The sequence below is a fragment of the Eleutherodactylus coqui genome, unplaced genomic scaffold, assembly GCF_035609145.1.
Source record: "Eleutherodactylus coqui strain aEleCoq1 unplaced genomic scaffold, aEleCoq1.hap1 HAP1_SCAFFOLD_72, whole genome shotgun sequence".
Lineage (NCBI taxonomy): Eukaryota > Metazoa > Chordata > Amphibia > Anura > Eleutherodactylidae > Eleutherodactylus > Eleutherodactylus coqui.
The window spans coordinates 487,165-559,253 of NW_027101776.1; the positions used below are offsets into that span (position 1 = coordinate 487,165).

General features: G+C 49.0%; 1 long non-coding RNA gene and 5 pseudogenes across 2 annotated transcripts; all 6 read right to left on the reverse strand.

Moving 5' to 3' along the window:
- Nucleotides 1–22,517: 22,517 nt before the first annotated feature.
- On the reverse strand, nucleotides 22,518–22,645 carry LOC136591250 (U2 spliceosomal RNA; annotated as a pseudogene).
- Nucleotides 22,646–28,390: 5,745 nt separating this feature from the next.
- LOC136591252 (U2 spliceosomal RNA) lies at nucleotides 28,391–28,518 on the reverse strand (annotated as a pseudogene).
- Nucleotides 28,519–34,263: 5,745 nt separating this feature from the next.
- On the reverse strand, nucleotides 34,264–34,391 carry LOC136591253 (U2 spliceosomal RNA; annotated as a pseudogene).
- A 6,060-nt stretch (nucleotides 34,392–40,451) lies between these two features.
- On the reverse strand, nucleotides 40,452–40,579 carry LOC136591254 (U2 spliceosomal RNA; annotated as a pseudogene).
- A 4,647-nt stretch (nucleotides 40,580–45,226) lies between these two features.
- LOC136591255 (U2 spliceosomal RNA) lies at nucleotides 45,227–45,354 on the reverse strand (annotated as a pseudogene).
- A 1,291-nt stretch (nucleotides 45,355–46,645) lies between these two features.
- LOC136591234 (uncharacterized) lies at nucleotides 46,646–49,022 on the reverse strand. Of its 2 annotated transcripts, none has more exons than XR_010787939.1 (4): nucleotides 48,923–49,022; nucleotides 47,306–47,451; nucleotides 46,970–47,068; nucleotides 46,646–46,880 (listed from the first exon to the last, which is right to left on the reverse strand). It is a non-coding gene; the product is annotated as an uncharacterized lncRNA (long non-coding RNA). The 2 variants fall into 2 exon arrangements; XR_010787940.1 differs by lacking the exon at nucleotides 48,923–49,022 and adding an exon at nucleotides 48,864–48,887.
- Between the last annotated feature and the right edge of the window lie 23,067 nt (nucleotides 49,023–72,089).

Genomic DNA, 72,089 nt, shown 5'->3' on the forward strand with positions numbered 1-72,089 from the left:
GTATGGTTACATGCGGGGAGTGTGAAGACGGTATGGTTACTTAAGGGGGGTGTGGTGACAATACGGTTACACTAGGAAAGTGGGCTTACATGAGGGGAGCGTGGAGGCGGTGCGGCTACAGAAGGGGAGTGTGATGGAACCCCTAACAATAATCTGTGCCGTGTCATTTCCATAAATGTCATAGAAGGTAATGAAAATGAAGTGAACAGTTTAGCATACAGTAATTCCCCTTTCACATGGGCCAAAATTCTCACTATTCTCACTTACCCAAAGGAAGCAGCTGGTGACAAAACATGAAACGTGGGCAAGGAGGCTCTGGTATCCTGTTGTACCACTTCTAGCTTGGATACAAGAGGTTATACAGATGGGAATGGAGGCTCTAGTACCCTGTTGTACGCCTTGTAGCTTGGATAAAAGATAAGATAAGGACAGGCAAGGGGACTCTAGTACTGCGTTGTACCACTTCTAGCTTCTAGTATAGAAGATGGGGAACAGGCGGCTATGGAGGCTCTATTCTAGAGAATCAATACAGTAAGCAGTGGAGTAGGTCAGTAAATCAATGGCTGAAATAACAGTTGAATTGTGTTACCACGTTACTACTGACAGTCCTCACCTCTTTAGTAACAGGTGGCATGGCTGAAGCCTCATCACAGTATTTCAGTGCCAGAGCTTTCTGTCCTCGGTCTTTGTAGCACTGGGATGAAAGATAAAAAACACCAAAAAAAGCAAAAACCAGTAAAGCAATAGAATCTTACAGTAACTTTGGGGCATTACAGCAGCACACAATGTCCCTGCAGGTTGGATTACAGATGAGTGCTGCTGTATGGTGCCTTCATACCTCTAGGGCAGGATACCTACCTGATATGTATTGTCATGGGGCGCACCAAGATCTTGTCTCAGGCTTTGCTTGCAGTCCTACCATATCGCACTAAATGCAGAAGTGCAGTCAATGCAGCTTTTTACCTAAAATAGTAAAAATTGGTCAAAGCCTCATGCAGTGTATTACCTGACCCTGGAATAACATCAATGGCAATTATAAGAATAATGCTGATAATAATACAAATTCTGTATGTCTGTTTTCAGCCTTACAAAACTATAACTATAGAAGTTTAAATTTATACGTAAAGCTAGATATTTTTAGAAATATCTATATTGATATATAACTATCTATTTTTATAGCTAGATATATATCTATGCAGTAAGATACATTAGATCGATGGTGACACACGCACCCGAAACAAGGACCACAGGTTGTAAGCAGCCATTTTTCCGTCAGTCTCCACTGGAGTCTCTCCCAGGCCCAAACTGAACCTACCTACCTGAATTGTAAGTACCTACCTTCTTGTTCTCTATGAAAGAACTGAGCGTACCTTTTAAAAAAATGGCGTCGGCAGCAGCAACCAATCAGATTTTGTATAGTTTATGTATAGCTACCTGCCAGGGCTGTGCTGCGTATTTTGACCCACAGTATTTGAATGAATCTGAGCAAAGCAGAAGGAAAAAAGTTAAAGTTGTACTACCTCTAGCTTGGATACAAAATGTGAAACAGATCCTGTTGTATCGCCTCTAGCTTGGATACAAGACGTGATATGGGTGGGCAAGCTGCCACTTGGGATGCATTATGCATTGACACTTGGGGGTCAGGATAACAGCATGCTGACAATAGAGGGCAATGTATAGCTTTATGTCTTTGGTGATGTTAAATTCATTCTCTGTGGCTGATTTTACACAAGTGAGCACTATATCAGCCCGAGAAACTCAAACCTATATCTCGCATGGCAAATATGCGAGTGTGTCTGCCAGTGCAGTGCGCCTTGTAAGAACAATGCATTGCGATGTGTGTATGTGTGTAAAATATATACACATACATACACACATACATATACAAACACACACACACCGCTGTAGGAGCAACTGTAAGAAACAAAATAAATGGTGGGAATATGGCGGCCGCCTGATCTTTCACGCACATAGTATTCATAGGGGAGGTCCTATATTTTCTCGGTCAAGTATTAACGGGAGAGAATACTGCTGGTGAAAACGAAACCACAGAAAGCTTAGGCTTAGTTTTGTCCCAATATACGGCCGTGACAATTACCAGCGATGCTTTTTTTTTTTAGAGGATTAAATCGCATCGCTGCCGCGCACATTAAAAACCACATGTTTTTGTTTAACGCGCAAGTCGGTAGGACTTTCCAATGTTAACATTGCAGCGCATATTTGTCGCCTTGTGATGCGATAAAACGCAGCCTCCATAGGATTACATGGGAGATTTTAAAAAACGCACTGCGCAGAAGGACACAGCAGGCTGCGATTTTCTCTCTCAACATCACATCAGTGAAAACCTTGCTGAAGGGAAGGGAACCGTCGGGAATCATTGGCTGCGAAATCTGCTTTTTTTTTTTTCAATAACCAACGCATCGGTTAAAAATGGCGCGATTTTACCCGCCGGTTTGAAACCACCCTAGAGAAAAATAGGGCAAAAAGATGGAGAACTGGGAGGTGACCCGCTAATCTCTATGGTGCTGTAAGTTTGGGTAAATCCAATAGGTGGTGCAACACGTTTCTGTAAAACCAACAGAGGGCGCTGCAATGTTACTGTAGAAACCAATGGACAGCATGGCAGGTAGCTATACATAAACTATACAAAATCTGATTGGTTGCTGCTGCCGCCGCCATTTTTTTAAAAGGTACGCTCAGTTCTTTCATAGAGAACAAGAAGGTAGGTACTTACAATTCAGGTAGGTAGGTTCAGTTTGGGCCTGGGAGAGACTCCAGTGGAGACTGACGGAAAAATGGCTGCTTACAACCTGTGGTCCTTGTTTCGGGTGCGTGTGTCACCATCGATCTAATGTATCTTACTGCATAGATATATATCTAGCTATAAAAATAGATAGTTATATATCAATATAGATATTTCTAAAAATATCTAGCTTTACGTATAAATTTAAACTTCTATAGTTATAGTTTTGTAAGGCTGAAAACAGACATACAGAATTTGTATTATTATCAGCATTATTCTTATAATTGCCATTGATGTTATTCCAGGGTCAGGTAATACACTGCATGAGGCTTTGACCAATTTTTACTATTTTAGGTAAAAAGCTGCATTGACTGCACTTCTGCATTTAGTGCGATATGGTAGGACTGCAAGCAAAGCCTGAGACAAGATCTTGGTGCGCCCCATGACAATACATATCAGGTAGGTATCCTGCCCTAGAGGTATGAAGGCACCATACAGCAGCACTCATCTGTAATCCAACCTGCAGGGACATTGTGTGCTGCTGTAATGCCCCAAAGTTACTGTAAGATTCTATTGCTTTACTGGTTTTTGCTTTTTTTGGTGTTTTTTATCTTTCATCCCAGTGCTACAAAGACCGAGGACAGAAAGCTCTGGCACTGAAATACTGTGATGAGGCTTCAGCCATGCCACCTGTTACTAAAGAGGTGAGGACTGTCAGTAGTAACGTGGTAACACAATTCAACTGTTATTTCAGCCATTGATTTACTGACCTACTCCACTGCTTACTGTATTGATTCTCTAGAATAGAGCCTCCATAGCCGCCTGTTCCCCATCTTCTATACTAGAAGCTAGAAGTGGTACAACGCAGTACTAGAGTCCCCTTGCCTGTCCTTATCTTATCTTTTATCCAAGCTACAAGGCGTACAACAGGGTACTAGAGCCTCCATTCCCATCTGTATAACCTCTTGTATCCAAGCTAGAAGTGGTACAACAGGATACCAGAGCCTCCTTGCCCACGTTTCATGTTTTGTCACCAGCTGCTTCCTTTGGGTAAGTGAGAATAGTGAGAATTTTGGCCCATGTGAAAGGGGAATTACTGTATGCTAAACTGTTCACTTCATTTTCATTACCTTCTATGACATTTATGGAAATGACACGGCACAGATTATTGTTAGGGGTTCCATCACACTCCCCTTCTGTAGCCGCACCGCCTCCACGCTCCCCTCATGTAAGCCCACTTTCCTAGTGTAACCGTATTGTCACCACACCCCCCTTAGGTAACCATACCGTCTTCACACTCCCCGCATGTAACCATACCACGGTTCGAAAAGTGTCATAATAGAGCCTTAAAGGGGTTCTGTCATTAAAAACAAAAAAATATACTGTATACTTACCTATTGCTCCCCAGGGAGCCTGCTTACCTCTTCTTCTTATCCCAAATCTTCTCCTGGAGCCGCTTGTCACTTCGGTCACGTGACCTCCAGCAACCCGATTTTCCTCCATCCGGTCAAAAAGTGTACATTGCGCTACCTTCCGCTTCCTTCACTAGTGACGTATGCGTACATTGCCTTGTCAGGAAGCGCGGAATGAAAGCAGCCGTGCGAGACAATGGCGCGACTGCGCACGTGCGAACCCGGCACACGACTGCGCATGCAGCTATCCTGGAGATAGCTATAGTCTATGGAATATACACGGGCTTTAGCCTTGGCAGTCGTCGTCTTTAAAATCTATGTATAGCTACCTCCCATGCTGTCCATTGGTTTCTACAGTAACATTGCAGCGCCCTCTATTGGTTTTACAGAAACGTGCTGCACCTATGCTCCCTTTAATAAATGATCCCCAAATAGGGGACGTATCAGATGCAAAACGCTCAGGCAGCACTCCGGGCGCACCCACAATGCTCTGAGGGAGCTGGAAGACCTTTGCATAGCCCCACCCAACGCTTTATCAACCGCGCCCTCCCCCCTCCCCCTCACATCCTCCTCAGTCCTTCCTCTTGCACCGTGCTCACGCATCCTAGGCTTGCAGAGCCTGCAGGACTCGTCACCTCCCTACGCAGGATGGTTAAGCAGACGATGACACTAGAAGCAAGCACTAGTTTGCCTCTGAAGGTGCGTCCGTCGGTCGTTTTGAGAGATCTCTTTTGGTGGACGCATTTCGAGTGGGGACGGACGGAAACTTTTTCCCAAAAAAAGGAAAATTGGCTTCGAGCCCATAGGGCTTTATTGGCTTCCCCTGGGCTGGCATTAGTAGACCCTAGTAAGAATAACTATAGATCAGCATGGTCATCTGAAGAAGTTAAAATGTACAGCAGGCCTTTTTTTTTTCCCGCCATACATAAATAAATTCATCCATCCATCCATAACTATAGATTATATAGAGAAATAAATCTTGCTATTTGTATAGCGATAGATAGATAGATAGATAGATAGATAGATAGATAGATAGATAGATAGAGTGAGTAGATTATAGACATACATTATATCCAGATGATAGATTTTAGATTATTTATATCTGTGTAGATTTTATCATCTATATTAATTATATAATAGATCTATGGATTATCTATCTATCAATCAATAGATCTATTATATAATCAACATACATTATAGAATCTACATATATACATAATACAGCTTTATGTGTTTGTGTATGTATGTAGATATATAAATATATATATATATATATATATATATATATATCATCTAAAATCTATCTTTAATCTATATGCACAAGATCTATAATTCAGATATAATCTATATCTATAATCTACATAATTAATAAATAGATAGATTCATTCAGTCATACTCATTCATTCATACATACATACATACATACACACTGTATGCAAATGAGCCAGGTGTCTGGCAGGCTGATGTCACTGCATTGTGAGGTCATCAATTTAGAAGTATAAATACCGGACTTGGCAGCCATGTTAGTCAGTCTCCGCTGCAGCTCGTGGACTGGAGGTGGGGGATCCCCTATCTCCTCCGAGAAGCCACAGAACTGGACCCTTTTTATTTTTAGCAGAGTGCATTTTTAATGCAGCACACAAGGGGGAGACAGCGGCCTACCAAAATCTACTGGGTCATATGACGTGGCTGGCGGTGGGCGGGGAAGCGGTTTTTACTCTATCTTCCGCTGTGCTACAGCGGAAGATAGCGTGACGCACTGCTTCCATTGACTAGAATGGAGGCCGGCCGCGCGTACACCCGCGGCAAATAAAGCATACCGCGGGTGAGGTCAGGTGATTTCACGGTGGAATTCCGCACCGTGAGCATTGAGCTATTGGGTTCAATAGAACCTAATAGCTGCGGGCAACGCAGCAGATTTACGCAGCATAAATCCCTCCGTGGGAATGAGCCCTAACTTTAGCCAGCAGAAGGTGCCATAGTATAAGGCAGAAAAAGAAAAGCCCCATGGCAACCCAAATCCAAAATTGGATTGCAGAGGGTTAAAGAGGCCCTGTCCTTTTTATAACGACGGGGGTAAAATCATACGTCCTGATCAGCCCCGCCCCTGACACGTTGGCGCTTTGCGATAAATAAGTGGGTTTTGTGTTGCAGTTTGGGTACCCAGTCTCTAAAAGGTTCGCCATCACTGATATAGAGGAAGCCCCGACATGTTGGATACACATGGGAGTGCAGCGCCAAAAACGCATGGAACCGTAGTAAGAGGAAAAACAGTGTGAAAATGGCCTTATAAAGATATATGTTTACATTTAGGCTGGATTCCGATGAGCTTACGCATATTTGCACAGACAAAGAAATAACACGCAACGATTATCTCAGCTAGTGAAATAGACAATTAGTATAATATGCGTTCTTTCCCTATGAGAATGTACGAGAAAATATAGTATGCTGCGTATTTTTTTGTGAGATCGAAATGCACATGGAAAATACGCGCCTGTGAACAAACCCATTGAAATCAATCATTTCTATTTTCTGTGACTTTCATAGGTGCAACTGCCCCAGAACAAATGGAATCCTGTCCCCTTCACCAGCAGTTTACACTCCGTGCCAGTGCGCGGAAGTTTGGAAATTGCTACGGCGCCGCCCGATCTTCCCTGCAGGTACTGTCACTACATGATAGGGCAGGTATTATCTTTTCCCGAGCGCACAAATAACGGGCGGGAAAAGAAGTGGTAAAAACAAAACCGCAGAAATTCCAAATTGCAAGAGGGCAGTGTTTCGATACACTCTCCTGCTCTGAACAGAGCGGGAATTAAAAAAAAAAAATCAAACTGCCCATGTCCGTGATGTGAAATTAGTGGGCATGCACAGTGCTATACTTACCACATACGCGGCCTCTGCCGTCTATCTGCCGGCAGAGAGTATTGGTTGCAATTTGTAAAACACCGCAGGAGACCCACAGTGTGTTACGTATACGCCCGTGGACATGAGCCCTAAGGCTGCTTTCACACAGGCGTCTGGTAAAATGCTGCATTTTAAAGTGTTTTCGAACGCCATTTTCAAACGTGCTCAACAGCGTTGTGTAACGCACTCCATCATTACAATAGGTGATGAGGGGCGTTAAAAAGGGCTGAAACAAACTAAAATAGAGAGGCCTTAGAGACAAAGTCTGTTTGCTCCTTAACCCCTTATTGACCGCCCTATAGTGTTTTTGATCCCTAGGGCCGTAAAAACATGCTCACTCTGAGGATTAAAGCCCTGGGGGCTGTGGACATGACAGCTCCTGGCGGAAGATGATGATTGGTATTTGTTTCGGGGGTGGGGGGAGAAATTTCCGGAATACTCATTGGGTGTCTCGTTTGAAGTTTTTGCATCTATGGTCGGGGAATGGGAGAGCCCAAATCTTATAGTTCCAGTGTATGTACAACCTTCCACGAGAGAGCGGGGACGTTACTAGTCTAAGTAAACGATGCGCATAAATGCCACAAATGTATTAACCCTTAGGGCGCCGACGCACTGGCGATTTTTATTTTTTTATTTTTTTTCCCCCCTGCGAAATTCGCAGCATTTTTTTCTCTGCAGTGGTCTATGGGACTTGTAATGTTAAAATCGCGATCGCGCAAAATCGCAATTTATCGCGATTTTGCGCGATCGCAATTTTAACATTACAAGTCCCGTAGACCCCTGCAGAGAACAAAATGCTGCGAATTTCGCAGGGAAAAAAATCGCCAGTGGGTGGGCGCCCTTAATCGTACTGACCAGCAGATTGTGTGCCTTTAGGAAAAGCATAGGTGTACCGTCAGGTGTCACAATTGCAAACCGGCCCCTGCGGTGAGGGAACTCAGAGGCCCCCACCATATAAAGACTGTGCATGGAGTGCGTTACTCCCTTGCCGCACTGCCGGTTGTGGGAGGGGGTGGAGGGTTGGCCAATGCAGTGTACAGCGCGGAGCTGGTTGATGACATCATCATTCTTCTGCTCCTGGCACCCGTGTGGTCTCCTCACACTACCAGACAACTGTTGTGGGAGGGGTGGAGGGTCGGCCGGCGCGGAGTTGGATGATGACATCATCATCCTGCTCCTGGCGCCTGTGTGGTCCCTTCACACTGCCGGACGCCTGTTGTGGGAGGGGTGGAGTGTCGGCCGACGCGGTGTATGTAGTGGAGCCGGATGATGACATCATCATTCTTCTGCTCCTGGCACCTGTAGAGAGCATTGGTCCTGTTCCGGAGGGCTGGTCCCATGACTGTCATATTCTGACTGCCCTGTGTTTGTCCCCCCCTTCCCCAGGGGTCAATGTATTTCTTGGAAGCCCCTTGAGGACATGGCCATATGAGGCCTGGTGAAGTGTAGTTCTTATTTTCCCATCTCTCGACGCCTGTGATGTATTCCAGCATTAATGCCCGGATACATTGTGTCCTGCGGGGGGCAGATTATCTCCATATGAAACACAACACTTGGTTTTGGAAGTTCTTTTCCCATCCCCGCATTCAGCATCCCATAACTTCTGCATCTTTCCTGGTCAGAGGTATGTGAGGCCTTGCTTTCTACGTGACGAGCTTTTTGCCCCATTTTGGGTCCATACTTTTGATCACTTAGTATTTTGCCTCCATTTATTAGAGGTTTGTCTTTCTCCAGTTTTTCTGTGTTTGATAGTGTATTCAGTGTATTGTACAGGCCATTACGGATATGGTGATACCAAATATGGGGGTCTTCACCCCCCCCCCCCATATGAAATAGAGGAAAATGCACAGAAAAGTTGAATATCTATATCTCTCTCTATAGGGGCCACAACAGCCATGATTATACAAGAGGCTTCTGTACCGCAATGCCTCATCAGTTACAGTAGTGATCATAGGTAATGGCAAGCAGGGACACCTGTTGTCATGGCAACCAATCGGCCCGCCACGATTACAAGGGCCAGACGACATAACATAGGGAGCATGCTCGCTCAGGGAATCCTCTACTTGCTGCCATCTCAACAGAATGTAGGAGTTTAATAGTAGGGATCGCTATCCTTAGGTACCCTGCTGTAGCAGTGGGAAGCCCGCTATCGGATGGTGTGAGCTCAGCTTCTGATCCCACGCCATCCACATGATGTACGTTTGTGTCCTGTTGTGGCAAGTACCACACAGCCAGGACAGACGTACATCCGGTGGCATTAAGGGTTTAACCCCTTAAGAGATAACTTATGTCCTGGGTGGCTGGTACTTGCTGTAAACTCGTGGGAGCAGAATCTGAGATTGTACTATCCCACAGTGGGAGCTGGCTGGGACTGACAGCAATCTATGCTGATCGTGGCATGTAAAGGGTTCACAGAGGGAGCTGGCTGGGACTGACTGCAATCTATGCTGACCACGGCATGTAAAGTGGTCAAAGAGGGAGCTGGCTGGGGCTGACAGCAATCTATGCTGACCGTGACATGTAAAGGCTTCACAATGGGAGCTAGCTGGGACTGACAGCAATCTATGCTGACCGTGGCATGTAAAGGGTTCACAGTGGGAGCTGGCTGGGGCTCACAGCAATCTATGCTGACCGTGGCATGTAAAGGGTTTATAGAGGGAGCTGGTTGGGACTGACAGCAATCTATGCTGACCGTGGCATGTAAAGGGTTCACAGAGGAAGCTGGCTGGGACTGACAGCAATCTATGCTTACCGCGGCATGTAAAGGGTTCACAGAGGAAGCTGGCTGGGGCTGACAGCAATCTATGCTGACTGGGCATGTAAAAGGTTTACAGAGGGAGCTGGCTGGGACTGACAGCCATCTACGCTGATCGCGACATGTAAAGGGTTTACAGAGGGAGCTGGCTGGGGCTGACAGCAATCTATGCTGACCGCGGCATGTAAAGGGTTCGCAGAGGGAGCTGGCTGGGACTGACAGCCATCTTGGCTGACCGCGGCATGTAAAGGGTTCACAGTGGGAGCTGGCTGGGATTGAAAGCAATAAATGCTGACCACGGCATGTAAAGGGTTTACAGAGGGAGCTGGCTGGGGCTGACAGCAATCTATGCTGACCGCCGTGGCATGTAAAAGGTTTACAGAGGGAGCTGGCTTGGGCTGACAGCAATCTATGCTGACCGTGACATGTAAAGGGTTCACAGAGGGAGCTGGCTGGGGCTGACAGCAATCTATGCTGACCGTGGAATGTAAAGGGTTCACAGTGGGAGCTGGTTGGGACTGACAGCAATCTATGCTGACCGTGGAATGTAAAGGGTACAATGGTGTCGCATCTGTAAGAAGTCCCCGTGCTGCACGCAGATGGCGCAGAGCGGTGCAGTTGGGGCCGCGCCATGTCCGCTAGGTGCTGTTATTCACCCGCCCCTCCAGCCTCCTGTGCGGCAGCAGCCATGCATGAAGACTCGGCCTGCGCTGTGCAGATGGTTCTGTTGTGCGCATAAACCTCTCTTTATTTATGACCCCACTAGTCCCAGCGAAGACTAGAGAGCCCCCCCCATTACCCACAATGCCCCAGCGGAGACTATGGCCCCGCCCATTACCCACAATGCCCTGGTTAAAGCAGCTGTAAACACTAATGCCCACTAGAGATATGATGGCCTCACCTGCTGGATGTGCAGCTCTGCCTGCAGGAACTGAAGGCCACCGCACCCACCCCAAAAGACATGAAGTTCAGAACTGCTGCGTCCTCCCCAGCGCTGCCGCCCACTAGCCCCGCCCCGCGCTCACTGATTGGATGGTGCGTCTGGAGTGTAGTGGCTGCTGGGAGATCCTACCACCAGCCAATACATTCTAGCCAGCAGATCAGTGAAGTCGCTAGAGTGGAGCTACTGAAGAGAGGAGCCGCTCCAATCTAGTCTTGTGGAGCTAGTGAGCTCCATATTACCTTCAGAGGGGAAGGATGGGTGGGGGGCTGCTGGATCCTGACAGTCATCAAAGGGATGACAACCAGCTAGAACTAGGAGTAATAGATGCAATATAGACCATCCACCATAACACTGATACATATGGTTGGTGAGGAGACAAACTGCTATAGGCGTGCCGCGCGCGTGCGCCGGGCACATCCGCCGGGCCGAAGAAAGAAGATCTGCCCGGTCCGCTACGGGTAAGTTATTCTTATTTTAGGTCTCCCGCGGATCCGGACGGCTTCTATAGGCTTCAATAGAAGCCTGCGGGAGCCGTCCCCGCGGGAGACCCGCACCTAAATGGAGCATGTCCACATTTTTATTAATTCACTTTTATTGACCATCCGCAGGTATTTATCTATCCGCGGGTGGTCATTGCATCCCTATGGGGTGCGGATCCGCGTGCGGGTGATCCGCTGCGGATTTTAATTCTTCTTTTCCCCGTGGACATGAGGCCTAAAGGCTCTGCATATCCAGGTGATTCTGATATTGTTTTTTTGCCACATGTTGTACTTGATTTAGGTGGTGAAGATCGGGCGGCGCCTGTCATCTCGTAGCAATTTCCAAACTTCCGCGCACTGGCACGGAGTGTAAACTGCTGGTGAAGGGGACAGGATTCCATTTGTTCTGGGGCAGTTGCACCTACGAAAGTCACAGAAAATAGAAATGATTGATTTCAATGGGTTTGTTCACAGGCGCGTATTTTCCATGTGCATTTCGATCGCACAAAAAAATACGCAGCATACTATATTTTCTCGCACATTCTCATAGGGAAAGAACGCATATTATACTAATTGTCTATTTCACTAGCTGAGATAATCGTTGCGTGTTATTTCTTTGTCTGTGCAAATATGCGTAAGCTCATCGGAATCCAGCCTAAATGTAAACATATATCTTTATAAGGCCATTTTCACACTGTTACTACGGTTCCATGCGTTTTTGGCGCTGCACTCCCATGTGTATCCAACATGTCGGGGCTTCCTCTATATCAGTGATGGCGAACCTTTTAGAGACTGGGTACCCAAACTGCAACACAAAACCCACTTATTTATCGCAAAGCGCCAACGTGTCAGGGGCGGGGCTGATCAGGACGTATGATTTTACCCCCGTCGTTCTAAAAAGGACAGGGCCTCTTTAACCCTCTGCAATCCAATTTTGGATTTGGGTTGCCATGGGGCTTTTCTTTTTCTGCCTTATACTATGGCGCCTTCTGCTGGCTAAAGTTAGGGCTCATTCCCACGGAGGGATTTATGCTGCGTAAATCTGCTGCGTTGCCCGCAGCTATTAGGTTCTATTGAACCCAATAGCTCAATGCTCACGGTGCGGAATTCCATCGTGGAATTCCGCACCGTGAAATCACCTGACCTCACCCGCGGTATGCTTTATTTGCCGCGGGTGTACGCGCGGCCGGCCTCCATTCTAGTCAATGGAAGCAGTGCGTCACGCTATCTTCCGCTGTAGCACAGCGGAAGATAGAGTAAAAACCGCTTCCCCGCCCACCGCCAGCCACGTCATATGACCCAGTAGATTTTGGTAGGCCGCTGTCTCCCCCTTGTGTGCTGCATTAAAAATGCACTCTGCTAAAAATAAAAAGGGTCCAGTTCTGTGGCTTCTCGGAGGAGATAGGGGATCCCCCACCTCCAGTCCACGAGCTGCAGCGGAGACTGACTAACATGGCTGCCAAGTCCGGTATTTATACTTCTAAATTGATGACATCACAATGCAGTGACACCAGCCTGCCAGACACCTGGCTCATTTGCATACAGTGTGTATGTATGTATGTATGTATGAATGAATGAGTATGACTGAATGAATCTATCTATTTATTAATTATGTAGATTATAGATATAGATTATATCTGAATTATAGATCTTGTGCATATAGATTAAAGATAGATTTTAGATGATATATATATATATATATATATATATATATATATATATATATATTTATATATCTACATACATACACAAACACATAAAGCTGTATTATGTATATATGTAGATTCTATAATGTATGTTGATTATATAATAGATCTATTGATTGATAGATAGATAATCCATAGATCTATTATATAATTAATATAGATGATAAAATCTACACAGATATAAATAATCTAAAATCTATCATCTGGATATAATGTATGTCTATAATTTACTCACTCTATCTATCTATCTATCTATCTATCTATCTATCTATCTATCTATCTATCGCTATACAAATAGCAAGATTTATTTCTCTATATAATCTATAGTTATGGATGGATGGATGAATTTATTTATGTATGGCGGGAAAAAAAAAAGGCCTGCTGTACATTTTAACTTCTTCAGATGACCATGCTGATCTATAGTTATTCTTACTAGGGTCTACTAATGCCAGCCCAGGGGAAGCCAATAAAGCCCTATGGGCTCGAAGCCAATTTTCCTTTTTTTGGGAAAAAGTTTCCGTCCGTCCCCACTCGAAATGCGTCCACCAAAAGAGATCTCTCAAAACGACCGACGGACGCACCTTCAGAGGCAAACTAGTGCTTGCTTCTAGTGTCATCGTCTGCTTAACCATCCTGCGTAGGGAGGTGACGAGTCCTGCAGGCTCTGCAAGCCTAGGATGCGTGAGCACGGTGCAAGAGGAAGGACTGAGGAGGATGTGAGGGGGAGGGCGCGGTTGATAAAGCGTTGGGTGGGGCTATGCAAAGGTCTTCCAGCTCCCTCAGAGCATTGTGGGTGCGCCCGGAGTGCTGCCTGAGCGTGTTGCATCTGATACGTCCCCTATTTGGGGATCATTTATTAAAGGGAGCATAGGTGCAGCACGTTTCTGTAAAACCAATAGAGGGCGCTGCAATGTTACTGTAGAAACCAATGGACAGCATGGGAGGTAGCTATACATAGATTTTAAAGACGACGACTGCCAAGGCTAAAGCCCGTGTATATTCCATAGACTATAGCTATCTCCAGGATAGCTGCATGCGCAGTCGTGTGCCGGGTTCGCACGTGCGCAGTCGCGCCATTGTCTCGCACGGCTGCTTTCATTCCGCGCTTCCTGACAAGGCAATGTACGCATACGTCACTAGTGAAGGAAGCGGAAGGTAGCGCAATGTACACTTTTTGACCGGATGGAGGAAAATCGGGTTGCTGGAGGTCACGTGACCGAAGTGACAAGCGGCTCCAGGAGAAGATTTGGGATAAGAAGAAGAGGTAAGCAGGCTCCCTGGGGAGCAATAGGTAAGTATACAGTATATTTTTTTGTTTTTAATGACAGAACCCCTTTAAGGCTCTATTATGACACTTTTCGAACCGTGGTATGGTTACATGCGGGGAGTGTGAAGACGGTATGGTTACCTAAGGGGGGTGTGGTGACAATACGGTTACACTAGGAAAGTGGGCTTACATGAGGGGAGCGTGGAGGCGGTGCGGCTACAGAAGGGGAGTGTGATGGAACCCCTAACAATAATCTGTGCCGTGTCATTTCCATAAATGTCATAGAAGGTAATGAAAATGAAGTGAACAGTTTAGCATACAGTAATTCCCCTTTCACATGGGCCAAAATTCTCACTATTCTCACTTACCCAAAGGAAGCAGCTGGTGACAAAACATGAAACGTGGGCAAGGAGGCTCTGGTATCCTGTTGTACCACTTCTAGCTTGGATACAAGAGGTTATACAGATGGGAATGGAGGCTCTAGTACCCTGTTGTACGCCTTGTAGCTTGGATAAAAGATAAGATAAGGACAGGGAAGGGGACTCTAGTACTGCGTTGTACCACTTCTAGCTTCTAGTATAGAAGATGGGGAACAGGCGGCTATGGAGGCTCTATTCTAGAGAATCAATACAGTAAGCAGTGGAGTAGGTCAGTAAATCAATGGCTGAAATAACAGTTGAATTGTGTTACCACGTTACTACTGACAGTCCTCACCTCTTTAGTAACAGGTGGCATGGCTGAAGCCTCATCACAGTATTTCAGTGCCAGAGCTTTCTGTCCTCGGTCTTTGTAGCACTGGGATGAAAGATAAAAAACACCAAAAAAAGCAAAAACCAGTAAAGCAATAGAATCTTACAGTAACTTTGGGGCATTACAGCAGCACACAATGTCCCTGCAGGTTGGATTACAGATGAGTGCTGCTGTATGGTGCCTTCATACCTCTAGGGCAGGATACCTACCTGATATGTATTGTCATGGGGCGCACCAAGATCTTGTCTCAGGCTTTGCTTGCAGTCCTACCATATCGCACTAAATGCAGAAGTGCAGTCAATGCAGCTTTTTACCTAAAATAGTAAAAATTGGTCAAAGCCTCATGCAGTGTATTACCTGACCCTGGAATAACATCAATGGCAATTATAAGAATAATGCTGATAATAATACAAATTCTGTATGTCTGTTTTCAGCCTTACAAAACTATAACTATAGAAGTTTAAATTTATACGTAAAGCTAGATATTTTTAGAAATATCTATATTGATATATAACTATCTATTTTTATAGCTAGATATATATCTATGCAGTAAGATACATTAGATCGATGGTGACACACGCACCCGAAACAAGGACCACAGGTTGTAAGCAGCCATTTTTCCGTCAGTCTCCACTGGAGTCTCTCCCAGGCCCAAACTGAACCTACCTACCTGAATTGTAAGTACCTACCTTCTTGTTCTCTATGAAAGAACTGAGCGTACCTTTTAAAAAAATGGCGGCGGCAGCAGCAACCAATCAGATTTTGTATAGTTTATGTATAGCTACCTGCCATGCTGTCCATTGGTTTCTACAGTAACATTGCAGCGCCCTCTGTTGGTTTTACAGAAACGTGTTGCACCACCTATTGGATTTACCCAAACTTACAGCACCATAGAGATTAGCGGGTCACCTCCCAGTTCTCCATCTTTTTGCCCTATTTTTCTCTAGGGTGGTTTCAAACCGGCGGGTAAAATCGCGCCATTTTTAACCGATGCGTTGGTTATTGAAAAAAAAAAAAGCAGATTTCGCAGCCAATGATTCCCGACGGTTCCCTTCCCTTCAGCAAGGTTTTCACTGATGTGATGTTGAGAGAGAAAATCGCAGCCTGCTGTGTCCTTCTGCGCAGTGCGTTTTTTAAAATCTCCCATGTAATCCTATGGAGGCTGCGTTTTATCGCATCACAAGGCGACAAATATGCGCTGCAATGTTAACACTGGAAAGTCCTACCGACTTGCGCGTTAAACAAAAACATGTGGTTTTTAATGTGCGCGGCAGCGATGCGATTTAATCCTCTAAAAAAAAAAAGCATCGCTGGTGATTGTCACGGCCGTATATTGGGACAAAACTAAGCCTAAGCTTTCTGTGGTTTCGTTTTCACCAGCAGTATTCTCTCCCGTTAATACTTGACCGAGAAAATATAGGACCTCCCCTATGAATACTATGTGCGTGAAAGATCAGGCGGCCGCCATATTCCCACCATTTATTTTGTTTCTTACAGTTGCTCCTACAGCGGTGTGTGTGTGTTTGTATATGTATGTGTGTATGTATGTGTATATATTTTAGACACATACACACATCGCAATGCATTGTTCTTACAAGGCGCACTGCACTGGCAGACACACTCGCATATTTGCCATGCGAGATATAGGTTTGAGTTTCTCGGGCTGATATAGTGCTCACTTGTGTAAAATCAGCCACAGAGAATGAATTTAACATCACCAAAGACATAAAGCTATACATTGCCCTCTATTGTCAGCATGCTGTTATCCTGACCCCCAAGTGTCAATGCATAATGCATCCCAAGTGGCAGCTTGCCCACCCATATCACGTCTTGTATCCAAGCTAGAGGCGATACAACAGGATCTGTTTCACATTTTGTATCCAAGCTAGAGGTAGTACAACTTTAACTTTTTTCCTTCTGCTTTGCTCAGATTCATTCAAATACTGTGGGTCAAAATACGCAGCACAGCCCTAGAGGAATTCGTTAAGGGGTCTAGTTTTTTAAACAGGGTCATTTGTGGGGGTTCTCCCATGTGCTCAAGGGCTCCACTAGTGAGCAATAGGACCTAAAACACTTTCATGCAAAATAACTGTTCACAAAGCCACCGGCTGCTCCTTTCGGTTTGGGCCCCATTGTGCATACGGACACAAGATTAGGGCCACAATGGGTATATCTCTGAACACGGGACATACGGGGGGTCTCCATTTTGGGGTGCCAATCCTCATCTTCATGTGCAATATAGAAAAAAAGCCCATCATTAAAATTAAAATGACATATTTGCAAAAATATGAAATTTAATTTCTTCCCCTCCAAATTGCATTAATTCTTGACAAAACCTGTGGGGTAAAAATCCTCCTGACCCCCTCAGTGAATACATTAAGGGGTGTAGTTTATAAAATGGGGTCATTTGTGGGGGGATCTATCATTTGGACACCCATGAGACTTTGCAATCTTGGCTTGGTGCAGGAAAAAAAAGTGTTCCTCAAAATGTTAAAAATCAATGTAAAATTTGTACGTCTCCTGTTTTTCTAATGTGCGTCCAGAATAAAGTAAACAGATGGAAATATATATCTTATCAAAGATTTGTACAGTATGTTTGCACATATTTGAGATATTGTGGCTGAAAATAAATTACATTTTTATAAATTTTTTCTCAATTTTGACGCTTTTAATAAATATACACTAATTTTCTCAATTGCGCGATCGCAATTTTAACATTACAAGTCCCGTAGACCCCTGCAGAGAACAAAATGCTGCGAATTTCGCAGGGAAAAAAATCGCCAGTGGGTGGGCGCCCTTAATCGTACTGACCAGCAGATTGTGTGCCTTTAGGAAAAGCATAGGTGTACCGTCAGGTGTCACAATTGCAAACCGGCCCCTGCGGTGAGGGAACTCAGAGGCCCCCACCATATAAAGACTGTGCATGGAGTGCGTTACTCCCTTGCCGCACTGCCTGTTGTGGGAGGGGGTGGAGGGTTGGCCAATGCAGTGTACAGCGCGGAGCTGGTTGATGACATCATCATTCTTCTGCTCCTGGCACCCGTGTGGTCTCCTCACACTACCAGACAACTGTTGTGGGAGGGGTGGAGGGTCGGCCGGCGCGGAGTTGGATGATGACATCATCATCCTGCTCCTGGCGCCTGTGTGGTCCCTTCACACTGCCGGACGCCTGTTGTGGGAGGGGTGGAGTGTCGGCCGACGCGGTGTATGTAGTGGAGCCGGATGATGACATCATCATTCTTCTGCTCCTGGCACCTGTAGAGAGCATTGGTCCTGTTCCGGAGGGCTGGTCCCATGACTGTCATATTCTGACTGCCCTGTGTTTGTCCCCCCCTTCCCCAGGGGTCAATGTATTTCTTGGAAGCCCCTTGAGGACATGGCCATATGAGGCCTGGTGAAGTGTAGTTCTTATTTTCCCATCTCTCGACGCCTGTGATGTATTCCAGCATTAATGCCCGGATACATTGTGTCCTGCGGGGGGCAGATTATCTCCATATCAAACACAACACTTGGTTTTGGAAGTTCTTTTCCCATCCCCGCATTCAGCATCCCATAACTTCTGCATCTTTCCCGGTCAGAGGTATGTGAGGCCTTGCTTTCTACGTGACGAGCTTTTTGCCCCATTTTGGGTCCATACTTTTGATCACTTAGTATTTTGCCTCCATTTATTAGAGGTTTGTCTTTCTCCAGTTTTTCTGTATGTTAACAATATGAAAAGTCCCTTTTTTTTTTTCTCTTTTTCTCTTTTGATTGTAATGGAAAATTGTTAATAAAGAGACAATTAAACAGGGTCATTTGTGGGGGTTCTCCAAAGCCGCTCAAGGGCTCCACAAGTGGGCAATGGGGCCTAAAACACTTTCATGCAAAATAACTTCACAAAGCCACCGGCTGCTCCTTTCGGTTTGGCCCCCATTGTGCATACGGACACAAGATTAGGGCCACAATGGGTATATCTCTGAACACGGGACATACAGGGGGTCTCCATTATCAAAGATTTGTACAGTATGTTTGCACATGTTTGAGATATTGCGGCTGAAAATAAATTACGTTTTTTTTAAAATTTTTCTCAATTTTGACGCTTTTAATAAATATACACTAATTTTATCAGACTATTTTCACCTCCTAAATGAAGTACAACATGTGGCAAAAAAACAATATCAGAATCACTTGGATATGCAGAGCCTTTAGGCCTCATGTCCACGGGGAAAAGAATTAAAATCCGCAGCGGATCACCTGCACGCGGATCCGCACCCCGTAGGGATGCATTGACCACCCGTGGGTAGATAAATACCCGCGGATGGTCAATAAAAGTGAATTAAAAAAAATGTGGAGCATGAAAAAAAATGGACATGCTCCATTTAGGTGCGGGTCTCCCGCGGGGACGGCTCCTGCAGGCTTCTATTGAAGCCTATGGAAGCCGTCCGGATCCGCGGGAGACCTAAAATAAGAATAACTTACCCGTAGCGGACCGGGCAGGTCTCCTCTTCTTTGCGGCCGGATCTTCTTTCTTCGGCCCGGCGGATGTGCCCGGCGCGCGGCACGCCTATAGCAGTTTATCTCCTCACCAACCATATGTATCAGTGTTATGTTGGATGGTCTATATTGCATCTATTACTTCTAGTTCTAGCTGTTTGTCATCCCTTTGATGACTGTCAGGATCCAACACCCCCCCCCCAGGATCCAACAGCGTCCCACCCATCCTTCCCCTCTGAAGGTAATATAGCGCTCACTAGCTCCACAAGACTAGATTGGAGCGGCTCCTCTCTTCAGTAGCTCCACTCACTTACAGAAAGGAAGCAGCTGGTGGCATCACCAGCTTGTTCACACTCAGGAGGCTCTATTCCCTGCAATTGGCTTAGTTCCGTGGGTTTGCATAGTTATTGCCTAATACATCTCTAAACATCTATAGGCAACACACTGTTCCTGCTTTTTTTCACTCCTACTTTAATAGATAAAGATATCTTATTTGGACAATTGGTATGTTTCTCCGAAGGTTTGTTCAGTTACTGTTTGTTACAGTATTGTGATGGAACCTGTACGTTTGCTAAAAAAAAAAAAAGGAATTAAATACTCAAATCTAATCTAATGTAATGTCTTTTTCGACCAATAAGACAAATTGAACACAGCAAGTGTGTGTGTGAGAGAGAGGGGGTGGCTGAGTAAGTGGGTGAGCAGGCGGGCAGCTGTGTGAGGAGCAGAGTGTTTAGGAAAGTTTCAGAAGGAGGACCAGCACATTGGATAACTTTTTCGTAGAAAAATCAGCTTTTATTTTCATTCATGACAGTTCCCTTATTTGTATATTACCCAGAGGAGCGTGCATGGCCAGGTTCGTCTCCTTACTCAGTTTGTAGGTGCTCTCCCTAAGGAGGATTCATGCCAGCTCCTTCATTTGCATATTACCCAGAGGAGCGTGCATGGCCAGGTGCATCTACTTACTCAATTTGTACTTGCTCTCCCTAAGGAGGATTCATGCCAGTTCCCTTATTTGCATATTACCCAGAGGAGCGTGCATGGCCAGGTTCGTCTCCTTACTCAGTTTGTAGGTGCTCTCCCTAAGGAGGATTCATGCCAGCTCCTTCATTTGCATATTACCCAGAGGAGCGTGCACAGCCAGGTGCGTCTACTTACTCAATTTGTACTTGCTCTCCCTAAGGAGGATTTATGCCAGCTCCCTTATTTGCATATTACCCAGAGGAGCGTGCATGGCCAGGTGCATCTGCTTACTCAGTTTGTAGTTGCTCTCCCTAAGGAGGATTCATGCCAGCTCCCTTATTTGCATATTACCCAGAGCAGGGGCGTAGATAGAGGCTCATGGGCTCGGGTGCATAAGTTTAGCTTGGGGCCCTCTACAGACCCCTCCAACCTCCACTCCTTTTCACGGCTACTACTTCTACATCACTTTTAGCTCCATTACTGTTTTTTTTTTTAATTGCCCACCAATAGATCATTGGTAATCAGTGGTTTTAGCAGAGTTTTAAAACATCCAGAACACAAGCCTCAAGGCATGCTTCGCTTCCTCAGGAAAGAAAAAGAAAAAAAAAATATATATATATATATATACATACACATACACACACACACACACACACACACACACACACACATATATACAGACATATACACATATGGAGACAGCATAATAACAATATATACAATAGAGACAACATTATATGGATGAGATTTCTTTAAACGTGTGACTACTTCTCCATTCACTTCTGTCGAGCTGACGGAGATGGTCAAGCACTGAGCTCCCATGAACGGCGGAGTCGTAGTCATGCAATGAGACTAGTGCTACGCGACCAAGATTGCTGTATAGCCCTGCGACCTCACACTCTCGGGCCGGCTTCACACCACCGGTTTCCTATTGTTCAATCCACAGTCGTCGTCCACACGGAGGATCCGCAGCAAATCACATGCATTGAAAGATACATACTACTGCTACTTCCTTCACTCTCGCGGTCATCCGCATTGCAGATTCTGCAGGAACGCAGGGTCACCGTCTGGGTTAACGGCCAGATTCCGCAGTGGTATCCCGCATTCGGAATGTGAAGCGGTCGTGTGCAACCGGCCTTACTGAAGACAATGGAGTTGCGATACAACTCACAAGTAGCTGCGACCAATATATTGCAAAAATCCAACCTCGTAGAGGTTTAAGCAATCTATAGGTTGTGGGAACTTGCGCGACCCCATTGATATATTTGAGAATGCAAGTTCACAGGGCTGCACAGCGATCTTTGGTCACATGACCCATGTCATGGCGAAAGACTCCATAGAGCTCCAGCCTTAGGGCTCATGTCCACGACTGTGTTCTCACCGCAGAGACGCAGCGTTTTACGCATACCACCGTGGGCTCTTCGGCCAGATTCACACAGATGTATTTGCGCAGCATATTATGCATGAAAAATATACATGCTAAATACACGTCAGTAGAACCCGCTGATTGCAGCGAGTTCCTTCACATAAGTGTATTTTGCATGCGCATTTTGTTAAAAAAAAAAAGCAGTCCCCTTTATTTTCTCGTGCATTTCTGCAGGGGCAGAACATGTATTATTCTAATTACACTAATTGCCCATTTCAATAAATGGCGGCATGGTTGCGTGTTTTTTTGCGCTTGCAAATGTGCTTGATTCGTGCTAACAAAAGTACAGTAAGGGCCGCTTCACACAAACATATTTGTTTCAATGGATACCTTCAGAATTCTCTTTACTCACACATTTCGCATGCGTGCAAAACCTCACCATGCTCTATTTTTGTGCACATTTGCGCACCAAGGGTCCCTGTACAAGTCTATGGGAAGTGTGCACGTAACCGATTCCTATCTCCAAAAAAAGTTATAATAAACAGCGATAAAGTCTTATAAACTCCAAAATGGTACAAATAAAAACTACAGGACATCAGGCAAAAACACGAGCCGTCGCACAAGTATCATGCGATACTTCCGCCATGTATCACGTGGACATGAGGCCTAAATCTAAGTGCTTGGTTGTTAGCAGCCGCAGCTGCGCTGCACCTCTTGCTCATCAGTTTTTTTTCCTGCTTTTGGAAACTGCTGTAGGAAAGGGGGTGCACCAGTACTGGAGGTACTGCAATACCAGGTCAATGTGCGGAGTGGACAGAGCAAGCACTTTTTCCAGCTCCCTGTTCTAAAAATCCATTTAATATATGATCCCCAGATAGGGGACGTATCAGATGCAACACGCTCAGCCAGCACTCCGGGCACACCCACAATGCACTGAGGGAGCCGGAAGACCTTTGCATAGCCCCGCCCAACGCCTTCTCAACCAGGGTGAGCCGTCCCCGCGGGAGACCCGCGCCTGAATGGAGCATGTCCGGATTTTTTCCTGCACGCGGGACCCGCGCCTGCAGGGAAAAATGACATCCGCAGGTATTTTACTACCTGCAGGTGTCTAATGCATCCATATCCATTGCATAGCGCCGATCGCAATGTCGGGGGTGGGGGGGTCCGAACAGCCCGGGATGACAGCTCCATGCTGCGGACACCGACAGCATGGAGCTGTCATGTCCAGAGCCCGAGGGGCTTTATTCTCTGCAGGACACATGTTTTTACTTCCTCAGAGAATAAAGCCCACTTCGGGAGGACGTAAAAACACTATGGCCCGGGGCGTGGCTTAGCAAGCAAGGAGAGAGGTCGCACGCTGTTTTGCTCCTCCACAGAATCTCCCTTTTCAGCCCTTTTCTGGGTCAAATCAGTGACCCAAACAGAGGCAGACAAGAGCACAGCACCTGGGGACCCACCAGAACCCACAACCGGCCCGGACAAGGCTCACCTGGTGATCTCCAGCCGCCAAAAAGAAGCCGAAGAGCCGCGGCCCTGCACAGCGGCCCGCGCCCTAACCCGACAAGTACCGCGCTCAGAAACACCCGGCGAGGACCGCTCACGGAGCCCCAAGCAGAGGACTATGGCACAAGGTAACCCCTGCCGACTTGGAGGGGAGGCTCTGTCACCCTCAGTGCCCGCGCTCTCACCGCAGCGCCTTGCAAATACACAGCCGCGGCTCCCTCCCTCTGAATATACCGCCGTGGCCACCAACCTGCAACTCGGCGGCACATACAATCATCAGGGTGATCCCCCGCTGGACTAATCCCCACGCTGGTGGTTTTCCCCCTCCTGCTCCCCAGAGCCGACAATCAGCACGGGCGGGCACACCGGAAGATCTGCACCTAGTCTCTAGCTCCCTGTGAGGCAGCGGCCATCTCGCCCCCCCTCCCCCCTGAGTCGAGCAGGCTGCTTGGCATACTAGCCAGACCAGAGCAGAAAAGTAAAAAAGAGAGGATACTGTGATCCTCCCAGCACATCAACACCAGGCAAAGTTTAAAGCAGTACTCACTATTTCTGACGTGCAGCGGGGGAACGGAGGTCCTCTCCCCGGAGCTCTCAGACCGACAGCAGGCTCCATTAAAGTATAGTGCAATTCAAATATCAATGCACCACAGCACCATCTAGTGGCCAAAACAGAGATAACCAGGACCTGAACCTCTTCTCATCCCTTTCTCAAAGCACTAAACAAAGCCAATCCTTGCCCATTAGAAAGAGCAACGAGGCCCCTAAGGCCTCCTTCCCACGAGCGTGACGGGCTCCGCCGCGTAATATTACGCAGTGAAGCCCGTCACGGCGCCCCCCAGAGACCCCATACTTACCAGCGGAAGATCGCGTGAAGACACTTCCCTGCACACCGCCGTCGCGTCATGTGACACGCCCACCGCGTCACATGACGCGGCCGGCCGTGTCACGTGACGCGCCGGCCGCGTCATATGACGTGCGGCGGTAGGCGGGGAAGCGTTTTTTCACGCTATCTTCCGCTGGTTGCAGCGGGAGATAGCGTGAACGGAAGCCGTCAGCGCGTACACCCGCAGCAAATAGAACATGCTGCGGGTGACAACGGGAGATTTCACGGTGCGTAATTCCGCGGTGGAATTACGCATCGTGTGCATTGTGCTATTAGGTTCAATAGAACCTAATAGCATGGGGCAACGCAGCGGATTTTTGCCGCGGATTTACGCGGCGTAAATCCGTTCGTGGGAAGGAGGCCTAAGGCCTCATGTCCACGGGGAAAATAAGAATTAAAATCCGCAGCGGATTTTAACTCTTCTCCCGCGCGCGGATCCGCACCCCATAGGGATGCATTGACCACCCGCGGGTAGATAAATACCCGCGGATCGTCAATAAAAGTGATTTTAAAAAAAATGGAGCATGAAAAAAATCTGGACCATGCTCCATTTTCATGCGGGTCTCCCGCGGGCTTCTATTGAAGCCTATGGAAGCCGTCCGGATCCGCGGGACACAAAAATCATATTTTACTTACACGCTCCGGTTCTTCTCTTCGGCGCCGCGCCATCTTCTCTCAGTCGCGGCCGGATCATTTTGCTTCGGCCCGGCGCATGCGCGAGGCACGTCACCGACGTCATCATGCACATCCGCCGAGCCGAAGAATGAAGATCCGGCCGCGACGAGAGAAGATGACGCCGCCGCGAAGAGAAGAAACGGAGCGGATGGGAGGTGAGTTTATTCTCATTTATTCCCATTTTCAGCGCTCATGTCCGCGGGGCAGGAGGGACCCGCTGCAGATTCTACATGGAGAATCTGCAGCGGATCTGATTTTCCCCGTGGACATGAGGCCTAAGTGTGTTGAGAAGAGGGACCCACAGTTAACTACAAGGAGAATACCTCCCCACCTTACTGCCAAGTGATCTGTGGAGGAATATCTGCATAGCCAGACTGCTATATAGAAACTGTCAGCAACCCACAAAGACAGACCCTGTGCCAAAGGGTACTGACAGAAAAACACTATATAGCCTCCTCAGCATTACAAAATAGCCTGGAAGCAAGTCCCAGCCCCCGCAACACCCAAGGAAGCAATACATCGCGCGCCTCGCAGACGCAAATATCAAATTCCCGGTGCGACCCAGCGGACTCCTCAATCCCAAACACTTTCTTCTCAGCAAATACTGATAGTTCTAAAAAAAGAAAGGACTCTTATCAGGCAAAGCCACACTTAACAAATCTTCAAAACTCTACAGGAGCGCTACCTAAGGCACTCAAGATGGAATAGCAGGACTCTATGTTCTAACTCCACCCGCCACATGAGGCTCCTCAGCAACACATAACAGGACCACTCAACATCAATGAGCTTCTAAAGGAACTTTTAACAAACAACTACGCCTTCCAACGCCTCCATAAAGAATACGCCACCCAGTAGACCACTATACAACAAATAGCGACCAATCCACAGCGCATATCCAAGAATTAACTATTCAGGATGGTTAAGCGACGTATTAAAGCAACGGCCCCCAGGAGACTCTCAGAGTACTTCCCGCCTGGCACACAGAGCAACAAAAACAAACCCGCCACATCTCATTCAAACATCCCCGTAACCGAAGAAATACCCAACACCCACAGCCCTGCGGCTCTGTCTCCATACTCCTCCACAGGATCTCTCCCGCCTACCCCAGCCAATCCCAACACCTCCCCTGGAAGCGGAGGGAAAAGGAATGTTCAGGACCCCCTACCAGCCTCCCCCTCCCCAAAAGGACCGGCGGCAAAAAAGAGCCAAAATAACAATCCACAAGAAACTCCCCCGCAGACAGATCCTATCAACAATCTCCAAGCTTATCCCGACTCTGAAAGCCCCTTAACTATAAACGCTCTGAAGACTATGCTAATCTCGCTGCAAAAGGACATTTCTAAAGATATACAGAGCCTCTCTGGTCAATTACAATCTAACATCGACCACCTAGCTACCAGAACTGACCACCTTGAACGGAAAATGGGAGAATTTACCAAAGCCCACAACGAGTTGGTAGATGCGCATGGCAGTATGGAAGAAGTCGCATATTTGAGAGAGAAGGTCATAGACTTGGAAGACCGATCCAGAAGAAACAATCTCAAATTTAGGGGAGTTCCAGAGACTGTGACCCCCCCTGACATTCCACAATATATACTCAAATTACTCCAAACGCTCCTCCCGGACCTTCCCGAGATCGAATATGCAGTTGACAGAGCCCACAGAATTCCAAAAGCACGCTCTGTCCCTGAGTCAGCCCCCAGAGAAATCTTAGCAAGAATACACTTCCATAAAATAAAAGAGGAAGTCTTGGCAGTTGGAAGGCGTAGAGGCACACTACCGACTCCATATGAAGACATACAAATATTTCCAGATCTTTCAGCCGCCACTCTGCAGTCTCGGAGAAAGTTTACAGAAGTTACAGCAGCACTACGAGAGGCGCACATCAAGTATAGATGGGGATTCCCAACCAAACTACTGATCTCAAAAAATGGAACCATCCAGGTTGCCACCTCGCCAGAAGAAGGCGTCTCGTTCCTGAAACAATGGGGGATCCCTATCCTTCAGAAGCCTCTGAGGACGGCGGTAGAATCTCCTACAAGAATCGAACAAGACTGGAAAACATCAGATAAGCATGGCAGACACGCATAAATTGATGTTGTAAAGGGTCTTGAACCCATAGTTATATTTCTCCTTTACGGAGCCTAAAGTGGATGGTTTAAAATGCCACCCCTACCTAAGGTTCATTCATCCAGTGCAGATAGGCGCTGGATGAACAATATTTTGATTTTGTTAACTGTTAATGATGTTTTTTTTCCTTATGTCAAATATAGTTATAAAAGGTTCAGTAGGAGGCCACTTCCCTACCCCCCCCCCCCACCATACTTAATATGAAAAAACACAACGACTCCCCAGCGTATAAACCACCTACCAGTTATGCCCATTAGCATCACATCCCTAAATGTAAAAGGCCTGAACAGCCCCTATAAACGTAGCATGCTTTGGAGACAGGCTCTTAAGTCCCACTCAGACATCTTCCTCGCCCAAGAGACACACTTCCTGAGAGATAAACACCCCCCCTGCAACCACCCTAAATTTCCAAACATTTTCCTGGCATCAAATGAAGGGAAAAAAAAGAAAGGCGTAATGATAGCCATTAGCCGGAACGTTACATTTTCCCAAAAAAACGTATACGTGGACCCAGGCGGGCGATTTCTAATATTAGTCTGCGTAATTAACGCCACCACCTACACTCTAGTAAATGTCTACTTCCCATTTAAAAGGCAGGGCCAAATTCTTCAAACATGTTCTTTCCGAAGTGGCTAAAATTCGAGAGGGGAATTTGGTGATCGGAGGAGATCTAAACTCAGTGGTGGACCCTACCTTGGACTCCACCGCGAGCGGCAGGGGCATGTCACCCATTGTCCCAATCATACACTCAGAAGAATTATACGACGTGTGGAGGTGCATGCATGGATCGTAGAGGGACTACACGTTTCTCTCCGCGCCACATGCATCTTATTCTAGGATAGATATGTTCCTGCTGCCGTGGGCAGGCCTCGAGGGGGTTTTACAGGCGGATATTGGAACAATATCATGGTCTGACCACGCCCCCATATCCTTAACGCTCCAAGAGAGCCCATTTCAATAAATGGCGGCATGGTTGCGTGTTTTTTTGCGCTTGCAAATGTGCTTGATTCGTGCTAACAAAAGTACAGTAAGGGCCGCTTCACACAAACATATTTGTTTCAATGGATGCCTTCAGAATTCTCTTTACTCACACATTTCGCATGCGTGCAAAACCTCACCATGCTCTATTTTTGTGCACATTTGCGCACCAAGGGTCCCTGTACAAGTCTATGGGAAGTGTGCACGTAACCGATTCCTATCTCCAAAAAAAGTTATAATAAACAGCGATAAAGTCTTATAAACTCCAAAATGGTACAAATAAAAACTACAGGACATCACGCAAAAACACGAGCCGTCGCACAAGTATCATGCGATACTTCCGCCATGTATCACGTGGACATGAGGCCTAAATCTAAGTGCTTGGTTGTTAGCAGCCGCAGCTGTGCTGCACCTCTTGCTCATCAGTTTTTTTTCCCGCTTTTGGAAACTGCTGTAGGAAAGGGGGTGCACCAGTACTGGAGGTACTGCAATACCAGGTCAATGTGCGGAGTGGACAGAGCAAGCACTTTTTCCAGCTCCCTGTTCTAAAAATCCATTTAATATATGATCCCCAGATAGGGGACGTATCAGATGCAACACGCTCAGCCAGCACTCCGGGCACACCCACAATGCACTGAGGGAGCCGGAAGACCTTTGCATAGCCCCGCCCAACACCTTCTCAACCAGGGTGAGCCGTCCCCGCGGGAGACCCGCGCCTGAATGGAGCATGTCCGGATTTTTTCCTGCACGCGGGACCCGCGCCTGCAGGGAAAAATGACATCCGCAGGTATTTTACTACCTGCAGGTGTCTAATGCATCCATATCCATTGCATAGCGCCGATCGCAATGTCGGGGGTGGGGGGGTCCGAACAGCCCGGGATGACAGCTCCATGCTGCGGACACCGACAGCATGGAGCTGTCATGTCCAGAGCCCGAGGGGCTTTATTCTCTGCAGGACACATGTTTTTACTTCCTCAGAGAATAAAGCCCACTTCGGGAGGACGTAAAAACACTATGGCCCGGGGCGTGGCTTAGCAAGCAAGGAGAGAGGTCGCACGCTGTTTTGCTCCTCCACAGAATCTCCCTTTTCAGCCCTTTTCTGGGTCAAATCAGTGACCCAAACAGAGGCAGACAAGAGCACAGCACCTGGGGACCCACCAGAACCCACAACCGGCCCGGACAAGGCTCACCTGGTGATCTCCAGCCGCCAAAAAGAAGCCGAAGAGCCGCGGCCCTGCACAGCGGCCCGCGCCCTAACCCGACAAGTACCGCGCTCAGAAACACCCGGCGAGGACCGCTCACGGAGCCCCAAGCAGAGGACTATGGCACAAGGTAACCCCTGCCGACTTGGAGGGGAGGCTCTGTCACCCTCAGTGCCCGCGCTCTCACCGCAGCGCCTTGCAAATACACAGCCGCGGCTCCCTCCCTCTGAATATACCGCCGTGGCCACCAACCTGCAACTCGGCGGCACATACAATCATCAGGGTGATCCCCCGCTGGACTAATCCCCACGCTGGTGGTTTTCCCCCTCCTGCTCCCCAGAGCCGACAATCAGCACGGGCGGGCACACCGGAAGATCTGCACCTAGTCTCTAGCTCCCTGTGAGGCAGCGGCCATCTCGCCCCCCCTCCCCCCTGAGTCGAGCAGGCTGCTTGGCATACTAGCCAGACCAGAGCAGAAAAGTAAAAAAGAGAGGATACTGTGATCCTCCCAGCACATCAACACCAGGCAAAGTTTAAAGCAGTACTCACTATTTCTGACGTGCAGCGGGGGAACGGAGGTCCTCTCCCCGGAGCTCTCAGACCGACAGCAGGCTCCATTAAAGTGTAGTGCAATTCAAATATCAATGCACCACAGCACCATCTAGTGGCCAAAACAGAGATAACCAGGACCTGAACCTCTTCTCATCCCTTTCTCAAAGCACTAAACAAAGCCAATCCTTGCCCATTAGAAAGAGCAACGAGGCCCCTAAGGCCTCCTTCCCACGAGCGTGACGGGCTCCGCCGCGTAATATTACGCAGTGAAGCCCGTCACGGCGCCCCCCAGAGACCCCATACTTACCAGCGGAAGATCGCGTGAAGACACTTCCCTGCACACCGCCGTCGCGTCATGTGACACGCCCACCGCGTCACATGACGCGGCCGGCCGTGTCACGTGACGCGCCGGCCGCGTCATATGACGTGCGGCGGTAGGCGGGGAAGCGTTTTTTCACGCTATCTTCCGCTGGTTGCAGCGGGAGATAGCGTGAATGGAAGCCGTCAGCGCGTACACCCGCAGCAAATAGAACATGCTGCGGGTGACAACGGGAGATTTCACGGTGCGTAATTCCGCGGTGGAATTACGCATCGTGTGCATTGTGCTATTAGGTTCAATAGAACCTAATAGCATGGGGCAACGCAGCGGATTTTTGCCGCGGATTTACGCGGCGTAAATCCGTTCGTGGGAAGGAGGCCTAAGGCCTCATGTCCACGGGGAAAATAAGAATTAAAATCCGCAGCGGATTTTAACTCTTCTCCCGCGCGCGGATCCGCACCCCATAGGGATGCATTGACCACCCGCGGGTAGATAAATACCCGCGGATCGTCAATAAAAGTGATTTTTAAAAAAATGGAGCATGAAAAAAATCTGGACCATGCTCCATTTTCATGCGGGTCTCCCGCGGGCTTCTATTGAAGCCTATGGAAGCCGTCCGGATCCGCGGGACACAAAAATCATATTTTACTTACACGCTCCGGTTCTTCTCTTCGGCGCCGCGCCATCTTCTCTCAGTCGCGGCCGGATCATTTTGCTTCGGCCCGGCGCATGCGCGAGGCACGTCACCGACGTCATCATGCACATCCGCCGAGCCGAAGAATGAAGATCCGGCCGCGACGAGAGAAGATGACGCCGCCGCGAAGAGAAGAAACGGAGCGGATGGGAGGTGAGTTTATTCTCATTTATTCCCATTTTCAGCGCTCATGTCCGCGGGGCAGGAGGGACCCGCTGCAGATTCTACATGGAGAATCTGCAGCGGATCTGATTTTCCCCGTGGACATGAGGCCTAAGTGTGTTGAGAAGAGGGACCCACAGTTAACTACAAGGAGAATACCTCCCCACCTTACTGCCAAGTGATCTGTGGAGGAATATCTGCATAGCCAGACTGCTATATAGAAACTGTCAGCAACCCACAAAGACAGACCCTGTGCCAAAGGGTACTGACAGAAAAACACTATATAGCCTCCTCAGCATTACAAAATAGCCTGGAAGCAAGTCCCAGCCCCCGCAACACCCAAGGAAGCAATACATCGCGCGCCTCGCAGACGCAAATATCAAATTCCCGGTGCGACCCAGCGGACTCCTCAATCCCAAACACTTTCTTCTCAGCAAATACTGATAGTTCTAAAAAAAGAAAGGACTCTTATCAGGCAAAGCCACACTTAACAAATCTTCAAAACTCTACAGGAGCGCTACCTAAGGCACTCAAGATGGAATAGCAGGACTCTATGTTCTAACTCCACCCGCCACATGAGGCTCCTCAGCAACACATAACAGGACCACTCAACATCAATGAGCTTCTAAAGGAACTTTTAACAAACAACTACGCCTTCCAACGCCTCCATAAAGAATACGCCACCCAGTAGACCACTATACAACAAATAGCGACCAATCCACAGCGCATATCCAAGAATTAACTATTCAGGATGGTTAAGCGACGTATTAAAGCAACGGCCCCCAGGAGACTCTCAGAGTACTTCCCGCCTGGCACACAGAGCAACAAAAACAAACCCGCCACATCTCATTCAAACATCCCCGTAACCGAAGAAATACCCAACACCCACAGCCCTGCGGCTCTGTCTCCATACTCCTCCACAGGATCTCTCCCGCCTACCCCAGCCAATCCCAACACCTCCCCTGGAAGCGGAGGGAAAAGGAATGTTCAGGACCCCCTACCAGCCTCCCCCTCCCCAAAAGGACCGGCGGCAAAAAAGAGCCAAAATAACAATCCACAAGAAACTCCCCCGCAGACAGATCCTATCAACAATCTCCAAGCTTATCCCGACTCTGAAAGCCCCTTAACTATAAACGCTCTGAAGACTATGCTAATCTCGCTGCAAAAGGACATTTCTAAAGATATACAGAGCCTCTCTGGTCAATTACAATCTAACATCGACCACCTAGCTACCAGAACTGACCACCTTGAACGGAAAATGGGAGAATTTACCAAAGCCCACAACGAGTTGGTAGATGCGCATGGCAGTATGGAAGAAGTCGCATATTTGAGAGAGAAGGTCATAGACTTGGAAGACCGATCCAGAAGAAACAATCTCAAATTTAGGGGAGTTCCAGAGACTGTGACCCCCCCTGACATTCCACAATATATACTCAAATTACTCCAAACGCTCCTCCCGGACCTTCCCGAGATCGAATATGCAGTTGACAGAGCCCACAGAATTCCAAAAGCACGCTCTGTCCCTGAGTCAGCCCCCAGAGAAATCTTAGCAAGAATACACTTCCATAAAATAAAAGAGGAAGTCTTGGCAGTTGGAAGGCGTAGAGGCACACTACCGACTCCATATGAAGACATACAAATATTTCCAGATCTTTCAGCCGCCACTCTGCAGTCTCGGAGAAAGTTTACAGAAGTTACAGCAGCACTACGAGAGGCGCACATCAAGTATAGATGGGGATTCCCAACCAAACTACTGATCTCAAAAAATGGAACCATCCAGGTTGCCACCTCGCCAGAAGAAGGCGTCTCGTTCCTGAAACAATGGGGGATCCCTATCCTTCAGAAGCCTCTGAGGACGGCGGTAGAATCTCCTACAAGAATCGAACAAGACTGGAAAACATCAGATAAGCATGGCAGACACGCATAAATTGATGTTGTAAAGGGTCTTGAACCCATAGTTATATTTCTCCTTTACGGAGCCTAAAGTGGATGGTTTAAAATGCCACCCCTACCTAAGGTTCATTCATCCAGTGCAGATAGGCGCTGGATGAACAATATTTTGATTTTGTTAACTGTTAATGATGTTTTTTTTCCTTATGTCAAATATAGTTATAAAAGGTTCAGTAGGAGGCCACTTCCCTACCCCCCCCCCCCACCATACTTAATATGAAAAAACACAACGACTCCCCAGCGTATAAACCACCTACCAGTTATGCCCATTAGCATCACATCCCTAAATGTAAAAGGCCTGAACAGCCCCTATAAACGTAGCATGCTTTGGAGACAGGCTCTTAAGTCCCACTCAGACATCTTCCTCGCCCAAGAGACACACTTCCTGAGAGATAAACACCCCCCCTGCAACCACCCTAAATTTCCAAACATTTTCCTGGCATCAAATGAAGGGAAAAAAAAGAAAGGCGTAATGATAGCCATTAGCCGGAACGTTACATTTTCCCAAAAAAACGTATACGTGGACCCAGGCGGGCGATTTCTAATATTAGTCTGCGTAATTAACGCCACCACCTACACTCTAGTAAATGTCTACTTCCCATTTAAAAGGCAGGGCCAAATTCTTCAAACATGTTCTTTCCGAAGTGGCTAAAATTCGAGAGGGGAATTTGGTGATCGGAGGAGATCTAAACTCAGTGGTGGACCCTACCTTGGACTCCACCGCGAGCGGCAGGGGCATGTCACCCATTGTCCCAATCATACACTCAGAAGAATTATACGACGTGTGGAGGTGCATGCATGGATCGTAGAGGGACTACACGTTTCTCTCCGCGCCACATGCATCTTATTCTAGGATAGATATGTTCCTGCTGCCGTGGGCAGGCCTCGAGGGGGTTTTACAGGCGGATATTGGAACAATATCATGGTCTGACCACGCCCCCATATCCTTAACGCTCCAAGAGAGCCCATTTCAATAAATGGCGGCATGGTTGCGTGTTTTTTTGCGCTTGCAAATGTGCTTGATTCGTGCTAACAAAAGTACAGTAAGGGCCGCTTCACACAAACATATTTGTTTCAATGGATGCCTTCAGAATTCTCTTTACTCACACATTTCGCATGCGTGCAAAACCTCACCATGCTCTATTTTTGTGCACATTTGCGCACCAAGGGTCCCTGTACAAGTCTATGGGAAGTGTGCACGTAACCGATTCCTATCTCCAAAAAAAGTTATAATAAACAGCGATAAAGTCTTATAAACTCCAAAATGGTACAAATAAAAACTACAGGACATCACGCAAAAACACGAGCCGTCGCACAAGTATCATGCGATACTTCCGCCATGTATCACGTGGACATGAGGCCTAAATCTAAGTGCTTGGTTGTTAGCAGCCGCAGCTGTGCTGCACCTCTTGCTCATCAGTTTTTTTTCCCGCTTTTGGAAACTGCTGTAGGAAAGGGGGTGCACCAGTACTGGAGGTACTGCAATACCAGGTCAATGTGCGGAGTGGACAGAGCAAGCACTTTTTCCAGCTCCCTGTTCTAAAAATCCATTTAATATATGATCCCCAGATAGGGGACGTATCAGATGCAACACGCTCAGCCAGCACTCCGGGCACACCCACAATGCACTGAGGGAGCCGGAAGACCTTTGCATAGCCCCGCCCAACACCTTCTCAACCAGGGTGAGCCGTCCCCGCGGGAGACCCGCGCCTGAATGGAGCATGTCCGGATTTTTTCCTGCACGCGGGACCCGCGCCTGCAGGGAAAAATGACATCCGCAGGTATTTTACTACCTGCAGGTGTCTAATGCATCCATATCCATTGCATAGCGCCGATCGCAATGTCGGGGGTGGGCGGGTCCGAACAGCCCGGGATGACAGCTCCATGCTGCGGACACCGACAGCATGGAGCTGTCATGTCCAGAGCCCGAGGGGCTTTATTCTCTGCAGGACACATGTTTTTACTTCCTCAGAGAATAAAGCCCACTTCGGGAGGACGTAAAAACACTATGGCCCGGGGCGTGGCTTAGCAAGCAAGGAGAGAGGTCGCACGCTGTTTTGCTCCTCCACAGAATCTCCCTTTTCAGCCCTTTTCTGGGTCAAATCAGTGACCCAAACAGAGGCAGACAAGAGCACAGCACCTGGGGACCCACCAGAACCCACAACCGGCCCGGACAAGGCTCACCTGGTGATCTCCAGCCGCCAAAAAGAAGCCGAAGAGCCGCGGCCCTGCACAGCGGCCCGCGCCCTAACCCGACAAGTACCGCGCTCAGAAACACCCGGCGAGGACCGCTCACGGAGCCCCAAGCAGAGGACTATGGCACAAGGTAACCCCTGCCGACTTGGAGGGGAGGCTCTGTCACCCTCAGTGCCTGCGCTCTCACCGCAGCGCCTTGCAAATACACAGCCGCGGCTCCCTCCCTCTGAATATACCGCCGTGGCCACCAACCTGCAACTCGGCGGCACATACAATCATCAGGGTGATCCCCCGCTGGACTAATCCCCACGCTGGTGGTTTTCCCCCTCCTGCTCCCCAGAGCCGACAATCAGCACGGGCGGGCACACCGGAAGATCTGCACCTAGTCTCTAGCTCCCTGTGAGGCAGCGGCCATCTCGCCCCCCCTCCCCCCTGAGTCGAGCAGGCTGCTTGGCATACTAGCCAGACCAGAGCAGAAAAGTAAAAAAGAGAGGATACTGTGATCCTCCCAGCACATCAACACCAGGCAAAGTTTAAAGCAGTACTCACTATTTCTGACGTGCAGCGGGGGAACGGAGGTCCTCTCCCCGGAGCTCTCAGACCGACAGCAGGCTCCATTAAAGTGTAGTGCAATTCAAATATCAATGCACCACAGCACCATCTAGTGGCCAAAACAGAGATAACCAGGACCTGAACCTCTTCTCATCCCTTTCTCAAAGCACTAAACAAAGCCAATCCTTGCCCATTAGAAAGAGCAACGAGGCCCCTAAGGCCTCCTTCCCACGAGCGTGACGGGCTCCGCCGCGTAATATTACGCAGTGAAGCCCGTCACGGCGCCCCCCAGAGACCCCATACTTACCAGCGGAAGATCGCGTGAAGACACTTCCCTGCACACCGCCGTCGCGTCATGTGACACGCCCACCGCGTCACATGACGCGGCCGGCCGTGTCACGTGACGCGCCGGCCGCGTCATATGACGTGCGGCGGTAGGCGGGGAAGCGTTTTTTCACGCTATCTTCCGCTGGTTGCAGCGGGAGATAGCGTGAACGGAAGCCGTCAGCGCGTACACCCGCAGCAAATAGAACATGCTGCGGGTGACAACGGGAGATTTCACGGTGCGTAATTCCGCGGTGGAATTACGCATCGTGTGCATTGTGCTATTAGGTTCAATAGAACCTAATAGCATGGGGCAACGCAGCGGATTTTTGCCGCGGATTTACGCGGCGTAAATCCGTTCGTGGGAAGGAGGCCTAAGGCCTCATGTCCACGGGGAAAATAAGAATTAAAATCCGCAGCGGATTTTAACTCTTCTCCCGCGCGCGGATCCGCACCCCATAGGGATGCATTGACCACCCGCGGGTAGATAAATACCCGCGGATCGTCAATAAAAGTGATTTTAAAAAAAATGGAGCATGAAAAAAATCTGGACCATGCTCCATTTTCATGCGGGTCTCCCGCGGGCTTCTATTGAAGCCTATGGAAGCCGTCCGGATCCGCGGGACACAAAAATCATATTTTACTTACACGCTCCGGTTCTTCTCTTCGGCGCCGCGCCATCTTCTCTCAGTCGCGGCCGGATCATTTTGCTTCGGCCCGGCGCATGCGCGAGGCACGTCACCGACGTCATCATGCACATCCGCCGAGCCGAAGAATGAAGATCCGGCCGCGACGAGAGAAGATGACGCCGCCGCGAAGAGAAGAAACGGAGCGGATGGGAGGTGAGTTTATTCTCATTTATTCCCATTTTCAGCGCTCATGTCCGCGGGGCAGGAGGGACCCGCTGCAGATTCTACATGGAGAATCTGCAGCGGATCTGATTTTCCCCGTGGACATGAGGCCTAAGTGTGTTGAGAAGAGGGACCCACAGTTAACTACAAGGAGAATACCTCCCCACCTTACTGCCAAGTGATCTGTGGAGGAATATCTGCATAGCCAGACTGCTATATAGAAACTGTCAGCAACCCACAAAGACAGACCCTGTGCCAAAGGGTACTGACAGAAAAACACTATATAGCCTCCTCAGCATTACAAAATAGCCTGGAAGCAAGTCCCAGCCCCCGCAACACCCAAGGAAGCAATACATCGCGCGCCTCGCAGACGCAAATATCAAATTCCCGGTGCGACCCAGCGGACTCCTCAATCCCAAACACTTTCTTCTCAGCAAATACTGATAGTTCTAAAAAAAGAAAGGACTCTTATCAGGCAAAGCCACACTTAACAAATCTTCAAAACTCTACAGGAGCGCTACCTAAGGCACTCAAGATGGAATAGCAGGACTCTATGTTCTAACTCCACCCGCCACATGAGGCTCCTCAGCAACACATAACAGGACCACTCAACATCAATGAGCTTCTAAAGGAACTTTTAACAAACAACTACGCCTTCCAACGCCTCCATAAAGAATACGCCACCCAGTAGACCACTATACAACAAATAGCGACTAGAGATGAGCGAACACGTTCGGCCCCGCCCCTTTTTCGCCCGAACACCGAACTTTGCGAACACCTCGGTGTTCGGGCGAAAAAGTTCGGGGGCCGCCGTGGCAGCGCGGGGGGGTGCGGCGGGGAGTGGGGGGGAGAGGGAGAGAGAGAGGGCTCCCCCCTGTTCCCCGCTACTGCCGCCCGCGCCGCCGCGCATCTCCCCGCCCCCCGGCGGCACCCGGACACTTACGCGCGAACACTGCAGTGTTCGCTAAAGCCGGTGTCCGGGTGCGGATGTGTCCGTAACGGACACGTTCGCTCATCTCTAATAGCGACCAATCCACAGCGCATATCCAAGAATTAACTATTCAGGATGGTTAAGCGACGTATTAAAGCAACGGCCCCCAGGAGACTCTCAGAGTACTTCCCGCCTGGCACACAGAGCAACAAAAACAAACCCGCCACATCTCATTCAAACATCCCCGTAACCGAAGAAATACCCAACACCCACAGCCCTGCGGCTCTGTCTCCATACTCCTCCACAGGATCTCTCCCGCCTACCCCAGCCAATCCCAACACCTCCCCTGGAAGCGGAGGGAAAAGGAATGTTCAGGACCCCCTACCAGCCTCCCCCTCCCCAAAAGGACCGGCGGCAAAAAAGAGCCAAAATAACAATCCACAAGAAACTCCCCCGCAGACAGATCCTATCAACAATCTCCAAGCTTATCCCGACTCTGAAAGCCCCTTAACTATAAACGCTCTGAAGACTATGCTAATCTCGCTGCAAAAGGACATTTCTAAAGATATACAGAGCCTCTCTGGTCAATTACAATCTAACATCGACCACCTAGCTACCAGAACTGACCACCTTGAACGGAAAATGGGAGAATTTACCAAAGCCCACAACGAGTTGGTAGATGCGCATGGCAGTATGGAAGAAGTCGCATATTTGAGAGAGAAGGTCATAGACTTGGAAGACCGATCCAGAAGAAACAATCTCAAATTTAGGGGAGTTCCAGAGACTGTGACCCCCCCTGACATTCCACAATATATACTCAAATTACTCCAAACGCTCCTCCCGGACCTTCCCGAGATCGAATATGCAGTTGACAGAGCCCACAGAATTCCAAAAGCACGCTCTGTCCCTGAGTCAGCCCCCAGAGAAATCTTAGCAAGAATACACTTCCATAAAATAAAAGAGGAAGTCTTGGCAGTTGGAAGGCGTAGAGGCACACTACCGACTCCATATGAAGACATACAAATATTTCCAGATCTTTCAGCCGCCACTCTGCAGTCTCGGAGAAAGTTTACAGAAGTTACAGCAGCACTACGAGAGGCGCACATCAAGTATAGATGGGGATTCCCAACCAAACTACTGATCTCAAAAAATGGAACCATCCAGGTTGCCACCTCGCCAGAAGAAGGCGTCTCGTTCCTGAAACAATGGGGGATCCCTATCCTTCAGAAGCCTCTGAGGACGGCGGTAGAATCTCCTACAAGAATCGAACAAGACTGGAAAACATCAGATAAGCATGGCAGACACGCATAAATTGATGTTGTAAAGGGTCTTGAACCCATAGTTATATTTCTCCTTTACGGAGCCTAAAGTGGATGGTTTAAAATGCCACCCCTACCTAAGGTTCATTCATCCAGTGCAGATAGGCGCTGGATGAACAATATTTTGATTTTGTTAACTGTTAATGATGTTTTTTTTCCTTATGTCAAATATAGTTATAAAAGGTTCAGTAGGAGGCCACTTCCCTACCCCCCCCCCCCACCATACTTAATATGAAAAAACACAACGACTCCCCAGCGTATAAACCACCTACCAGTTATGCCCATTAGCATCACATCCCTAAATGTAAAAGGCCTGAACAGCCCCTATAAACGTAGCATGCTTTGGAGACAGGCTCTTAAGTCCCACTCAGACATCTTCCTCGCCCAAGAGACACACTTCCTGAGAGATAAACACCCCCCCTGCAACCACCCTAAATTTCCAAACATTTTCCTGGCATCAAATGAAGGGAAAAAAAAGAAAGGCGTAATGATAGCCATTAGCCGGAACGTTACATTTTCCCAAAAAAACGTATACGTGGACCCAGGCGGGCGATTTCTAATATTAGTCTGCGTAATTAACGCCACCACCTACACTCTAGTAAATGTCTACTTCCCATTTAAAAGGCAGGGCCAAATTCTTCAAACATGTTCTTTCCGAAGTGGCTAAAATTCGAGAGGGGAATTTGGTGATCGGAGGAGATCTAAACTCAGTGGTGGACCCTACCTTGGACTCCACCGCGAGCGGCAGGGGCATGTCACCCATTGTCCCAATCATACACTCAGAAGAATTATACGACGTGTGGAGGTGCATGCATGGATCGTAGAGGGACTACACGTTTCTCTCCGCGCCACATGCATCTTATTCTAGGATAGATATGTTCCTGCTACCGTGGGCAGGCCTCGAGGGGGTTTTACAGGCGGATATTGGAACAATATCATGGTCTGACCACGCCCCCATATCCTTAACGCTCCAAGAGAGCCCATTTCAATAAATGGCGGCATGGTTGCGTGTTTTTTTGCGCTTGCAAATGTGCTTGATTCGTGCTAACAAAAGTACAGTAAGGGCCGCTTCACACAAACATATTTGTTTCAATGGATGCCTTCAGAATTCTCTTTACTCACACATTTCGCATGCGTGCAAAACCTCACCATGCTCTATTTTTGTGCACATTTGCGCACCAAGGGTCCCTGTACAAGTCTATGGGAAGTGTGCACGTAACCGATTCCTATCTCCAAAAAAAGTTATAATAAACAGCGATAAAGTCTTATAAACTCCAAAATGGTACAAATAAAAACTACAGGACATCACGCAAAAACACGAGCCGTCGCACAAGTATCATGCGATACTTCCGCCATGTATCACGTGGACATGAGGCCTAAATCTAAGTGCTTGGTTGTTAGCAGCCGCAGCTGTGCTGCACCTCTTGCTCATCAGTTTTTTTTCCCGCTTTTGGAAACTGCTGTAGGAAAGGGGGTGCACCAGTACTGGAGGTACTGCAATACCAGGTCAATGTGCGGAGTGGACAGAGCAAGCACTTTTTCCAGCTCCCTGTTCTAAAAATCCATTTAATATATGATCCCCAGATAGGGGACGTATCAGATGCAACACGCTCAGCCAGCACTCCGGGCACACCCACAATGCACTGAGGGAGCCGGAAGACCTTTGCACAGCCCCGCCCAACACCTTCTCAACCAGGGTGAGCCGTCCCCGCGGGAGACCCGCGCCTGAATGGAGCATGTCCGGATTTTTTCCTGCACGCGGGACCCGCGCCTGCAGGGAAAAATGACATCCGCAGGTATTTTACTACCTGCAGGTGTCTAATGCATCCATATCCATTGCATAGCGCCGATCGCAATGTCGGGGGTGGGCGGGTCCGAACAGCCCGGGATGACAGCTCCATGCTGCGGACACCGACAGCATGGAGCTGTCACGTCCAGAGCCCGAGGGGCTTTAGTCTCTGCAGGACACATGTTTTTACTTCCTCAGAGAATAAAGCCCACTTCAGGAGGACGTAAAAACACTATGGCCCGGGGCGTGGCTTAGCAAGCAAGGAGAGAGGTCGCACGCTGTTTTGCCGGCCGCGTCATATGACGAGCGACGGTAGGTGGGGAAGCGTTTTTTCACGCTATCTTCCGCTGGTTGCAGCGGGAGATAGCGTGAACGGAAGCCGTCAGCGCGTACACCCGCAGCAAATAGAACATGCTGCGGGTGACAACGGGAGATTTCACGGTGCGTAATTCCGCGGTGGAATTACGCATCGTGTGCATTGTGCTATTAGGTTCAATAGAACCTAATAGCATGGGGCAACGCAGCGGATTTTTGCCGCGGATTTACGCGGCGTAAATCCGTTCGTGGGAAGGAGGCCTAAGGCCTCATGTCCACGGGGAAAATAAGAATTAAAATCCGCAGCGGATTTTAACTCTTCTCCCGCGCGCGGATCCGCACCCCATAGGGATGCATTGACCACCCGCGGGTAGATAAATACCCGCGGATCGTCAATAAAAGTGATTTTAAAAAAAATGGAGCATGAAAAAAATCTGGACCATGCTCCATTTTCATGCGGGTCTCCCGCGGGCTTCTATTGAAGCCTATGGAAGCCGTCCGGATCCGCGGGACACAAAAATCATATTTTACTTACACGCTCCGGTTCTTCTCTTCGGCGCCGCGCCATCTTCTCTCAGTCGCGGCCGGATCATTTTGCTTCGGCCCGGCGCATGCGCGAGGCACGTCACCGACGTCATCATGCACATCCGCCGAGCCGAAGAATGAAGATCCGGCCGCGACGAGAGAAGATGACGCCGCCGCGAAGAGAAGAAACGGAGCGGATGGGAGGTGAGTTTATTCTCATTTATTCCCATTTTCAGCGCTCATGTCCGCGGGGCAGGAGGGACCCGCTGCAGATTCTACATGGAGAATCTGCAGCGGATCTGATTTTCCCCGTGGACATGAGGCCTAAGTGTGTTGAGAAGAGGGACCCACAGTTAACTACAAGGAGAATACCTCCCCACCTTACTGCCAAGTGATCTGTGGAGGAATATCTGCATAGCCAGACTGCTATATAGAAACTGTCAGCAACCCACAAAGACAGACCCTGTGCCAAAGGGTACTGACAGAAAAACACTATATAGCCTCCTCAGCATTACAAAATAGCCTGGAAGCAAGTCCCAGCCCCCGCAACACCCAAGGAAGCAATACATCGCGCGCCTCGCAGACGCAAATATCAAATTCCCGGTGCGACCCAGCGGACTCCTCAATCCCAAACACTTTCTTCTCAGCAAATACTGATAGTTCTAAAAAAAGAAAGGACTCTTATCAGGCAAAGCCACACTTAACAAATCTTCAAAACTCTACAGGAGCGCTACCTAAGGCACTCAAGATGGAATAGCAGGACTCTATGTTCTAACTCCACCCGCCACATGAGGCTCCTCAGCAACACATAACAGGACCACTCAACATCAATGAGCTTCTAAAGGAACTTTTAACAAACAACTACGCCTTCCAACGCCTCCATAAAGAATACGCCACCCAGTAGACCACTATACAACAAATAGCGACCAATCCACAGCGCATATCCAAGAATTAACTATTCAGGATGGTTAAGCGACGTATTAAAGCAACGGCCCCCAGGAGACTCTCAGAGTACTTCCCGCCTGGCACACAGAGCAACAAAAACAAACCCGCCACATCTCATTCAAACATCCCCGTAACCGAAGAAATACCCAACACCCACAGCCCTGCGGCTCTGTCTCCATACTCCTCCACAGGATCTCTCCCGCCTACCCCAGCCAATCCCAACACCTCCCCTGGAAGCGGAGGGAAAAGGAATGTTCAGGACCCCCTACCAGCCTCCCCCTCCCCAAAAGGACCGGCGGCAAAAAAGAGCCAAAATAACAATCCACAAGAAACTCCCCCGCAGACAGATCCTATCAACAATCTCCAAGCTTATCCCGACTCTGAAAGCCCCTTAACTATAAACGCTCTGAAGACTATGCTAATCTCGCTGCAAAAGGACATTTCTAAAGATATACAGAGCCTCTCTGGTCAATTACAATCTAACATCGACCACCTAGCTACCAGAACTGACCACCTTGAACGGAAAATGGGAGAATTTACCAAAGCCCACAACGAGTTGGTAGATGCGCATGGCAGTATGGAAGAAGTCGCATATTTGAGAGAGAAGGTCATAGACTTGGAAGACCGATCCAGAAGAAACAATCTCAAATTTAGGGGAGTTCCAGAGACTGTGACCCCCCCTGACATTCCACAATATATACTCAAATTACTCCAAACGCTCCTCCCGGACCTTCCCGAGATCGAATATGCAGTTGACAGAGCCCACAGAATTCCAAAAGCACGCTCTGTCCCTGAGTCAGCCCCCAGAGAAATCTTAGCAAGAATACACTTCCATAAAATAAAAGAGGAAGTCTTGGCAGTTGGAAGGCGTAGAGGCACACTACCGACTCCATATGAAGACATACAAATATTTCCAGATCTTTCAGCCGCCACTCTGCAGTCTCGGAGAAAGTTTACAGAAGTTACAGCAGCACTACGAGAGGCGCACATCAAGTATAGATGGGGATTCCCAACCAAACTACTGATCTCAAAAAATGGAACCATCCAGGTTGCCACCTCGCCAGAAGAAGGCGTCTCGTTCCTGAAACAATGGGGGATCCCTATCCTTCAGAAGCCTCTGAGGACGGCGGTAGAATCTCCTACAAGAATCGAACAAGACTGGAAAACATCAGATAAGCATGGCAGACACGCATAAATTGATGTTGTAAAGGGTCTTGAACCCATAGTTATATTTCTCCTTTACGGAGCCTAAAGTGGATGGTTTAAAATGCCACCCCTACCTAAGGTTCATTCATCCAGTGCAGATAGGCGCTGGATGAACAATATTTTGATTTTGTTAACTGTTAATGATGTTTTTTTTCCTTATGTCAAATATAGTTATAAAAGGTTCAGTAGGAGGCCACTTCCCTACCCCCCCCCCACCATACTTAATATGAAAAAACACAACGACTCCCCAGCGTATAAACCACCTACCAGTTATGCCCATTAGCATCACATCCCTAAATGTAAAAGGCCTGAACAGCCCCTATAAACATAGCATGCTTTGGAGACAGGCTCTTAAGTCCCACTCAGACATCTTCCTCGCCCAAGAGACACACTTCCTGAGAGATAAACACCCCCCCTGCAACCACCCTAAATTTCCAAACATTTTCCTGGCATCAAATGAAGGGAAAAAAAAGAAAGGCGTAATGATAGCCATTAGCCGGAACGTTACATTTTCCCAAAAAAACGTATACGTGGACCCAGGCGGGCGATTTCTAATATTAGTCTGCGTAATTAACGCCACCACCTACACTCTAGTAAATGTCTACTTCCCATTTAAAAGGCAGGGCCAAATTCTTCAAACATGTTCTTTCCGAAGTGGCTAAAATTCGAGAGGGGAATTTGGTGATCGGAGGAGATCTAAACTCAGTGGTGGACCCTACCTTGGACTCCACCGCGAGCGGCAGGGGCATGTCACCCATTGTCCCAATCATACACTCAGAAGAATTATACGACGTGTGGAGGTGCATGCATGGATCGTAGAGGGACTACACGTTTCTCTCCGCGCCACATGCATCTTATTCTAGGATAGATATGTTCCTGCTGCCGTGGGCAGGCCTCGAGGGGGTTTTACAGGCGGATATTGGAACAATATCATGGTCTGACCACGCCCCCATATCCTTAACGCTCCAAGAGAGCCCATTTCAATAAATGGCGGCATGGTTGCGTGTTTTTTTGCGCTTGCAAATGTGCTTGATTCGTGCTAACAAAAGTACAGTAAGGGCCGCTTCACACAAACATATTTGTTTCAATGGATGCCTTCAGAATTCTCTTTACTCACACATTTCGCATGCGTGCAAAACCTCACCATGCTCTATTTTTGTGCACATTTGCGCACCAAGGGTCCCTGTACAAGTCTATGGGAAGTGTGCACGTAACCGATTCCTATCTCCAAAAAAAGTTATAATAAACAGCGATAAAGTCTTATAAACTCCAAAATGGTACAAATAAAAACTACAGGACATCACGCAAAAACACGAGCCGTCGCACAAGTATCATGCGATACTTCCGCCATGTATCACGTGGACATGAGGCCTAAATCTAAGTGCTTGGTTGTTAGCAGCCGCAGCTGTGCTGCACCTCTTGCTCATCAGTTTTTTTTCCCGCTTTTGGAAACTGCTGTAGGAAAGGGGGTGCACCAGTACTGGAGGTACTGCAATACCAGGTCAATGTGCGGAGTGGACAGAGCAAGCACTTTTTCCAGCTCCCTGTTCTAAAAATCCATTTAATATATGATCCCCAGATAGGGGACGTATCAGATGCAACACGCTCAGCCAGCACTCCGGGCACACCCACAATGCACTGAGGGAGCCGGAAGACCTTTGCATAGCCCCGCCCAACACCTTCTCAACCAGGGTGAGCCGTCCCCGCGGGAGACCCGCGCCTGAATGGAGCATGTCCGGATTTTTTCCTGCACGCGGGACCCGCGTCTGCAGGGAAAAATGACATCCGCAGGTATTTTACTACCTGCAGGTGTCTAATGGCTGCTGCTACAGGCCAAGTGGGCAGTATTGTCCGGGTCTCCTGGACTCATGGTTAGTGTAGGGACTAGCAGTATAACCAGGAGCTTAGAAGTTCGCCCGCTAGCTTCACGTTTTGTCTACAATGTCAAGTAATACCTGTTCTTTATAATCAGCCTATCTGTTAGTAGTGGTTGCATTTTTGGCTTCTGTATGCAGTGTTTTCTATCTCTGTGTATTCTGTTCCGTCTCTGTTATATGCCATGCGTGTGTCCTGTTCTGTGGCTCCTAGGATCAGCTATGGCCCAGTTCCGAAGACCACTGGGCCGCCCTCTTATTTGGGGATGTATATGCTTAGGTTGGGCCACTGTCGACACCCCCCCCCCCCCTCTTTAGCACAGGGTTAGTTGCATGCATTCCATGTGAATCTCCTGTGTTTCCTGTGTGCATGTATACTACTAGACTACTAGTCCTTTGGTCACGATGGTGTTGGCAGTCTGCTAAATCTGCCCACACGATCATAACAGTCTGTTCAGAAAGCCACATAGTACTGATTACATTTTGGGTCCCATTTGTGCATACTAACATAACATTAGGGCCACAATGGGTACATTTCTGAAAACAATACAAACAGGGGTATCCATTTTGGGGTGTCAGTGCACATGAAAATGATGATTTTTTGTGGAAAAAAATTTAGAATAGCACATTAGCCGAAATAAAGCCTTATTATAATTTTTTTTTTTTATCATAATTCCATTAATTCCTGAAAATGTGTGATCTAAATACTCCTCACACCACTCAGTGAACACAAAGGGGTGTACTTTGTAAAATAGGGTCATTTTAGGGGGTATGTATTCTGACACCCACGAGCCTTTGCAATCTTGGCTCGGTGGAGGAAAAAGGATTTAGCAAAATGAGAAAAAATGAGGTTCAACTTGAATGTCTCCAAAATGGTTCCAAACAAAAGATGTTTTTGCAAATGTGCGTCCAGAATAAAGTGAACAGATGGAAATATGTTGGCAAAGATTTGTAGAGTATGCTTGCACATATAACATTTGCAAATGTTAAAAAATTACAAGTTATTCAAAACTGTCAATATTAATTTTAATAAATATACCCAACTTCTGACTGCCCATTGTTACCACTTAAACGAAGTACAACAAGGCACAGAAAAAACAATGTAAGAATCACTTCGATTTGCAAACATGCCCATCTTGAAAGCGTCCTACTGAGCCAACATCTAGGACCGCCAGTCTCTGCTGCTTCAACAACGATTGTGAGCAAACGCAGTGTGGTAATCTTGAAATAACTTATCAGCTCACCTGTAAAGAAGAAGGAAAAAAGTTTGCAAGAAAATAAATAAAAGCTTAGTCTATCCAAAAATACCAAAAAAAAAAAAAAGGTGAGTCACCGGCAAAAAGCAGTCCATAAAACGAAGGGTTTCAAGATTGCTGAACGTTGAGGGTCTCTTCACTGTCCGCCAGCCTTCCCATTCTCAAGGACGTCAGATCTGCAGGAAATAACGAAAAATCAGCAGGTTAACAGTCACATCACACCAGTATTACTGATCCCTAGATCCGCTCTACCCACTTACATTGACCACTACTCCCCCAACCTGGTCAGAAGAATCATATATTATATATACACGTACACACGTACGCACACACGAAAACCTGCAAATATGTGCAAAATAAGCACGTATGAGCAGATGCACGCAATGAAAATTTTAGCAGATGCAGCAGCTTACCTTGACGAGTTATGTCAGCTTGTGTGCAAGCGAAGCGAAATTCTTCTCAAAACGCGTCCAAACGTCAGGATCCTCTCCACACGTAAGTTTGCAAAAAAAAGCGCACAAATCTCGGGTGGCCGCGTCTCCACACGTAGCGCACAAATCTGCAAAAAAAGACAGGTTGCGTCAGGTGGCGTCGCGCAAATCTCAGGTGACATACTCACCACACGTAGCGCACAGCGAATTAATCTCAGGTAGGTACTCGCCACACGTAGCGCACAGCGCATTAATCTCAGGTAGATACTCACCACACGTAGCACACAGCGCATTAATCTCAGGTAGGTACTCACCACACGTAGCGCACAGCGCATTAATCTCAGGTAGGTACTCAGCACACAGCGCATTAATCTCAGGTAGGTACTCAGCACACACAGCGCATTAATCTCAGGTAGGTACTCAGCACACACAGCGCATTAATCTCAGGTAGGTACTCACCACACACAGCACACAGCGCATTAATCTCAGGTAGGTACTCACCACACGTAGCGCACAGCGCATAGATCTCAGGTAGGTACTCAGCACACAGCGCATTAATCTCAGGTAGGTACTCAGCACACAGCGCATTAATCTCAGGTAGGTACTCAGCACACAGCGCATTAATCTCAGGTAGGTACTCAGCACACAGCGCATTAATCTCAGGTAGGTACTCACCACACAGCGCATTAATCTCAGGTAGGTACTCACCACACAGCGCATTAATCTCAGGTAGGTACTCACCACACGTAGCGCACAGCGCATTAATCTCAGGTAGGTACTCACCACACGTAGTGCACAGCGCATTAATCTCAGGTAGGTACTCACCACACGTAGCGCACAGCGCATTAATCTCAGGTAGGTACTCAGCACACAGCGCATTAATCTCAGGTAGGTACTCAGAACACAGCGCATTAATCTCAGGTAGGTACTCAGAACACAGCGCATTAATCTCAGGTAGGTACTCAGCACACAGCGCATTAATCTCAGGTAGGTACTCAGCACACAGCGCATTAATCTCAGGTAGGTACTCAGCACACAGCGCATTAATCTCAGGTAGGTACTCAGCACACAGCGCATTAATCTCAGGTAGGTACTCAGCACACAGCGCATTAATCTCAGGTAGGTACTCACAGCACACAGCGCATTAATCTCAGGTAGGTACTCACAGCACACAGCGCATTAATCTCAGGTAGGTACTCACCACACACAGCGCATTAATCTCAGGTAGGTACTCACCACACAGCGCATTAATCTCAGGTAGGTACACAGCGCATTAATCTCAGGTAGGTACACAGCGCATTAATCTCAGGTAGGTACACAGAGCATTAATCTCAGGTAGGTACACACCACACAGCGCATTAATCTCAGGTAGGTACTCACCACACGTAGCGCACAGCGCATTAATCTCAGGTAGGTACTCACCACACAGCGCATTAATCTCAGGTAGGTACACAGCACATTAATCTCAGGTAGGTACTCACCACACAGCGCATTAATCTCAGGTAGGTACACAGCACATTAATCTCAGGTAGGTACTCACCACACAGCGCATTAATCTCAGGTAGGTACACAGCACATTAATCTCAGGTAGGTACTCACCACACAGCGCAGAAATCTTCCTCTCCCACGTTGTAAGTATAAAAGGCTCCAACCATCAGCTTCCTCTGTAGGCTCGGAATTCGCGGGCAAATTCAAGTATCGTGACGTCACCGGTCACGTGAGGCGCGGGCACAGCTCTCATCGTGCACGGCAGCTGAACTGTACTGCTCGTGCACAATGGGAGGTCACATGGTGCCGATTCCAGCCACCTCATTGGCTGGAATCGGCAGCAGGAATAACCGCAGTGTAAACTACTAATATGCCTCCGGAGGTGAGTAGAGCCGCAGTAGCCCCTCCCCCTGGTAATCGCTAGCCGGCAGAGACTGATAGACTGCAGCTGTGAGTGGTCACAGCTGCAGTCTATCAGTTGGAGGGCCGCGCCGTGGGAGTCTGCAGCCTGTAATTAGCTGCCGGCACCACGTGTAACAGCCCTCCCCTCTGCTCTTGCTGACCTGCGGCGCTGCCTCCCGTCTCTCTTCTCTCTTCTCTCTCCTCTCTCCTCAGCCATCATGCGGCCGACAGCGTCGATCCCCCGGGCCCCCTCAGCTCAAGGGCCGGGTATATGCACTGGGGGAGGGTGTCACTATTGCACTGGGGGGGTGTCACTATTGCACTGGGGAGCCGTCACTATTGCACTGGGGAGCCGCTGGGGGGGTGTCACTATTGCGCTGGGGGGCGGCTGGGGGGGGGGGTGTCACTATTGCAGTGGGGGGCCGCAGGGGGAGGGTGTCACTATTGCACTGGGGAGCCGTCACTATTGCACTGGGGAGGTGTCAATATTGCGCTGGGGGGCTGCTGGGGGGGGGGGGGTGTCACTATTGCAGTGGGGGGCCGCTGGGGGAGGGTGTCACTATTGCACTGGGGGGCCGCTGGGTGGGGGGTGACACTATTGCGCTGGGGGTGTGTGTGTCACTATTGCAGTGGGGGGCCGCTGGGGGAGGGTGTGTCACTATTGCAGTGGGGGGCCGCTGGGGGAGGGTGTCACTATTGCACTTGGGGGGCCGCTGGGGGGGGGGGTGACACTATTGCGCTGGGGGTGTGTGTGTCACTATTGCAGTGGGGGGCCGCTGGGGGAGGGTGTGTCACTATTGCAGTGGGGGGCCGCTGGGGGAGGGTGTCACTATTGCACTGGGGGGCCGCTGCGAGGTGGGGGGGGTGTCACTATTGCACTGGGGGGCCGCTGGGGGGGTGTCACTATTGCACTGGGGGGCCGCTGGGGGGGGTGTCACTATTGCGCTGGGGGGGGTGTCACTATTGCACTGGGGGGCCGCTGGGGGGGGGGTGTCGCTATTGCGCTGGGGGGGGGTGTCGCTATTGCACTGGGGGGCCGCTGGGGGGGGGGGTGTCGCTATTGCACTGGGGGGCCGCTGGGGGGGTGTCACTATTGCACTGGGGGGCCACTGGCGGGTGTCGCTACTGCACTGGGGGGCCGCTGGCGGGTGTCGCTACTGCACTCGGGGGGCCGCTGGCGGGTGTCGCTACTGCACTGGGGGGGCCGCTGTGGGGTGTCGCTACTGCACTGGGGGGGCCGCTGTGGGGTGTCACTACTGCACTGGGGGGGCCGCTGTGGGGTGTCACTACTGCACTTTGGGGCCGCTGTGGGGTGTCACTACTGCACTGGGGGGCCGCTGTGGGGTGTCATTGTTGCACAGGGGGGCCGCTGTGGGGTGTCATTGTTCCATTGGGGGGCCGCTGTGGGTGGTCATTGTTGCACTGGGGGGCCGCTGTGGGTTGTCATTGTTGCACTGGTGGGCCGCTGGGGGGTGTCATTGTTGCACTGGGGGGCCGCTGGGGGGTGTCATTGTTGCGCTGGGGGGTGTCATTGTTCCACTGGGGGCCCGCTGGGGGGTGTCCCTAATGCACTGGGGGCCCGCTGGGGGGGTCACTATCGCCGCTGTGGGGGTCACTATTACCGCTGGGGCCGCTGTGATGTGGGGGTCACTATTACTGCTGGGTGGGGGTTCCCTATTATCGCTGGGGGTGCTGGGGGGGAGGGGTCACTATTACCGCTGGGGGTCACTATTACCGCTGGGGCTGCTGTGTGGTGGGGCTCACTATTATCGCTGTGGGGGGTCACTATTACCGCTGGGGCTATTGTGTGGTGGAGGTCACTATTATCGCTGTGGGGGGTCACTATTACCGCTGGGGCAGCTGTAGGGTGGGGGTCACTATTACCGCTGGGGCTGCTGTGTGGTCGGGGTCACTATTATCGCTGTGGGAGGTCACTATTACCGCTGGGGCCGCTGTGATGCAAGGGTCACTATTACTGCTGGGGCTGCTGGGGGTGGGTCACTATTACCGCTGGGGTATGTTTACATGTGGCGGAAATGGGCAGGGCTGTTTCAAAATAGGGTGCAAATTTTGACTACTTTTTGGATGCGGAAATGCTGCAGAATTTTCCACAGAAATTTCCGCTGAGGACGTTCTGCAACATTTCCGCATCTAAAAGCAGTCAAAATCTGCATGCTGTCAATTTTGAAGCGGCTGGTCCTTTTTGGAACGACGGGGGTAAAATCATACGCCGTGATAAACCCCGCCCCCGACGTGTTGGCACTTTGTGATAAATAAGTGGGTTTTAGGTTGCGGTTTGGGCACTCGATCTCTAAAAGGTTCGCCATCACTGGCCTATGCTCATTAGTGCTTAAACCAGGTCAGTCATGAAGGAGTTAACTGCGGGCGAATGCAGGTTACAGATGGAGGGATGTTGGTTGAACTGCATGTAAATCTGCAATAGTTTGGGGGACTCCCAGCAGACAGAGGGGTTCTCCTCCAGGAAGCAGGCAGCACATGGTTAACTACCTAAGCCGGGTGCGGGTGAATGCAACGCTTGTATGAAAGAGGCATAAAGCTGCGGGGTTTTTTTTCTCCCCTCTTCCCCCATGCACAGATATACGTTGTCCTCGTGTGCAGGGGAAGGGGGGGGGGGGGGAAGAGCCAGGAGCAGGAACTGAGCTCCTGTCCCCCTCTCTGCCTCCTCTCCGCCCCTCTGCACTATTTGTAATGGGGAGAGGTGGGACGGGGGCGGGGCTAATTCTCGGAACTTAGCCCCGCCCCCGCCTCTTCCCATTGCAAATAGCGCAGCGTCATGACCGCGGGAAAGGAGGGAGCCGCTGCGGGATTCTGCATGAAGAATCTGCGGCGGGCATGATTTTCCCCGTGGACATGAGGCCTAAGGCCCCAGGGCCACGGGGAAAATCAGGCCCGCTATGGATTCTCCATGGAGAATCCGTAGCTGGTCCCGCCTGCCCCGCGGACATGATGCTAAGAAATAGGAATAAACTCACCTGCAGCGGTCCGTGCGTGTCTTCCTTCCATCACGAACGGAACTTCTTTCTTCAGCCCAGCGGATGTGCTTGGCATGTCGGCTGTGTGCCGTTCGCATGCGCCGGTCACATTCGCCGGGCCGAAGAAAGAAGTTTCCGGCCGCGAAGGAAGGAAGACCTGCATTGCCCGGAGCAGGTGAGTTTAATTCAGGCGCGGGTCTCCTGCGGATCCGGACGGCTTCCATAGGCCTCAATAGAAGCCTGCAGGAGCCATCCCCGCGGGAGACCCGCGCCTGAATGGAGCATGGCCGGATTTTTTCCTGCACACGGGACCCGCGCCTGCAGGAAAAAATGACATCCGCAGATATTTTACTACCTGCGGGTGTCTAATGCATCCCTATGGGGCGCGGATCCGCGTGCAGGAAAAACGCTGCGGATTTAAAATCCGCATTTGCCCGTGGACATGAGGCCTAAGGCGGATTTTAACTCTTCTCCTGCCCGCGGATCCGCATCCCATAGGATGCTCCCTGCTGTTGGCGCGACCACCAGTCACCCTTAAAAGTAAACAGAAAGTTAAAAAATGGTAAAATGTAATCTTCGCTCATATTCGTGAGGGGAGATACAATTACATACCTAAGGCCCCCGGATTTACCCTTGGACCTCACCTCGGCTTCTGCGCACGCGCCCGTCGTCAACGTTGGCCGATGCAAGAGCCGAAGATTGCCTGAGTAATTTAAGATATCCCTGCTCCTGGCTACCAAACATAGCCGAGAGCCTGGAGATTTCATGGTGGGCCGCAGTACGTGGTCCCCAGTCACGTGATTGCCATTAGCCAATGGATAACGGCGATCATGTAAAAGTAAAAGAGTTACAGCTTCACCTCCTGTCACGAATCCAATCCGTAAGGGAAGGTGAAAATTCTTCCCTAAGGCCTCCGGCGATGTCCCCCGATGGGATCCTTATCCTCGGTTGGATAACGGCGATCATGTAAAAGTTAAGAAAAAGTTGAAGTTTAACCTCCCCTCTTTGATCGGTGAGAGGAGATGAAAATTCTTACCGGAGGCCTCCGTATTTGAACCTCGATGTGATCCTCCTCCGTGGACCTTCTCCGGCTTCTGCGCATGAACCTGCCTTAAAATGCCAGACACATGCGCAGCAGCTGGGGAGCCCGGAAAATTTTAAATCTCTGTGTTCCCGGCTAACAAAGGTCACCGAGAGCCTGGAGCAGTGATCGGTGGTCTCGTTGAGCTGTCCCTGGTCACGTGATAAAAAGGTAGTGATCTACCGAAGGCCGGTCTCACACGACTGGATATGTTATACAGCCAGCCGCGGCGAAGGGAAGATCCGGAGCAGGTGAGTAAATTCCGATTTTGGTCTCCCGCACGAAAATGGAGCACGGTCCAGATTTTTTCATGCTCAATTTTTAAAAAAATCACTTTTATTGACCATCCGCGGGTATTTATCTACCCGCGGGAGATCAATGCATCCCTAGGGGATGCGGATCCGCGGGCAGGAGAAGAGTTAAAATCCGCCTTAGGCCTCATGTCCACGGGCAAATTCGGATTTTAAATCCGCAGCGGTTTTCCGCAGCGGAATTATACATCAGTATTTTGTGAGCCAAACCAGGAACGGGCGCAAAATACGGAAGAAATGAAAATCTTCCCAATTAGACTTTCTCTACACTTCTGGTTTTGGCTCACAAAATACTGATGAAAAATATGCCCGTGTGAATAAGCCCCTAATTCTGTGCATTGGGGGAAGGGGGGAGAAAAAAACCCCGCAGCTTTAGGCCTCTTTCATACAAGCGTTGCATTCACACGCAAAGGCATCGCGTGGAAGAATTGCGGCAGCGCAGCATTGCTGCAATCTAATCCCTTTTGGAATTAGCGCTGTCTCGTCCATTCACAGGGCTGCATCGCGTGAATGGACTCCGCTGCCGCGGTCGGCAGAATGGCTTTTGTTAAGCCTTAATAGCTAAATAGAAGCCCGCTGTCTTCTGCAACAAGTGCCGGTAAACTCCCTCCCCCTCTCTGCGGTTTTTGTCAAAAAATAGGTCATGGCTCATATTTTGATGCTGTGCGGGAGGGGAGGGGGGGTAATAATCGCCCGTGTGAATGAATGCATTGGAGTCCAATGCTTTACATGGCGACGATTTGTGGGCGACATTTATCTGCGAGAAAACATTTGTATGAAAGCAGCTTTATGAGTGCGATATCAGTCTGATTTTCTTGTAGCGATATTGCGCTTGCCCGCGTATGTGTATTCGCATCTGCAGATATTTTGCTGGCTTTTGTGCATTCAGAAAGATACCCACCGCTGATCCCAGCTATTGAAATTAGTCTAACGAGTTCTGGGTGTGTTCCTCTCCTGCGCAATTACGCAGCCAGCTCCCTCATTTGCATATTACCCAGAGGAGCGTGCATGGCCAGGTGCGTCTACTTACTCAGTTTGCAGTTGCTCTCCGTTAGGGGGATTCATGACAGTTCCCTTATTTGTATATTACCCAGAGGAGCGTGCATGGCCAGGTTCGTCTCCTTACTCAGTTTGTAGGTGCTCTCCCTAAGGAGGATTCATGCCAGCTCCTTCATTTGCATATTACCCAGAGGAGCGTGCACGGCCAGGTGCGTCTACTTACTCAATTTGTACTTGCTCTCCCTAAGGAGGATTCATGCCAGCTTCCTTATTTGCATATTACCCAGAGGAGCGTGCATGGCCAGGTGCATCTACTTACTCAATTTGTATATGCTCTCCCTAAGGAGGATTCATGCCAGTTCCCTTATTTGCATATTACCCAGAGGAGCGTGCATGGCCAGGTTCGTCTCCTTACTCAGTTTGTAGGTGCTCTCCCTAAGGAGGATTCATGCCAGCTCCTTCATTTGCATATTACCCAGAGGAGCGTGCACAGCCAGGTGCGTCTACTTACTCAATTTGTACTTGCTCTCCCTAAGGAGGATTTATGCCAGCTCCCTTATTTGCCTATTACCCAGAGGAGCGTGCATGGCCAGGTGCATCTGCTTACTCAGTTTGTAGTTGCTCTCCCTAAGGAGGATTCATGCCAGCTCCCTTATTTGCATATTACCCAGAGCAGGGGCGTAGATAGAGGCTCATGGGCTCGGGTGCATAAGTTTAGCTTGGGGCCCTCTACAGACCCCTCCAACCTCCACTCCTTTTCACGGCTACTACTTCTACATCACTTTTAGCTCCATTACTGTTTTTTTTTTTTAATTGCCCACCAATAGATCATTGGTAATCAGTGGTTTTAGCAGAGTTTTAAAACATCCAGAACACAAGCCTCAAGGCATGCTTCGCTTCCTCAGGAAAGAAAAAGAAAAAAAAATATATATATATATATATACATACACACACACATATACAGACATATACACATATGGAGACAGCATAATAACAATATATACAATAGAGACAACATTATATGGATGAGATTTCTTTAAACGTGTGACTACTTCTCCATTCACTTCTGTCGAGCTGACGGAGATGGTCAAGCACTGAGCTCCCATGAACGGCGGAGTCGTAGTCATGCAATGAGACTAGTGCTACGCGACCAAGATTGCTGTATAGCCCTGCGACCTCACACTCTCGGGCCGGCTTCACACCACCAGTTTCCTATTGTTCAATCCGCAGTTGTCGTCCACACGGAGGATCTGCAGCAAATCACATGCATTGAAAGATACATACTACTGCTACTTCCTTCACACTCGCGGTCATCCGCATTACAGATTCTGCAGGAACGCAGGGTCGCCGGCTGGGGTAACGGCCAGATTCCGCTGTGGTATCCCGTATTCGGAATGTGAAGTGGTTGTGTGCAGCTGGCCTTACTGAAGACAATGGAGTTGCGATACAACTCACAAGTAGCTGCGACCAATATATTGCAAAAATCCAACCTCGGTGAGGTTTTAGCAATCTATAGGTTGTGGGAACTTGCGCGACCCCATTGATATATTTGAGAATGCAAGTTCACAGGGCTGCACAGCGATCTTTGGTCACATGACCCATGGCATGGCGAAAGACTCCATAGAGCTCCAGCCTTAGGGCTCACGTCCACAATTGTGTTCTCACCGCAGAGACGCAGCGTTTTACGCATACCACCGTGGGCTCTTTGGCCAGATTCACACAGATGTATTTGCGCAGCATATTACTCATGAAAAATATACATGCTAAATACACGTCAGTAGAACCCGCTGATTGCAGCGAGTTCCTTCACATAAGTGTATTTTGCATGCGCATTTTGTCCAAAAAAAAAGCAGTCCCCTTTATTTTCTCGTGCATTTCTGCAGGGGAAGAACATGTATTATTCTAATTACACTAATTGCCCATTTCAATAAATGGCGGCATGGTTGCGTGTTTTTTTGCGCTTGCAAATGTGCTTGATTCATGCTAACAAAAGTACAGTAAGGGCCGCTTCACACAAACATATTTGTTTCAATGGGTGCCTTCAGAATTCTCTTTACAACGTCGTTGCGTATGGGCTGCGGGTATATCCGCGACCACGGAGCACAATAGGCTCTATGCTGCGGATATCCGCGGTAAAATAGAACTTGCTGCGTTCTCTTTTCTGCGAGTGGATTACATAATTCCAACCCACTAATGTGAGCGGAATTGTGTAATCCAATGCGATTGATCTGCTTATTACCGCGGATCAGACGCATGCGGAATCCGTAATTCCTATCCGGTCATGTGAGACCGGCCTAAGGTAGATCTCTACCTTTTTATCACGTGACCGGGGACCGCTCAACAAGGTCACTGCTCCAGGCTCTCCAGGGAGCAAGGAGATTTTACGTTTCCTGGACTCCCCGACTCCTGCGCATGTGTCCGGTGTTTTGCCAGCGGTCGCATGTGCAGAATCCGGGTAAGTTCACGGATGAGGATCGCGTTGGGGTGCAAATACGGAGGCCTCCGGTAAAAAGTTTCATCTCTCACCGATCGCATCGGTGAGGGGGAGATGAAACTTCAATTTTTAAAAAAAAACTTTTACGTGATCGCCATTATCCATTGTATAACAGCGAACACGGGATCAGGAACCACTCACCGGGGCCCCCCGTGAAATCTCCAGGTTCTTGGCTCAGTTTTGTAGCCAGGAGCAGGGAGATTTTAAATTATCCTGGCAATCCACAGCTTTTGCGCATGCGTCCGCCATTTTGGCGATAGGCGTGTGCGCAGAAGCTGGGGTAAGGTCCGCGGATAAATCTGGGGGCCTTACGTGCGTACTTTCATCCACCCTCACGGATATGATCCGTGAGGGGAGATGAAACGTACGCTTTTTAAACTTTTTTAAAACTTTAACTTTTTTTTTTTTTTTACTTTTTCACACTTTTTTTTTTAACTTTACATGATCACTGTCATCCACCCAGACACATGTTTTTACGTCCTCAGGGATTAAGGCCCACTTGGGCAGGACGTAAAAACACTATGGGCTAGTCACTAAGGGGTTAAGAATTAAATTATGCAAACCGAATAATACGAAATGTAACGATTGGCCAATTTTGCATCTTTCAAATAATGTGGAATATGATTTAGACCCGTTACCACTGAGAAACAAGGCGAGGTTCATCCATAGACTCATCACAACAGTTCTTTTGTTTTATTATATACTTTGTCAAATCAATAATTTAGAAAATCAATTAAATATTTGTTGATGAAAATGGACAAATGTTTCCGCTTACCTGTACAGAGCTGACGGAAAATACAGAAACGTGTTGCACCACCTATTGGATTTACCCAAACTTACAGCACCATAGAGATTAGCGGGTCACCTCCCAGTTCTCCATCTTTTTGCCCATTTTTCTCTAGGGTGGTTTCAAACCGGCGGGTAAAATCGCGCCATTTTTAACCGATGCGTTGGTTATTGAAAAAAAAAAAAAGCAGATTTCGCAGCCAATGATTCCCGACGGTTCCCTTCCCTTCAGCAAGGTTTTCACTGATGTGATGTTGAGAGAGAAAATCGCAGCCTGCTGTGTCCTTCTGCGCAGTGCGTTTTTTAAAATCTCCCATGTAATCCTATGGAGGCTGCGTTTTATCGCATCACAAGGCGACAAATATGCGCTGCAATGTTAACATTGGAAAGTCCTACCGACTTGCGTGTTAAACAAAAACATGCGGTTTTTAATGTGCGCGGCAGCGATGCGATTTAATCCTCTAAAAAAAAGCATCGCTGGTGATGGTCACGGCCGTATATTGGGACAAAACTAAGCCTAAGATTTCTGTGGTTTCGTTTTCACCAGCAGTATTCTCTCCCGTTAATACTTGACCGAGAAAATATAGGACCTCCCCTATGAATACTATGTGCGTGAAAGATCAGGCGGCCGCCATATTCCCACCATTTATTTTGTTTCTTACAGTTGCTCCTACAGCGGTGTGTGTGTGTTTGTTTATGTATGTGTATATATTTTACACACATACACACATCGCAATGCATTGTTCTTACAAGGCGCACTGCACTGCCAGACACACTCGCATATTTGCCATGCGAGATATTGGTTTGAGTTTCTCGGGCTGATATAGTGCTCACTTGTGTAAAATCAGCCACAGAGAATGAATTTAACATCACCAAAGACATAAAGCTATACATTGCCCTCTATTGTCAGCATGCTGTTATCCTGACCCCCAAGTGTCAATGCATAATGCATCCCAAGTGGCAGCTTGCCCACCCATATCACGTCTTGTATCCAAGCTAGAGGCGATACAACAGGGTCTGTTTCACATTTTGTATCCAAGCTAGAGGTAGTACAACTTTAACTTTTTTCCTTCTGCTTTGCTCAGATTCATTCAAATACTGTGGGTCAAAATACGCAGCACAGCCCTAGAGGAATTCGTTAAGGGGTCTAGTTTTTTAAACAGGGTCATTTGTGGGGGTTCTCCAAAGCGCTCAAGGGCTCCACAAGTGAGCAATGGGACCTAACACACTTTCATGCAAAATAACTGTTCATGAAGCCACCGGCTGCTCCTTTCGGTTTGGGCCCCATTGTGCATACGGACACAAGATTAGGGCCACAATGGGTATATCTCTGAACACGGGACATACGGGGGGTCTCCATTTTGGGGTGCCAATCCTCATCTTCATGTGCAATATAGAAAAAAATCCCATCATTAAAATTAAAATGACATATTTGCAAAAATATGAAATTTAATTTCTTCCCCTCCAAATTGCATTAATTCTTGACAAAAACTGTGGGGTAAAAATCCTCCTGACCCCCTCAGTGAATACATTAAGGGGTGTAGTTTATACCCATGAGACTTTGCAATCTTGGCTTGGTGCAGGAAAAGAAAGTGTTCCTCAAAATGTTAAAAATCAATGTAAAATTTGTACGTCTCCAAAATATGAACCCCCAGCGATCCGCTGTAATCCAAAGAAGATCTGGCAGTAAGGCTAATGTCACACAGCGAGTGCGATACCAGGCCGTGAATCGCGGCCCGTTTTCGCGCTCGCTAACGTACGATTTTTCTGTGGATGTGAGTCATTTTTGTAATAAAACTGCCTCCCCTCCCTCCCGCTGCGGCTGTCCGCACCTAGCACGCGGTGCGATGCTGCCGCCAGCCCCATTAAAACAATGGGTGATGCAAGGCCCCGCCCAAAGATAGAACGAGCCGCGGGAAAATATTTATATTTATATTATACTATTATACTATCACATACAGGACACGATCAATGCATGCAACCCGATACCAACAAAAGCAAAATGGTGGATCATGTGAGTGGGAACCGCATACAGCGGCTCCCGGTGACAGCTCCCTGCTCTCGGCTACTCATTCTAGTCGAGAGCAGGGAATTTTTAAATTTCCCGGGCCTCCCGGCTCTCTGCGCATGCGCGTGACGTAATGCGTCTGACGCGCAGACGCCGGCGGCAGTGCCGGGGAGAAGACAGAAGGATCCGGACGCTGCGGAGGACCGGAAGTGAGTACTCTCAGCTCCCCTTACGGATCGAATCAGTATGGGGAGCTGAAACTTTAATTGTTTTTAACTTTCCATTGAGTTTAACGCGATCGCGTGACCGGGGGTGGGGTCCCGCGGCCCGGGATGACAGCTCCATGCTGTCGGCTACCTCCGGTAACCGGCAGCGTGGAGCTATCACGTCCTGAGCCTGCAGGGCTGTCATTCCTAGAGGATGCATAAAACTACGTCCTCTAGGAATAAAGCCCAGCCGGCCAGGACGTAGAATCCAGATGGGGCCGTCGTTAAGGGGTTAAAGAGCCGATTCCATGGGAAAAACGCATTTTCCGTCAGCTCTGTACAGGTAAGCGGAAACATTTGTCCATTTTCATCAACAAATATTTAATTGATTTTCTAAATTATTGATTTGACAAAGTATATAAAATGCAAATCACAATAATAAAGTATATAATAAAACAAAAGAACTGTTGTGATGAGTCTATGGATGAACCTCGCCTTGTTTCTCAGTGGTAACGGGTCTAAATCATATTCCACATTATTTGAAAGATGCAAAATTGGCCAATCGTTACATTTCGTATTATTCGGTTTGCATAATTTAATTCTTAACCCCTTAGTGACTAGCCCATAGTGTTTTTACGTCCTGCCCAAGTGGGCCTTAATCCCTGAGGACGTAAAAACATGTGTCTGGGTGGATGACAGTGATCATGTAAAGTTAAAAAAAAAGTGTGAAAAAGTAAAAAAAAAAAAAAAAGTTAAAGTTTTAAAAAAGTTTAAAAAGCGTACGTTTCATCTCCCCTCACGGATCATATCCGTGAGGGTGGATGAAAGTACGCACGTAAGGCCCCCAGATTTATCCGCGGACCTTACCCCAGCTTCTGCGCACACGCCTGTCGCCAAAATGGCGGACGCATGCGCAAAAGCTGTGGATTGCCAGGATAATTTAAAATCTCCCTGCTCCTGGCTACAAAACTGAGGCAAGAACCTGGAGATTTCACGGGGGGCCCCGGTGAGTGGTTCCTGATCCCGTGTTCGCCGTTATACAATGGATAATGGCGATCACGTAAAAGTTTTTTTTTTTAAATTGAAGTTTCATCTCCCCCTCACCGATGCGATCGGTGAGAGATGAAACTTTTTACCGGAGGCCTCCGTATTTGCACCCCAACGCGATCCTCATCCGTGAACTTACCCGGATTCTGCACATGCGACCGCTGGCAAAACACCGGACACATGCGCAGGAGTCGGGGAGTCCAGGAAACGTAAAATCTCCTTGCTCCCTGGAGAGCCTGGAGCAGTGACCTTGTTGAGCGGTCCCCGGTCACGTGATAAAAAGGTAGAGATCTACCTTAGGCCAGTCTCACATGACCGGATAGGAATTACGGATTCCGCATGCGTCTGATCCGCGGTAATAAGCAGATCAATCGCATTGGATTACACAATTCCGCTCACATTAGTGGGTTGGAATTATGTAATCCACTCGCAGAAAAGAGAACGCAGCAAGTTCTATTTTACCGCGGATATCCGCAGCATAGAGCCTATTGTGCTCCGTGGTCGCGGATATACCCGCAGCCCATACGCAACGACGTTGTAAAGAGAATTCTGAAGGCACCCATTGAAACAAATATGTTTGTGTGAAGCGGCCCTTACTGTACTTTTGTTAGCATGAATCAAGCACATTTGCAAGCGCAAAAAAACACGCAACCATGCCGCCATTTATTGAAATGGGCAATTAGTGTAATTAGAATAATACATGTTCTTCCCCTGCAGAAATGCACGAGAAAATAAAGGGGACTGCTTTTTTTTTGGACAAAATGCGCATGCAAAATACACTTATGTGAAGGAACTCGCTGCAATCAGCGGGTTCTACTGACGTGTATTTAGCATGTATATTTTTCATGAGTAATATGCTGCGCAAATACATCTGTGTGAATCTGGCCAAAGAGCCCACGGTGGTATGCGTAAAACGCTGCGTCTCTGCGGTGAGAACACAATTGTGGACGTGAGCCCTAAGGCTGGAGCTCTATGGAGTCTTTCGCCATGCCATGGGTCATGTGACCAAAGATCGCTGTGCAGCCCTGTGAACTTGCATTCTCAAATATATCAATGGGGTCGCGCAAGTTCCCACAACCTATAGATTGCTAAAACCTCACCGAGGTTGGATTTTTGCAATATATTGGTCGCAGCTACTTGTGAGTTGTATCGCAACTCCATTGTCTTCAGTAAGGCCAGCTGCACACAACCACTTCACATTCCGAATGCGGGATACCACAGCGGAATCTGGTCGTTACCCCAGCCGGCGACCCTGCGTTCCTGCAGAATCTGTAATGCGGATGACCGCGAGTGTGAAGGAAGTAGCAGTAGTATGTATCTTTCAATGCATGTGATTTGCTGCAGATCCTCCGTGTGGACGACAACTGCGGATTGAACAATAGGAAACCGGTGGTGTGAAGCCGGCCCGAGAGTGTGAGGTCGCAGGGCTATACAGCAATCTTGGTCGCGTAGCACTAGTCTCATTGCATGACTACGACTCCGCCGTTCATGGGAGCTCAGTGCTTGACCATCTCCGTCAGCTCGACAGAAGTGAATGGAGAAGTAGTCACACGTTTAAAGAAATCTCATCCATATAATGTTGTCTCTATTGTATATATTGTTATTATGCTGTCTCCATATGTGTATATGTCTGTCTGTGTGTCTGTGTGTCTGTGTGTCTGTGTGTATTTTTTTTTTTTCTTTTTCTTTCCTGAGGAAGCGAAGCATGCCTTGAGGCTTGTGTTCTGGATGTTTTAAAACTCTGCTAAAACCACTGATTACCAATGATCTATTGGTGGGCAATTAAAAAAAAAACAGTAATGGAGCTAAAAGTGATGTAGAAGTAGTAGCCGTGAAAAGGAGTGGAGGTTGGAGGGGTCTGTAGAGGGCCCCAAGCTAAACTTATGCACCCGAGCCCATGAGCCTCTATCTACGCCCCTGCTCTGGGTAATATGCAAATAAGGGAGCTGGCATGAATCCTCCTTAGGGAGAGCAACTACAAACTGAGTAAGCAGATGCACCTGGCCATGCACGCTCCTCTGGGTAATATGCAAATAAGGGAGCTGGCATAAATCCTCCTTAGGGAGAGCAAGTACAAATTGAGTAAGTAGACGCACCTGGCTGTGCACGCTCCTCTGGGTAATATGCAAATGAAGGAGCTGGCATGAATCCTCCTTAGGGAGAGCACCTACAAACTGAGTAAGGAGACGAACCTGGCTATGCACGCTCCTCTGGGTAATATGCAAATAAGGGAACTGGCATGAATCCTCCTTAGGGAGAGCATATACAAATTGAGTAAGTAGATGCACCTGGCCATGCACGCTCCTCTGGGTAATATGCAAATAAGGAAGCTGGCATGAATCCTCCTTAGGGAGAGCAAGTACAAATTGAGTAAGTAGACGCACCTGGCCGTGCACGCTCCTCTGGGTAATATGCAAATGAAGGAGCTGGCATGAATCCTCCTTAGGGAGAGCACCTACAAACTGAGTAAGGAGACGAACCTGGCCATGCACGCTCCTCTGGGTAATATACAAATAAGGGAACTGTCATGAATCCCCCTAACGGAGAGCAACTGCAAACTGAGTAAGTAGACGCACCTGGCCATGCACGCTCCTCTGGGTAATATGCAAATGAGGGAGCTGGCTGCGTAATTGCGCAGGAGAGGAACACACCCAGAACTCGTTAGACTAATTTCAATAGCTGGGATCAGCGGTGGGTATCTTTCTGAATGCACAAAAGCCAGCAAAATATCTGCAGATGCGAATACACATACGCGGGCAAGCGCAATATCGCTACAAGAAAATCAGACTGATATCGCACTCATAAAGCTGCTTTCATACAAATGTTTTCTCGCAGATAAATGTCGCCCACAAATCGTCGCCATGTAAAGCATTGGACTCCAATGCATTCATTCACACGGGCGATTATTACCCCCCCTCCCCTCCCGCACAGCATCAAAATATGAGCCATGACCTATTTTTTGACAAAAACCGCAGAGAGGGGGAGGGAGTTTACCGGCACTTGTTGCAGAAGACAGCGGGCTTCTATTTAGCTATTAAGGCTTAACAAAAGCCATTCTGCCGACCGCGGCAGCGGAGTCCATTCACGCGATGCAGCCCTGTGAATGGACGAGACAGCGCTAATTCCAAAAGGGATTAGATTGCAGCAATGCTGCGCTGCCGCAATTCTTCCACGCGATGCCTTTGCGTGTGAATGCAACGCTTGTATGAAAGAGGCCTAAAGCTGCGGGGTTTTTTTCTCCCCCCTTCCCCCAATGCACAGAATTAGGGGCTTATTCACACGGGCATATTTTTCATCAGTATTTTGTGAGCCAAAACCAGAAGTGTAGAGAAAGTCTAATTGGGAAGATTTTCATTTCTTCCGTATTTTGCGCCCGTTCCTGGTTTGGCTCACAAAATACTGATGTATAATTCGTCATGTGAATAAGGCCTAAGGCTTATTCAGACTGGCACAGGCGAAACTACGCTCGGCAGCACGGGCAAATCATGCGCAGAAATCACAGGCAGGAAAGGAGGTGGTGAAAACGAAACCACTGAAATCCCATAGAGATCCGCGGTTTCGTTTTTTTTCCCTTTTTATATGCTTGTGATTATAAGGGGACTAAAGTACATTCGTGTGAAGGAGCCCTCGGCGCAATTTTATGCATATGAGAGCGCATTTGCTTACCCCCTTAGACTCTAATGGAATATCGGGAGCGCAAATGCACGTAAAAATCATTGCGGTTTCTGCGACCGCTTTTCTGCTAAATTTAGCACGCCGTGTGAAAGAGGCCCTAGGGCTTCGGCAGACGAATGTACACGCCAAGACTATTGTCGCAGTGGAGCGTATTTGTGCAGAAACAAGGTTTACAGTAATCGGGTTGCGCTTGAAATGCCAGTTCACACGCGCGTTCACCCCTTTCCGTGGCATACAGTGGCGATGGTCATCTTCTGCCTGCGACGGCCGCCGGGTCACAACCCTTGCCTGTCATTTTTGTATGTAAAACGCAGAAAGATGAAGTGAGAAACACCCTTAGGGTCAGGGGCGTACCTAAAGGCTCAAGGGCCCGGGTGCAAAAGTTCAGCTCAGGGCCCCCCCTTCCCTTTCTCACCGCTTACCCATACCTAAATCATGCTGCATACAGCTGCAAAACGAATTTCCATACATGAATTAGCCCTATTAACGCGTTTCCTGCACTAGATGGAAATCACACGCCTGCGGGAGCCATCCCCACGGGAGACCCGCGCCTGAATGGAGCATGTCCGGATTTTTTCCTGCACACGGGACCCGCGCCTGCAGAAAAAAATGACATCCGCAGATATTTTACTACCTGCGGGTGTCTAATGCATCCCTATGGGGCGCGGATCCGCGTGCAGGAAAACCGCTGCGGATTTAAAATCCGAATTTGCCCGTGGACATGAGGCCTAAGGCGGATTTTAACTCTTCTCCTGCCCGCGGATCCGCATCCCCTAGGGATGCATTGATCTCCCGCGGGTAGATAAATACCCGCGGATGGTCAATAAAAGTGATTTTTTTAAAAATTGAGCATGAAAAAATCTGGACCGTGCTCCATTTTCATGCGGGAGACCAAAATCGGAATTTACTCACCTGCTCCAGATCTTCCCTTCGCCGCGGCTGGCTGTATAACATATCCAGTCGTGTGAGACCGGCCTTCGGTAGATCACTACCTTTTTATCACGTGACCAGGGACAGCTCAACGAGACCACCGATCACTGCTCCAGGCTCTCGGTGACCTTTGTTAGCCGGGAGCACAGAGATTTAAAATTTTCCGGGCTCCCCAGCTGCTGCGCATGTGTCTGGCATTTTAAGGCAGGTTCATGCGCAGAAGCCGGAGAAGGTCCACGGAGGAGGATCACATCGAGGTTCAAATACGGAGGCCTCCGGTAAGAATTTTCATCTCCTCTCACCGATCAAAGAGGGGAGGTTAAACTTCAACTTTTTCTTAACTTTTACATGATCGCCGTTATCCAACCGAGGATAAGGATCCCATCGGGGGACATCGCCGGAGGCCTTAGGGAAGAATTTTCACCTTCCCTTACGGATTGGATTCGTGACAGGAGGTGAAGCTGTAACTCTTTTACTTTTACATGATCGCCGTTATCCATTGGCTAATGGCAATCACGTGACTGGGGACCACGTACTGCGGCCCACCATGAAATCTCCAGGCTCTCGGCTATGTTTGGTAGCCAGGAGCAGGGATATCTTAAATTACTCAGGCAATCTTCGGCTCTTGCATCGGCCAACGTTGACGACGGGCGCGTGCGCAGAAGCCGAGGTGAGGTCCAAGGGTAAATCCGGGGGCCTTAGGTATGTAATTGTATCTCCCCTCACGAATATGAGCGAAGATTACATTTTACCATTTTTTAACTTTCTGTTTACTTTTAAGGGTGACTGGTGGTCGTGCCAACAGCAGGGAGCATCCTATGGGATGCGGATCCGCGGGCAGGAGAAGAGTTAAAATCCGCCTTAGGCCTCATGTCCACGGGCAAATGCGGATTTTAAATCTGCAGCGTTTTTCCTGCACGCGGATCCGCGCCCCATAGGGATGCATTAGACACCCGCAGGTAGTAAAATATCTGCGGATGTCATTTTTTCCTGCAGGCGCGGGTCCCGTGTGCAGGAAAAAATCCGGCCATGCTCCATTCAGGCGCGGGTCTCCCGCGGGGATGGCTCCCGCAGGCTTCTATTGAGGCCTATGGAAGCCGTCCGGATCCGCAGGAGACCCGCGCCTGAATTAAACTCACCTGCTCCGGGCAATGCAGGTCTTCCTTCCTTCGCGGCCGGAAACTTCTTTCTTCGGCCCGGCGGATGTGACCGGCGCATGCGAACGGCACGCAGCCGACATGCCAAGCACATCCGCTGGGCTGAAGAAAGAAGTTCCGTTCGTGATGGAAGGAAGACACGCACGGACCGCTGCAGGTGAGTTTATTCCTATTTCTTAGCATCATGTCCGCGGGGCAGGCGGGACCAGCTACGGATTCTCCATGGAGAATCCGTAGCGGGCCTGATTTTCCCCGTGGCCCTGGGGCCTTAGGCCTCATGTCCACGGGGAAAATCATGCCCGCCGCAGATTCTTCATGCAGAATCCCGCAGCGGCTCCCTCCTTTCCCGCGGTCATGACGCTGCGCTATTTGCAATGGGAAGAGGTGGGGGCGGGGCTAAGTTCCGAGAATTAGCCCCGCCCCCGTCCCACCTCTCCCCATTACAAATAGTGCAGAGGGGCGGAGAGGAGGCAGAGAGGGGGACAGGAGCTCAGTTCCTGCTCCTGGCTCTTCCCCCCCCCCCCCTTCCCCTGCACACGAGGACAACGTATATCTGTGCATGGGGGAAGAGGGGAGAAAAAAAAACCCGCAGCTTTATGCCTCTTTCATACAAGCGTTGCATTCACCCGCACCCGGCTTAGGTAGTTAACCATGTGCTGCCTGCTTCCTGGAGGAGAACCCCTCTGTCTGCTGGGAGTCCCCCAAACTATTGCAGATTTACATGCAGTTCAACCAACATCCCTCCATCTGTAACCTGCATTCGCCCGCAGTTAACTCCTTCATGACTGACCTGGTTTAAGCACTAATGAGCATAGGCCAGTGATGGCGAACCTTTTAGAGATCGAGTGCCCAAACCGCAACCTAAAACCCACTTATTTATCACAAAGTGCCAACACGTCGGGGGCGGGGTTTATCACGGCGTATGATTTTACCCCCGTCGTTCCAAAAAGGACCAGCCGCTTCAAAATTGACAGCATGCAGATTTTGACTGCTTTTAGATGCGGAAATGTTGCAGAACGTCCTCAGCGGAAATTTCTGTGGAAAATTCTGCAGCATTTCCGCATCCAAAAAGTAGTCAAAATTTGCACCCTATTTTGAAACAGCCCTGCCCATTTCCGCCACATGTAAACATACCCCAGCGGTAATAGTGACCCACCCCCAGCAGCCCCAGCAGTAATAGTGACCCTTGCATCACAGCGGCCCCAGCGGTAATAGTGACCTCCCACAGCGATAATAGTGACCCCGACCACACAGCAGCCCCAGCGGTAATAGTGACCCCCACCCTACAGCTGCCCCAGCGGTAATAGTGACCCCCCACAGCGATAATAGTGACCTCCACCACACAATAGCCCCAGCGGTAATAGTGACCCCCCACAGCGATAATAGTGAGCCCCACCACACAGCAGCCCCAGCGGTAATAGTGACCCCCACCCCCCAGCGGTAATAGTGACCCCTCCCCCCCCAGCACCCCCAGCGATAATAGGGAACCCCCACCCAGCAGTAATAGTGACCCCCACATCACAGCGGCCCCAGCGGTAATAGTGACCCCCACAGCGGCGATAGTGACCCCCCCCCAGCGGGCCCCCAGTGCATTAGGGACACCCCCCAGCGGGCCCCCAGTGGAACAATGACACCCCCCAGCGCAACAATGACACCCCCCAGCGGCCCCCCAGTGCAACAATGACACCCCCCAGCGGCCGCCCAGTGCAACAATGACACCCCCCAGCGGCCCCCCAGTGCAACAATGACACCCCCCAGCGGCCCCCCAGTGCAACAATGACAACCCACAGCGGCCCCCCAGTGCAACAATGACACCCCACAGCGGCCCCCCAGTGCAACAATGACACCCCACAGCGGCCCCCCAGTGCAACAATGACACCCCACAGCGGCCCCAAAGTGCAGTAGTGACACCCCACAGCGGCCCCCCAGTGCAGTAGCGACACCCCACAGCGGCCCCCCCAGTGCAGTAGCGACACCCGCCAGCGGCCCCCCGAGTGCAGTAGCGACACCCGCCAGCGGCCCCCCAGTGCAGTAGCGACACCCGCCAGTGGCCCCCCAGTGCAATAGTGACACCCCCCCAGCGGCCCCCCAGTGCAATAGCGACACCCCCCCCCAGCGGCCCCCCAGTGCAATAGCGACACCCCCCCCAGCGCAATAGCGACACCCCCCCCCAGCGGCCCCCCAGTGCAATAGTGACACCCCCCCAGCGCAATAGTGACACCCCCCCCAGCGGCCCCCCAGTGCAATAGTGACACCCCCCCCACCTCGCAGCGGCCCCCCAGTGCAATAGTGACACCCTCCCCCAGCGGCCCTCCACTGCAATAGTGACACACCCTCCCCCAGCGGCCCCCCACTGCAATAGTGACACCCCCCCCCCAGCGCAATAGTGTCACCCCCCAGCGGCCCCCCAGTGCAATAGTGACACCCTCCCCCAGCGGCCCCCCACTGCAATAGTGACACACCCTCCCCCAGCGGCCCCCCACTGCAATAGTGACACACACCCCCCCAGCGCAATAGTGTCACCCCCCCAGCGGCCCCCCAGTGCAATAGTGACACCCTCCCCCAGCGGCCCCCCACTGCAATAGTGACACCCCCCCCCCCAGCGGCCCCCCAGCGCAATATTGACACCCCCCCAGCGGCTCCCCAGTGCAATAGTGACGGCTCCCCAGTGCAATAGTGACACCCCCCCAGTGCAATAGTGACACCCCCCCAGTGCAATAGTGACACCCCCCCCCCCAGTGCATATACCCGGCCCTTGAGCTGAGGGGGCCCGGGGGATCGACGCTGTCGGCCGCATGATGGCTGAGGAGAGAGGAGAGAGAAGAGAGGAGAGAGAAGAGAGGAGAGAGAAGAGAGGAGAGAGAAGAGAGGAGAGAGAAGAGAGGAGAGAGAAGAGAGGAGAGAGAAGAGAGGAGAGAGAAGAGAGACGGGAGGCAGCGCCGCAGGTCCGCAAGAGCAGAGGGGAGGGCTGTTACACGTGGAGCCGGCAGCTAATTACAGGCTGCAGACTCCCACGGCGCGGCCCTCCAACTGATAGACTGCAGCTGTGACCACTCACAGCTGCAGTCTATCAGTCTCTGCCGGCTAGCGATTACCAGGGGGAGGGGCTACTGCGGCTCTACTCACCTCCGGAGCGCTGTATGCACAGGACCTGTGGCTGCAGATCACATGACCAGGCTCTGGTCATGTGATCAAAAGACGGGGAACTTTCCATTACAGGCTGCCCAGAGACTGCTGCAGAGGTGAGTAGAGAAGGAATTATAATTATATATGTATAGCTGGTATAAGTTATATCAGCTGTATATATATAATTATACACAGGTTACACACACACACACACACACACACACACACACACACACATATAAACATATACACATACACATACACATACACACACACACACGGCTCTCACCCTGCAGCTGCTCCTCCTCAGCCATGCTCTCCTTGCTGCAGAGATCATGTTCTCTGCACTCCCCTTCCCTCCTCCGCAGCTGTTGTCAGTCTGCTATCGGCACTCCTCTATTACTGTCTGCATTAGACAGAACAAGCCGAGAGCAGACTGCCTACTGACAGCAGCACAGAGGAGTGAGGGAAGTTACTGCATAGGCGGCGGGCCGGATTCGGCCCGCGGGCATTGTTTGACACCTGTGCTCTAGATCATACAAACTTCTAGGCTGTGGGAGTTGCCGTCCTAAATGCGCAGACCGGTGCCAGCGGCCGGCGAGTGACGTTTCTGTGCGGGGCTCTGCGATCCCCGCACAGAAATAGAGCATGCCGCGGTTTGTTTTCCACGTGTGATTTCGCGCGGACAAACCGCGGCCGTCTGCCTAGGATTGCGTTTTCTAACGCAATCCTATGGCAGCTTCCATGGGTGGAAATTCTGTGGGAAATCCGGCAGCGGAATTTCCGCCCGTGTGCATGGGGCCTAAGGCTGCTCTAAGACGTGCATTCAGAAAACACAGCTTAAAATCGTGGGTTTTTTACCTCAATTTTTAGCAGCACTTTTGAACGCATGGTAAAGCGGTTTTAATGCACCCCACAATTGTGATGGGTGGGGAGGTGCGTTAGAAAACGCAAATACAGGACAGAGTGCTTAAAAATCACCGCTTCCGAGCTCACGTCTGAGTAATCGCATTCAAATCAATGGAAGCAGTATACCGCAATAAAAAGCACCAAGGGGCTAGATCATGTTTGTAAATTAGCACGGTTTAGGTATAGGTACGGGTACAGATGGAGGGGGGCCCAGCTGAACTTTTGCACCCGGGCCCCTTAGGCTTTATGAGCAACCAGTTTTTCAGTCTTTATTTTTGTGCATTCCTGGGATCACTTTGTTTTTTAAAATCTCCCATGTAATCCTATGGAGGCTGCGTTTTATCGCATCACAAGGCGACAAATATGCGCTGCAATGTTAACATTGGAAAGTCCTACCGACTTGCGCGTTAAACAAAAACATGCGGTTTTTAATGTGCGCGGCAGCGATGCGATTTAATCCTCTAAAAAAAAGCATCGCTGGTGATGGTCACGGCCGTATATTGGGACAAAACTAAGCCTAAGATTTCTGTGGTTTCGTTTTCACCAGCAGTATTCTCTCCCGTTAATACTTGACCGAGAAAATATAGGACCTCCCCTATGAATACTATGTGCGTGAAAGATCAGGCGGCCGCCATATTACCACCATTTATTTTGTTTCTTACAGTTGCTCCTACAGCGGTGTGTGTGTGTTTGTTTATGTATGTGTATATATTTTACACACATACACACATCGCAATGCATTGTTCTTACAAGGCGCACTGCACTGCCAGACACACTCGCATATTTGCCATGCGAGATATTGGTTTGAGTTTCTCGGGCTGATAAAGTGCTCACTTGTGTAAAATCAGCCACAGAGAATGAATTTAACATCACCAAAGACATAAAGCTATACATTGCCCTCTATTGTCAGCATGCTGTTATCCTGACCCCCAAGTGTCAATGCATAATGCATCCCAAGTGGCAGCTTGCCCACCCATATCACGTCTTGTATCCAAGCTAGAGGCGATACAACAGGGTCTGTTTCACATTTTGTATCCAAGCTAGAGGTAGTACAACTTTAACTTTTTTCCTTCTGCTTTGCTCAGATTCATTCAAATACTGTGGGTCAAAATACGCAGCACAGCCCTAGAGGAATTCGTTAAGGGGTCTAGTTT